Below are 62,509 nucleotides of genomic sequence, written 5' to 3'. Positions count from 1 at the left end.
GGCGTCTGGCGGAGAATACGTTGTATTGGTTATTATGGTTTCTAGGTCTTAATTACAACGTACATGTGCACATGTGTGTCGTTTAACAGAGTAAACGTCGTTATTAATTGTTTGTATGCGGATACATTAGTCTGAGTGCACTTTGACGTGCTAGCCTAGCCTGCTGGTTAGCTTAGCTTGTTAGCTGCTAACAAAGAGAGGCGGAAGTGATCGACACATCAAAGCAGAGATCCACTGTAAGTGTAAAGTGTTTTTATTGTGTGAAAATGTCTACATTACAAATGATGTGAGTGTTGGTGAATCAGCGAATAACTGCTGCTGTTGAAGAAACATTTGTGATGTTAGAAAAAAAAACGATAGCAGAGTACAAGGAGGAACTTTGTCCAACAAAAGAGGAGAAGGAGCGACAACATCAACTACTGGACGCTGTTTTCAAGAAACATCAAGTTGTGTTACACATCCTTCCATCCATCCAACCATCCGTCCATCTTCTTCTGCTTATCTGAGGTTGGATTGCGGGGGCAGCAGCCTAAGAAGAGAGGCCCAGCCTTTCTTTTCCCCAGCCGCTTCGTACAGCTCTTCCCGGGGGATCCCAAAGCGTTCCCAGGCCAGCCAGTTTCTAACATAATAGTGAGAGTCCAATCCATAGTGGGGCCAGCCGGAGACCATCCCGAGCAGGGACAGGTCAGCAACGCAGAGATGCCCCCAACCGATGCATATATATATATATATATATATATATATATATATATCTGCCCAGAGTCGGGACCCAGGGTGGTCTGCTCGTCTGTGTGTGTGTATATATATATATATAAATATATATATATATATATATATATATATATATATATATATATATATATATACACACACACAATAAAAACTAAATAAGATAAGGCTCAGAATTGGTTTCTTAACCAAACCTTTTGTTGTGTACCAGAGAAGGGAAGGAGGCAACAACCAGGGCAGGACTGCGGTTTACAAGGTTTATTTAAAACCTTTGATGAATACGTGGCGTGTGTATGCTACTCAAAGTGAATGAGTACCCACCTGCTCCCAGTGCCACCCACACTGGTTTAACTGTAACTTAAATATTGGGTTTCACTATGTAAAGCGCTTTGAGTCACTAGAGAAAAGCGCTATATAAATATAATTCACTTCACTTCACTATGTGTAATATTAAATATGTAAATGTTACCAAGGGTTGTTGTCTGTAAATGTTGGTTGTATCTTTCGTCGTAATCCAAGAGGGCAAGGCGAAGAGGCAGGTCGTGGACAGGCAAGAGGTCATGGGCAAGAGCAGGGCAGCGTGGTCTGGGTCCGAGCAGGGAGGTCGTGGATCGAGGAGAGCAGTCAGGAATCCGGATGCGAGTTGAGTGACAAGGCACAGATAAGGAAGGATAGCGTAGTCACTGAGGAAATACAAAAGGACATGAACCAGGGGAAAACAGAGAGATAGAGCAAAACAAGGGCAAGAAATTCACTGGGAAAACAGGGAATGTCAGACGTGATGCTTACTGGAAGGTTAGCGACGTTCTGGCAAAGGGTCCTCGGGTCTGCTGGTCTTTATGCTGCTCCCTCTCATCAAGTCCAGGTGTGTTGATTATTGATAGCGTGTAGGCTCGTTGCTGCGTGGGCGTGGTGCCCTCAGCACGAGCGAGGGCGCTTCTTGGTGCGCTGTCAGCAGAGGCGCCTCTTGGCTCACTGTCAGCAGAGGCACACGCAGCTCAAGCCGCTGAGGTAACGCGGGTTCGACTCCGCGTCATGACACCTTTCTACATATAAAGTGCAACATTCTCACATATAAAGTACAACATTAAACTGCTTCAAGTTGTTGCTCGGATTAAATAAAATGACAAAACTTTTCTTCTACATACAAAAAGTGCAGCATTAAACAATTTCAAGTCAACTCAGCCTCAGATTAACTTTTCTTTTTCCCACCCTCCAGCCTTTAACCCTGGTGACTTTCAATCAATTTTCATGTTTTCTGCCAGAAAAATCAGTTTATCCACATTGTCTGCAGAAAGAGCCGACCTGCTTGCAGTTACAATATCCCCAGCTGTGAAAAATACCCTTTCGCTGGACACGGAGGTAGCAGGTATGGCGAGGTAGTGCCTGGCTAACTTGGCAGTAAGAGGATATGTGGGCTCATTGTTCTTCCACCATAGAAGTGGGTCAAAATCGAGTTTTTAATGCACTATGGTCTTAAATCTGCTGCTGTAAAAACACCAACAGCATTTGTTATTGCTTTAGCCCTGCCTGAGTCGCCGAGTAGAAGCTGCTTGAATGCAGTGGGAGCTGTGTTTGTTCGTCTTTCTCTTCGTTGAAGCCATGTTACCCATTGTTGTATCGCACTGCAAAGCCGAAGTGTTCCCAAACGGGAGATCTTAACGATGCAGGAGGGTCTTCCAGCTCTGGCTTTTACACTTTGTAGTAGCCCGGTCGTTGTTAGCATGCTGTGTGTTGAGCCTCAGTGTACATTGTTGACACAACGTGTGGTGCACTACTTAATATGTCCGTGTGGAAACTTGTTCGATACACCTCCGAACCAGAACCCCCGTACCGAAACGGTTCAATACAAATACACGTACCGTTACACCCTTAATACACACACATCTGAAGATTATAAAAAAATAAATATATTTGGTGGGCCAAACAAAATGACTCGGCAAACCAATGTTTGGTATGAGTGCTATGACCTCAAATCTATATCTTAATAACAATATATGTCACGATACATCATTTGATATATGATTGATGATAGAAAAAATTCAAAGCGGGTTACAAAAGCTCCTAATTTGGCAGTTGACATATGCAGTAACATATCGTGTCTTTTCTAATTGTATTATTTTGTCGAAACGATTATTATTAATGTACTTGTTTATTTACTATTAATATCTGGTTTATTTATTTGACAAAATAATACTGGAAATTATGTAATATTTGACTGCATATTTCAGCAACTAAATTAGGAGCCTGTGTAGTGTCAGAATAATTGTTTCTAAGTTATCACAAAAACTTTGTGTTGCATTGAGTGACTGGTGAGAAGCAAAAGCTGTCTTTGAAACCTACCAAGAGTAAGGCTCGTAAAACTCCACTGTGTTGGGGAAAGCAAGATGATGGTGTTCCTGTTTTCTTTCATGTATTATAATCAAACATAAAGATATTGTCTGACCCAAGTACTACAAAAGCAAAGAGGAAGCAGAACCAGTGTCCCCTCCAGGGGACCTCTTTTTGAACCTCCTTTTTCAACTGTTTTACGAACCTCTTTTTGAACTGTTTTACGAACCTCTTTTTGAACTCATTTACGACCTTTTCTTTTGAACTGTTCCGTAACCAAAGGCAACGCTGTTTACGACACACTTCCCTCTCGAAGTAGCTGTGGTCATGTGGTCGAAGAAAGTAAAATAAAGAAGGGGGAGTACAATCTTTCGCCAGAGCGTGGGTGACACTGTAAAAAGTTAGAGGTCGACACGTTTCTCCTCAATTGAATCCAAATTGAATTATGTCTCTGTTTGATTCTTTGCATCTTGTCTTGTTTAATTGATGTCATCAGTGTTTGAACCTGACATGTAGCCTGTTTTAAAATGGTTTTATTACTAATTCTATATGAAATAATGTATCGTAAAATACATTTTAAACCATATCGTCTATCCATAGTAGAAAGTCCTGTCGTCCTGGTTTGTTTTTCTATTCCTGTAAATAATGTTGTAAAGAGCAGCGTGTTTGTGCGTCACTGAGGTTTCAAGAGAGTTCATACGATAACTTGTTTTTCCTAAGTGCATGTAAAAGTACTGAATGCATTGTGTGACTGAGCAGACATGGTGTGTGTTTGTCTTGCAGACATCTGTGAAGAACATCTTCACCCTGAGCAACAGAAGTGCAGCTTCAGGATGCGGACGGAGGAGCCACAGCCCTCCCACATTAAGAAGGAAGAGAAATACCTACTGATGCCCCATTTTAAAAAGGAAGAGGAGGACCCACTGACACCCCGATTTAAAGAGGAAGAGGTGGATCCACTGACCCCTCACATTCAAGAGGAAGAGGAAGAGCACAGCATCAGTCAGCAGAGAGAGCATCTTGAAGGACTGGAGGAGGTTGATGTCACCAAGATGCCAGTGACTGGTGTCCCTGTGAAGAGTGAAGATGATGAGGTGAAAGGTGAAAGTGAGGAGAGGGGAGGGGGGGAGCCTCCAAGCAGCAGCTCAACACAACACATGACAACAGAAGCTGATGGAGACCACTGTGGAGGATCACAAGCAGACAAGCTCTTAGCTCCACTATCAGATAGTGAGGACACAACGTCACACTCTCCTGACACTGATGATGAAGACTCTAAAGATGATAAGACATGTCACACTGACAACACTCACTTCACATCTTCTCTCTGTCACAAAACTTTTAAATACCAAAGTCGTCTGAAAAGACACATGAGAACACACACTGGAGAAAAACCTTTTCATGTTTTATCTGTAGTAAAGATTTTACTAAAAGACAAAATTTGAAAAGACACATGAGAACACACACTGGAGAAAAACCTTTTTCATGTTCAATCTGCAGTAAAGATTTTACGCATTGGCACAATTTGAAAACACACATGAGAATACATACTGGTGAAAAACCTTTTTCCTGCTCAGAATGTGGCAAAAGTTTTGTAATAAATCAAAGGTTAAAAGTACACATGAGAATACACACTAGAGAAAAAACTTTTTCCTGCTCAGAATGTGGTAAAAGTTTTGTAACAAATCAAACCTTAAAAGCACACATGAGAACACACACTGGTGAAAAACCTTTTCCGGGTTCAATCTGCGGTAAAGATTTTACTCTAAAGACCCTTTTAAAAACACACATGAGAACACACTCTGGTGAAAAACCCTACTCCTGTTCAAGATGCAACAAAAGCTTTCGTCACTGACAATCTTTCACAGTACACATGAGAAGACACCCAGGAGAGAAAGTGTTGAGTTGCAGTGTGTGTGGTGAAAGATTGTCTTCTATGTACCAGTGTAAGAAACACAAGTGTGCTGGTGAGAACAGCAGCAGCAAATGAAACTGCAGGATTTGAAATAAACTGTCCAGACTTTCATTTTGACTTTCTAACAACATCAGCACATATAACATGTGTGACATCATTGTTGTGTGTGTACAATAATGTTATTATGAATCTAACATTTATAGATTAGACATTTCAGATTAGTGCTTTTATTTCAGTCAAGTACATGAGTTATTATACACATTTGTGTACTTTAAAATGAACAGATTTTTGACTGAAAAGGTGAGAATAAACAGTATATGAAATATGTTAGTTACAGTAAACATTTTAAGTGTAGATATCCATAATTTACTTTTATACTTATTCATAATATTGTTTCATATGTTTTATGTAATAATGAAGAGTTGCATTTTTTTTTCAAATTGTAGATGATTGCATAGATGAACTCCTTTATATGATGTACATATTTGTTTTACATGTGTTCATACCTTTGCTTTTGAGTACACATAAATCCCTCTTAGTTCATATTTACTGGTTCACATCTGAAACATCTTCTGGACCACTTCTGGAAGCATATTATTATTTACTTTATACATCATTTGAACAATTGTTTTTATACAAGATCATTTACTTTTAAAATGTGTGACTTTATGAATTATTTCTTGGGTCTCTATAATCCATTTTATTAATTATCTTTTTTACTCTCTTGCGTAATATGATGATTGTTTTGTGATTGTTTTATATGTATGTCCCCAGACTTTTATGCAATGAACAATGTATGCTTCAACTAAAGTTGGGTACAATAATTATAGTTAATATTCATAAGTATTTATTTTATTCTCTTTAGTATTGCACACCATTGTTTTATTGTTTTCTTTATATGACTTACATGTAGTGTCCAGCTTACTTCATCATCTATATTAACTCCTAAAAATGTGATGACCTTTATTCCTTTCATTTCAATATTATCCATCATAATTTGTGTTTTACATTTTTACAATCTCCAAATATGATGTATTTAGTTTTATTGAAGTTTAGTGACGGTTTATTGATGTGCAGCCATTTTTTTATGGTCAAGTTCTCTATGGATAAAATAAGATGAGAGTTAAATCAAGCGGTAATGAAGGTGAAGAATGGAAGATTATTATATACATAATTATATATAGTTACACTCAGTAGTGACAATTAAAGACACTTTCATCCTGTTCATTTGAGCAAAAAAAGAGAGTTAAGTGTAATATTGTAAACAGTAGAAGAATATTAATATCAGCAGTCAATATTCCAGCATTGTGAAGCTGAGCTATGGTAAAAAATATATTCAGCTTTAAATGCTTTTTGAGAGTGATTTAATTATCAGAATCAGAAATACTTTAATAATCCCTGAGTGGAAATACACATTTTCATTAACATGTGAATATTAAATGTAATAATGTATGATATTAATAAAATAGTAAAATGTTACTTTTGGGGATGTGTAACATCCTGAATGTTTTCATGCTGGAATAGTTTTAATTAGTAGAGAGTGAAACAAATGAGGAAGTAATGATAATGATGGTTTGTTTTTAGTCTGTTTATGAATAATTAAAGATAATTAAAATAGCAAAATGTAGCTTACATCCTCAGTGAGCTGATCTCCAGCAGTAAAGATGAGAGAAATAATGTGGAAAGGTCAGAAGTCAAAATGTTTCTTCAGGTAATACATGGAGCCTCTGCTGCCAACTATTTAGTAAAAAAAAACTATATATATATATATATATATATATATATATATATATATATATATGTATGTGTGTATATATATATATATGTATATATATATATATATATAGAGAGAGAGAGAGAGCGAGAGAGAGAGAGAGAGAGAGAGAGAGAGGTAGATATATAGATATATAGATTGATGGATATAATATAAATAACGACAAAGGAAATTTTAAAAGAACATGAAAACCTCCCACATTCTAAAATACATTATAAAAACGATTACCATCAAAAACAAAAATAATATGAGTGTAATATTAATTTTGTTTCTTGTTTTTCTTTCCTTATGCTACTTTTGTTTCAAAACATTTTTAAATATTTGAATATTTTCACGGAAATAAGTATTATGTGTTCTGTTTTTTGGGGGGAAAATTTGAAATGGACGAGTTTACTTTTATTTTCACAAGAAGTAAATAGTATATAATAAAATAGTTTTACCGGGGGTGGAAAGCTGGTTGTACTTATTCCTCTCGCGAGATTTGGAAAAGAGCTGGTTACTTGTTTCTCTCGCGAGATCTGACAACACCGAGCGCGAACCAAACACGGCGAGGATAAAGCAAGATGGCGTCTGACGGTGAAGACGTTATTGCAGTCGTCACAGTTCAGTGTTCTTAATCTGTGCCTCCATGTACACATATATGTCCTTTATTAGACTCTAGTAAATAGAGTAAACATCGTTAATAACTGTTTGCATCCGGTTATATTAGTCTGAGCGCACTTTGATGCTTCTCGAGCTAGCTTAGCCTGCTAGTTAGCTTAGCTTGTTAGCTGCTAACAAAGAGAGGCGGAAGTGATCAAAACACATCACTAAGTAGAGATCAAGTGTGAGTGTAAAGTGTTGTGATTGTGTGAAAATGTGCCAAAGAACCACAGCAGAGTACGAGGAGGAACTTTGTCCAACAAAAGAGGAGAAGGAGCGACAACATGAAAAACATCAAGTTGTGTTACACAGAACAGGTTTGTTTACTTCTTACTCTCACATCTTTACTAACTTTATATTTATTAATAACACTGTTCTTCAATAAGTTGTCTGTAGGAAGATGAATTGTCATGTGAGGATGATGCACTGATTGTTTTACATTGTTGATAAGAAGGAGACTGTTTCAGACACACAATATTTATGAGAGGTTGATGTTTGTAACAATGTGTATCAACATGTTCACACAAAACTCACACAGTCACCGGGGGAATATTCCAGAGAGCAGGTTAAGTGCAAAGTCCTGAGTATGGAAAGCTCGAGAGTTTTACCTCCAAAAATAAGAGAGGTAAGACAAATTCAGAGTCAGTTACCATGGTTACTGATGCTGTAAACCTAGCCTGCTAGCTGGCAGGTTTGACAAGTTATATATGTGTGTCAAAGCTATACTGACCTGCTATTTCCTTCATGTCGGTGTTCGTTGATGCAGCCATTAATGTTGCATTGATTATTGAAAAAACAGCCTGATCTAAAGATGACATCTTGATCTCATACCATCTCAAACCAATTGACTGTTCATTATTAAGTGAAGTGTCTTATAGTCGCTTAAGTTCGTCTTTTACCAAGCAACACTATGTTTTATCCAGTTACTCAATTAATCGGAAACATTTCCCGTAGAACACTTGATTAATAACATTTTCAATAGCTAGAGCCCATTATTTCATGTACGATTTAATACTTAGCATGTATGAGCTAAAATGTGTTTTGTTTGTGTCCTGTAGACATCCATCAGCCGATTGAACACCAAGAAGAATGTCTCCCTCATCTGCAGGGGGACAGTTTCACTGTAAAGTATCCACAGCCCTCACATTTTAAAGGGGACAAGGGGGATTCACAGCCCTTTTATTTTAAAGAGGAAGAGGGGGGAGAGTGTCCTGTAGGGCAGGAGGAGGCTGATGTCAGCAAGTTTCCACTGACTGTTGTCTCTGTGAAGACTGAAGAGCATGAAGACAAACCACCTGAGTCCTCACAGCTTCATCACAGTCCAAGTAAGCACAACATCCACATATCATCTAATACAATGTTTGTGACACATGTTCATCCGGGGGCCACATTTAGGATTAAAGATGAAAATAAACTTGCTTTTTAACACCACCATTTAAAAATGAATGCCCATCAATCATCAACAATGTAATTGCTGGGGTGTAACCATGTGACCTAGAGGCCGTCCTCCTTACCTCACGTGGTCAAATGAAGGCAAACATTCAATATGGCTACTGTTTATTTACCTTAGCAGCACATATGTCAGCATATTTCAAAGGTTTAGTGATGAAGATTAGGGATGTATTTGTGTATACGTGTATTTGTATTTAACCGTTTCGGTACGGGGGTTTCGGTTTGGTTCGGAGGTGTACCGAATGAGTTTCCACACGAACATATTAACCTAAAGCCTTAACAAGCTGCTCCGCTTCGTTATGCCTGTCCCTGTCAGTACTCTACACAGCACCCAGCATTGTCCCACCCACAAAACCATCTGATTGGTTACAGAAAGAGCGGTAACAGCCAATCAGCAGTGCATATTCAGAGCAGTAACAGCCAATCAGCAGTGTGTATTCAGAGCGCAAGGAGTCAGTGGTCCACCGTCGTCATAAGCAGGTAGGTGTTTAGCAGGTAAGCATCAGGCAGCGGACTCTCCCCAAATTATAATAAACACCTCCCAGTCAACTACAAACCATGTTTCCATATGAGTTGGGAAATCCTGTTAGATGTAAATATAAACAGAATACAATGATTTGCAAATCCTTTTCAAGCCATATTCAGTTGAATATGCTACAAAGACAACATATTTGATGTTCAAACTGATAAACTTTTTTTTCCCGCAAATAATCATTAACTTTAGAATTTAATGCCAGCAACACGTGACAAAGAAGTTGAGAAAGGTGGCAATACCTACTGATAAAGTTGAGGAATGCTCATCAAACACTTATATGGAACATCCCACAGGTGTGCAGGCTCATTGGGAACAGGTGGGTGCCATGATTGGGTATAAAAGCAGATTCCATGAAATGCTAAGTAATTCACAAACAAGGATGAGGGTCACCACTTTGTAAGCAAATTGTCGAACAGTTTTAGAACAACATTTCTCAACAAGCTATTGCAAGTAATTTAGGGATTTTACCATCTACGGTCCGTAAAATCATCAAAAGTTCAGAGAATCTGGAGAAATCACTGCACGTAAGCAATGATATTACGGACCTTTGAGCCCTCAGGCAGTACCGCATCAAAAACCGACATCAGTGTGTAAAGGATATCACCACATGGGCTCAGGAACACTTCATAAAACCACTGTCAGTAACTATAGTTGGGCGCTACATGTGTAAGTGCAAGTTAAAACTCTACTATGCAAAGCCAAACCCATTTATCAACAATATCCTGAAACGCCGCCGGCTTGGCTGGGCCCGAGCTCATCTAAGATGGACTGATGCAAAGTGGAAAGGTGTTCTGTGGTCTGGAAACAGACGACGTGGTGTCCTCCAGAACAAAGAGGAAAATAACCATCCGGATTGTTGTAGGCGCAAAGTTCAAAAGGCAGCATCTGTGATGGTATGGGGGTGTATTAGTGCCCAAGACATGGGTAACTTACACATGTGTGATGGTATGGGGGTGTATTTGTGCCCAAGGCATGGGTAACTTACACATCTGTGAAGGCACCATTAATGCTGAATGGTCCATACAGGTTTTGGAGCAACATATGTTGTCATCCAAGCAACGTTATCAGGGACGCCCCCTGCTTATTTCAGCAAGACAAGTGTTACAACAGCGTGGCTTCGTTGTAAAAGAGTGCGGGTACTTTCCTGGCCCGCCTGCAGTCCATACCTGTCTCCCATTGAAAATGTGTGACACATTATGAAGCATAAAATACAACAGCGGAGACCCCGGACTGTTGAAGGACTGAAGCTCTACATAAAACAAGAATGGGAAAGAATTCCACTTTCAAAGCTTCAAAAATTAGTTTCCTCAGTTCCCAAATGTTTATTGAGTGTTGTTAAAAGAAAAGGTGATGTAACACAGTGGTGAACATGCCCTTTCCCAACTACTTTGGCATGTGTTGCAGCCACGAAATTTTAAGTTAATTATTATTTGCAAAAAAAATAAAGTTTATGACTTTGAACATCAAATATGTTGTCTTTGTAGTGCATTCAATTGAATATGGGTTGAAAAGGATTTGCAAATCATTTTATTCCGTTTATGTTTACATCTAACACAATTTCCCAACTCATATGGAAACGGGGTTTGTACTGTTTTGAAGCAGGAAAAAAGGACATTATGTTAAATGAAGAGTTTCTCTCTTTGATAGTTGATATAATAATGAGTTTTTTAGGTATTTCCAAGATGGCGCCAGTATGTGCTTCGGCCTGCCCTCTCTCGCTGTCAGCTCTGTTAGTTTTTGTGTTGTTTGCGTCTATTTTCGTCTCTGTCAGCTCACGGCTTGTGTATGACCGCCAAACACTGTTGGATCTTTGCCCGTGTCCCACTGATATTATCAACTTCGACGTTGTTTTTCCGACGTCCCAGTCAGCTTTTTCACTTAGCCGGATTCCTGCGTTCTTTTCACGTCTGCTGGCTCCTCTCACCCAGCGGAAGAGTCTCCGGCGCCGTGGTAAACGTGGCTTCCCGAAGGAGGATTGGTTTGGTATCCGGTCTCCTCCTGCGCCCACGCTCACTGGATCCCATCGGTTCCTGGCTTGTTCCTATTGTTGGTTTGGAGGATGAGGCTTGCCGCCGTTGCTCCTGCTGTCCCCGCCCTGTGTGTCGGGCCCCACCTGGATTAGTTGCGGCCTTGGACGTGCCGGCCCCCGCCAGGTTCAGTCTTGTGAACGCAAGATCTTTCACAAACCAAACGTTTATCCTGAAGGATTTCTTCACTTCCCGCGGACTTGACTTCCTCTGTGTGACGAAAACATGGCTGAGAGCCGGTGAGTCCGCCCCTCTTAATGAACTTCTGTCTCCGGAGTGTTCCTACTTCTACTCTCCGCGGTCGTCCGGTCAAAAAGGAGGAGGATTAGCAGTGGTTTTTAAAAATGAATTTAAATGCCGTCTGATACGCCTGCAATCCTCCTTTTCAAACTTGGAACTATGCATGTTTGAACTGGGTCTTTCTGATGTCGTCCTGTGTGCCGTCGTCCATCGACCACCCAAGTACCCCAAAGACTTTATAACTGACTTTTCTGAATTTCTGTCTGAAATCCTGCCTAAATATAATCTTGTCCTTATTGCTGGTGATTTTAATATTCACACCTAAGCCCAGACGAGTCGCTTTCCAGGAGCTTCCTGAATGTAATTGACTCATTTAACTTTGTACAGTCTGTGTGTGGTTCCACACATGAACGCAGGCATAAACTCCATTTAGTGCTCTCGTATGGTTTGCGACGCTGTGTTCTCTGATCATATGCCGATCCTGTTTGATATTCCCACTCAGTGTCCGGTTAAATTATGCGCTCCACCTCAACGCCCTCGCATGTTTAAATCTTCGTCTCCTGCTCTGTTCTCCTCCATTTTTTCGACTCTTTGTGATGATAATTCTGCAGCCTCTGTACGTCTGAATACTGTAGAGTTGGTTTCTGGGTTCAACTCTATTTGTTTACAAACACTGGACACGATCGCTCCTTTTAAGTACTGCCGCTCTAAAGCCACGCCTCAGCCCTGGTTGAATGACGTCACTCGTGCTGCCAGGCGAAGGTGTAGGATAGCAGAGAGAAAATGGAAAAAAGAAAGCCTGCTTTCCTTTCAGATGACTGTAAAAGCAGAGGTGAATATATATCTATCTCAGATTATATATTCTAACTGTAATAACCCCAGAGGCCTGTTTAATACCATTAACATTGCCATTGATGCTCTCAAATCTGTTGGTTTTAATGTTTCTTCTGAATTCTGTGAAAGTTGTCTCCACTTTTTCACTGACAAAATTGTGTCAACTAGAGCCAGTTTATCTCAGCCTTCCTATGACCTTTCTATTCTTCTGCACTTCTCTTCTATTTTCCATCAGTTTGAGCCAGTGTCCTTTTCCTTTCTAAAAGACACGGTTAGTCATATGAAGCCCTCTGGTTTTCCTACGGATGCCCTCCCACCTTACCTGTTTAAGGAGGTACTTGCTACTATTGGATCAAGTGTCCTTAACATTATCAATAGTAGCCTCTTTTCTGGAATAGTACCAGCAGAGTTTAAACATGCACACCTTTCTCCTCTCCAATCACAGACCTATCTCTAATCTTCCATACATTTCCAAAATATTAGAGAAGGTTGTCTACAGTCAGTTGTTTTCCTTCTTAGAAGATAATGGTATCACTGAGCTGTTCCAGTCCGGTTTCAAAGCCCTCCACAGCACAGAGTCAGCGCTTCGTAAAGTGTCTAACGATATCCTCCTGTCAACTGATTCTGGTAAATATGTTGTCCTGGTGCTTTTAGATCTGTCTGTTGCGTTCGACACCGTCGACCACGCCACCTTAATCACTCGTCTTGAGAACTGCGTGGGCATTAAGGACGCCACCCTCAACTGGTTCCGGTCGTACCTGACTGACAGGAGTTTTTGTGTAAAAATAGACAACTTTTTGTCTTTCACAGCTCCTCTACCACATGGGGTCCTCCAGGGCTCAATCCTCGGCCCTCTTTCATTTGCGCTTTACCTTCGCCCCCTCGGTTCTGTTTTCAGGAAGGTGTGAGGATTTTATTATTATTATTATTTTATTTTTATTATTTTTTATTTTATTTTATTTGAAAGAAAAAACAATAGTACAATATATTATTTATTTGTGTGAGGCGTCGCACGGGTCTCGCTTCCTGTTCAGTGGGGTCCGTGCCCGTGTGGCCCGTCCTTGCTCTATGGAGTCTGTGCAGGTGACTTGATGCGGTGGCAGCGCGGCCCCTTTGTCTGGCCTGGATAATGTGTCTTGGTTGTTTGGGCGGTGGTGTGTTTGTGCGGGTTTGGGTTGGGGTGGTGTGGTCTATTGGTGGGGGAGTTGTTGATGTCTCTTGTTTGCATGTTGGCGTTTGGGCTGACTGGCGGGCTGGCGTGGGCTAGTCTCCCTGATCCTGTTGGCGTGTGGTTGCCGATCACAGTTGTTTTTTCTCGATCACTTTGATTTGATGGGGTGGTGCTGGCTGTCTGGGGCTATTGCAGCTGCTGTTTCTGATGCCGTTTGTTTGTGGTGTGGGCACCTGTGGCTGCTGGGTCCGGTGCAGGGGGGTGGCTTATGTTGTGACTGGTGGTAGCGGGCACTCGTGGTTATTGTCGGACTTGCCGGCTTCATACTTGTTTATTGTCGTGTTGGTTGGCTTGTCGGGTGTGGGCCTGGGGTGCCCTTGCGCCCTGCCATGCCGCCCTTGCGCGCCCGGTTTCGCTTCGTTGTTTTGGGCGGGCTTGTCGGGGGTTGTCCCTGGGTGGCGTGGGTACGCGGCCAGACCTGTGGGGCTTGGGGGTTCGGCTAGTTCTCAGTGGGCTCGGCTAGTTCTCATTGCTGTCCCTCCGGGATTTGTTGTCATATAAATATTTGTGTGTGTGTGTGTGTGTGTGTGTGTGTGTGTGTGTGTGTGTGTGTGTATGGATGGATGTAAATGTAGTATGTACATATATGGGTGTGCATGTATGGTTACAGGTATGTGTGTGTTCATAAATATGTATGTGTGTATGTGCATGTGTGGATATGTATACATATATATGTATGTGTATGCGTGTATATATATGTATATATGTATGTATATATTTATGTATGTATGTATGTATGTATGTATGTGTGTGTATGTATGTATATGGGTATATGCGCGTATGTGTATGTATATGTGCAAATGTATATAGATGTATGTATGTATGTATGTATGTATGTGTGTGTATGTATGTATATGGGTATATGCGCGTATGTGTATGTATATATGCAAATGTATATAGATGTATGTGTGTGTATATATATATATATATATATATATATATATATATATATGTGTATATATATATATATATATATATATATATATGTGTGTATATATATATATATATATATATATGTGTGTGTGTATGTATATTTCTGGGGTCACGCTCTGGGCCTGCTGGTCAATCGGGGTTGACGCCTCAGGCTACTGCATCCGGGCTGCATGTCTAGAGCTCCTGGGTCCCTCCGTCCATCCCTTCCGGGTGCGCGTCTTGGTTGGGGCCGGCTGGGTCTAGTCCGCTCATCCATTGTGGTAGCTTGGTGCTGCAGGGTATTCTGAGTTGCTGTGAGTTGGCCAGCTGCTGGGGTAGTGATGTTGTGTGTCAGCATGTCTGTGATCTTATTTAAATGTTTTATTTTATTTTATTATTTTTGTGTATATATGTATGCGGAGGCATGCGGTTATATGTATGTATAAATGTATGTGTATGTATATATGTGTATGTGTGCATGTATGTATATATATGTGTGTATGTATGTATGTATGTATGTATATATATATATATTTATGTATGTATATGTGTATGTATGTGTATGTATATATTTATGTAACTATATATATATGTATGTATATATGTGTGTATATGTATGTATATATGTATGTGTGTGTGTATGTATGTGTATATGTATATGTGTATGTATCTTTATATACACATATATGTATTGCATTTATGTATATGTATGTGTGTGTGTATGTACATGTGTATACGTATATGTACTAATTTAATTTTTTTAAATTTTAATTTTTTGAAAACATTTTTATTTTATTCTTATTCATTTATTTATTTTTTGATGTATTAATTATGTTTTTTTTGTTGTTTTTTTTTTGTTTGTTTTGTTTTGTTTTTTCCTCCTCCCTCAGGGGGGTGACTTTGACAGGGCGGTTGCTGGTTGTTCCATCTCCCTCGTTTGGGTCCCTGCGGGTGAGGTGGGTGGTTCCCGCGGCCATGCGCTGGGTGGTCCTGTGGCGGCCGGCCGACTTGGGTGGGGTGGCCTGGTGTGGACTGCGCCATGCTCCCCGGGGTTTAGGGTTGGGGCGTGGGGGCCCGGGTGCTGGTAGGGCTGGGGCGGTCTTTCCGTCCGGCTGCGGGGAGTCTCTGGGTTCCCCCGGGCGGGGCGTCCCGTCTTTCTGCCCGTGTGGGTGGTTGTCTCTAGCTGGCTTGGGGTCTGGCCGTCTGCTGCTTCTCTCGTGCCCTGTCCTCTGCTGGGCGCGTCTGTCTGCGGCCTGCTGCTGGCTCTTCCGGGCGGCGCAGTGGGCTGGGCTCTGGGGTTCCCGTCGCTGGCCGGCCTGGCTGCTTTGGGCCGGTGGTCCCTGGTTCTCCGGGCGCCACACCTGCTGTTTGGGTTGGGCTCTCTGGGCGGCTGGGGCCGTACTCTGGCTCACACGCACACTGGGAGTCAAATACATCGTACATACACACACACATATACTCACACACACACACCGTTATTCATACATACAAACGTACATACTGTACATAGGTACCTACGCTCGCACATACATACACAAATACAGTACATACCTACATATTCCAAGTTCGTCCATCTACACGCACATTCACGGTACAAACATACACATACTGTACACATACATTCACAGTACAAACATACACATACTGTACACATACATTCACAGTACAAACATACACATATACATTCACTGCACAAACATTCATATACACATTCTGTTCATATACAAGTACATATACATACATACACTCATGCACATAATCACGTTTCATCAAACATATATCAACGTTGTTGCCCTAGGAGAAACTGGGTAACATATGGCATACTGACAAAGCTTAACCTATTGTTACTAGGGTTGGGTATCGTTTGAATTCGAACGATTCCGATTCTTTGTTTCGATTCCGATTCCTGACGATTCTCGATTCCGATTCTTTCTTTAAAGGGGAACATTATCACCAGACCTATGTAAGCGTCAATATATACCTTGATGGTGCAGGAAAAAGACCATATATTTTTTTAACCGATTTCCGAACTCCAAATGGGTGAATTTATGCGAATCAAACGCCTTTCTGTTTATCGCTCTTTTTGCGATGACGTCAGAACGTGAGGTCTCCGTGGTAATACAGCCACCATTTTCATTTTCAACACATTGCAAACACCGGGTCTCAGCTCTGTTATTTTCCGTTTTTTCGACTATTTTTTGGAACTTTGGAGACATCATGCCTCGTCGGTGTGTTGTCGGAGGGTGTAACAACACTAACAGGGAGGGATTCAAGTTGCACCACTGGCCCGAAGATGCAAAAATGTCTGCCGCCAGACCCCCATTGAATGTGCCAGTGTGTCTCCACATTTTACCGGTGATGACAGACATGGCACAGAGATGTATGGATAACCTGCAGATGCATTTGCAACGATAAAGTCAACAAAATCACAAAGGTGGGTTTTGTTGATGTTGACTTATGTGCTAATCAGACATATTTGGTTGCGGCGTGACTGCCAGCTAATCGATGCTAACATGCTATGCTAATCGACGCTAACATGCTATTTACCGGCGGTGCTAAAGCAGACATGGCACAGAGATGTATGGATAACCTGCAGATGCATTTGCAACGATAAAGTCAACGAAATCACAAAGGTGGGTTTTGTTGATGTTGACTTATGTGCTAATCAGACATATTTGGTTGCGGCGTGACTGCCAGCTAATCGATGCTAACATGCTACGCTAATCGACGCTAACATGCTATTTACCGGCGGTGCTAAAGCAGACATGGCACAGAGATGTATGGATAACCTGCAGATGCATTTGCAACGATAAAGTCAACAAATTCACAAAGGTGAGTTTTGTTGATGTTGACTGCCAGCCAATCGATGCTAACATGCTACGCTAATCGATGCTAACATGCTATTTACCGGCGGTGCTGAAGCAGACATGGCACAGAGATGTATGGATAACCTGCAGATGCATTTGCAGCTATATTACGTTTCCTTCCACCCACATTTAATGCGAAAAAAACACATACCAATCGAAGGATTTAAGTTGCTCCAGTGTCACGAGATGCAAAAGTCCTGATCGTTTGGTCCGCACATTTTACCGGCGATGCTAACGCAGCTATTCGGCCATGCTATGGCTATGAATAGTGTCAACAGCTATTCGCTCATAAGTGTCAGTTTCTTCTTCAATACTTTCATACTCCAACCATCCGTTTCAATACATGCGTAATGTGTTGTATCGCTTAAGCCGCTGAAATCCGAGTTTAAATCCGAGCTAATGTCGCTATATCTTGCTGTGCTATTCGCCATTGTTTGTTTACATTGGCAGCACTGTATGACGTTACAGGGAAATGGATAGTCGCATTGCAAACAGCGAAAATCAAGCACTTTAAAGCTTTTTTTAGGGATATTCCGGGACCGGTAAAATTTTGAAAAAAACTTCAAAAAATACAACAAGCCACTGGGAACTGATTTTTATTGTTTTTAACCATTTCGAAATTGTGATAATGTTCTCCTTTAAAAAAAAAATAAAAAAAAAATGCACGGTCAAAACAAAGTTTAGGATATTTTAAATGAGCTAGCTAACCTACAGTCTTTCTGAATGAAATAGTCTGACATTCTCCATCAATTTTAATTCTATTAACTTTTTATGAACTTTACTATAAATTCCTCACAGAGCGGTTTTCAACTAAAATATAAATATCAAATCTATGAACTATCCATCCATCCATTTTCTACCGCTTATTCCCTTTCGGGGTCGCGGGGGGCGCTGGCGCCTATCTCAGCTACAATCGAACTAGAATATAAATATTATAAATTATGAATACATTTTCACAGGGGTACACTTTCATCAAGAGAGCTTTATTTTTGAAAACCTCATGAAAACACATTTACACAAAAGTGTATGATGCTACAGAAAACCTCATGAAAACACATTTACACACACAAGTGTATGATCCTGCAGGAAACCTCATGAAAACACATTTACACACACAAGTGTATGATCCTGCAGGAAACCTCATGAAAACACATTTACACAAAAGTGTATGATGCTACAGAAAACCTCATGAAAACACATTTACACACACAAGTGTATGATCCTGCAGGAAACCTCATGAAAACACATTTACACACACAAGTGTATGATGCTGCAGGAAACCTCATGAAAACACATTTACACAAAAGTGTATGATGCTACAGAAAACCTCATGAAAACACATTTACACACACAAGTGTATGATCCTGCAGGAAACCTCATGAAAACACATTTACACACACAAGTGTATGATCCTGCAGGAAACCTCATGAAAACACATTTACACACACAAGTGTATGATGCTGCAGGAAACCTCATGAAAACACATTTACACATAAGTGTATGATGCTGCAGGAAACCTCATGAAAACACATTTACACACACAAGTGTATGATGCTGCAGGTATTTAACATGTTACCGTGCTCCCACTGATGGTTTAACCTGGTGCAGAAAAGCAAATAAACAATAAGAATCAACCTGCAAAACCCAGTCCAGATTAGCAGCAGGTACAGTATAAAATCAGAGACAGTTGTTGTTTAGGAAAATGAGCATATCCGCCTTCTCAGGCAGAATGTGTGAGCGTTCTGGACGGATAGTGTCTCCTGTCCAAGACGGGACACGCATTTATTTGTACTCCATGAACTCGGAGGTGCTTCATCATGTTCGACGTGCACCCTCCTAAGCACCAAACAGTCCTGTCGCACGTGTTACATTTCGCTGATATTTCATTTTTTTTTAGTAAAATAAAGCCACACTTTCGACCGTCGACGCCCGCTATCATAGGCTCGGCTATGCTAACACTTCCGGCGGTGGGCTCTTCTTCGTTGGTGTTCAGCGGCCTCTTCTTCCGGGTCGGCGGACTTATTATTTTTTTCCGGTCGGCGGACTGGGTATCGAAACTAGGAATCTAAATTTAAACTTTAGAACGATTCCAGGAGAACCGGAAAGTTGTCCCGGTTCCAATCGATACTCGATACCCAACCCTAATTGTTACTATAACAATCTACAAGATTAATATAGGTTGCCTCTCTCTCTTCCCCTCCATCTTTCGGTATTCCTTTATTTTATTTTTTTTTAATTTTTTATTATTTTGTTAATCTTTTTAGTTATTTTGTATACGTATTGTTGCATTTGAACAACTGTATTGTTGATAATAGAGGTAAACTATTAGTATTGTTCATGATCAATACTGCTTTTTCTATTGGTATTTGTATTGCTCCAGTTTTAGTGTAAAAATGCTCATTGTCCTTTCTATATTATTATTTATTTCACTAACTGTTTTTTTGCTATCACTTTTACGATCATATTTGTACATACCGTATGTGCTGGTGTTGTTTTATTGTTGTTGTTTTTGTTGTTATTGTTGTGTTGCTGCTGTTGTTTTTATCTCTCTGTCTAATCCCCCTCTTATCCCCACAATTTCCCCCTCTGTCTTCCTTTTTTTCTCTTTCTATCCCCTCAAGTCAAGTCAGCTTTATTTGTCAATTTCTTTACATGTAAAGACATACAAAGGAATCAAAATTTAGTTTTGCACTCTCCCATGCGTACATAAAAAGAAAAGAAAATACAACAGTAAAGTGCAATGTAAATATGTCTACCTACTGAAATTACAATATATTTAGTTCCTGTTGTTTTTAAATAGGATATGGCTGTAAACAATGAGTGTTTCATCAGTAATGCAAATACTTATGATATAGCGGCAGATGTGTGCAATTTCGCATAGTCATTTTTTCCGTGGGTCATGGGGTTTAGAGTTCAGGTTGTTCCGGGGAGGGGGATTTCAAAGTCCTGACAGCCTGTTGGATCGGGCTGAGAATTGAAGGGGGGGGGGGGGTTCAGCAGCCTAACAGCCTGGTGGTGAAAGCTGTTGGTGAGTCTGGTGGTGCGAGAGCGGAGGCTCTTGTAGCTTCGTCCAGAGGGGAGGAGGCTGAACAGGTTGTGTGCGGGGTGGCTTGCGTCACTCACAATTGTGAGTGCTTTGCGGGTGAGGCGGGTGGTGTATAAGTCCTGAAGAGATGGGAGTGGTGCATCAATGATTTTCCCAGCTGTTTTCACGATGCGCTGCAGGTCTCTTCTGTTGTATTGAGTGTAGCTCCCGCCCCACACAGTGATGCAACTAGAAAGGATGCTTTCAATGGTGCCTTTGTAAAAAGTGGTCAGGATGGGTGGTGGAGCACTTGCCCGCTTTAGTTTTCGCAGGAAGTAGAGGCGCTGTTGGGCCTTCTTCACCAGTGATGCGGTGTTGGTAGTCCATGACAGGTCCTCACTGATGTGCACCCCCAGGAATTTGGTGCTCCTTACTCTCTCCACTGCAGCACCACCGATGGTCAGTGGCAGGTGTTGAGTGTGGCCTCTCTGGAAATTGACAACAATCTATTTGTCTTGCTGACATTCAGCAAGAGATTGTTGTCCCTGCACCACGTGGTCAGGAGGTCCACTTCTTCCCTGTAGTGAGTCTCGTCGCCCTTGGTGACGAGACCCACCAGAGTTGTTTCGTCCGCAAACTTAACGAGGTGGTTGGAGCTGTAGGTTGGTGTGCAGTCATGTGTCAGTAGAGTGAAGAGCAGAGGACTGAGCACACAGCCTTGTGGGGCCCCTGTGCTCAGGGTGATGGAGCTTGAGGTGTTGTTACCAACACGTACTGCTTGTGGCCTCTGACTAAGGAAGTCGAGCAGCCAATTGCAGAGTGAGATGCTGAGGCCCAGTTTGCCAAGTTTGTAGGTGAGTTGTTGTGGTATTATGGTGTTGAATGCTAAACTGAAATCTATGAACAGCATTCTCACATGAGTGTTTCTGATCCAGGTGGGTGAGGGCTGGGTGGAGGGCAGACCATATTGCATCCTCTATTGATCGTCTGGCTCGGTATGCAAATTGGAAGGGGTCCAAGGTGGGGGGGAAGATGGATTTGATATGTGACATGACCAACCGTTCGAAGCTTTATATGATGATGGATGTCAGTGCCACAGGACGGTAGTCGTTAAAACTTCACGGGGATGATGTCTTTGGCACAGGTATGATAGTGGCGGATTTGAAGCATGTGGGGACAATGGCTTGCTTCAGAGAGGTGTTAAAGATGTCTGTAAAGACGTCCTTCAGCTCCTCTGCACAATCCTTCAGCACACTACCGGAGATGTTGTCTGGCCCTGCTGCCTTCCGGATCTTGATGGTAGAGAGTGTTCTCTTTACGCTGGCAGCAGACAGGCACAGGGACTGTTCGTGTAGAGGGGGTGTGGTTTTCTGTGAGCGAGTGTTGTTTTGTGCATCGAAACGTGCAAAGAAGCGGTTCAGGTTGTTGAGCAGAGAGGTGTCGCTGTCGCAACTCTGTGAGAGGGGTTTGTAGTCCGTGATGGCCTGAATGCCCTGCCATAGGCTCTGTGCATCTCTGCTGTCCTTGAAGTGGGAGGTTATCTTCTTTGTGTGGTCCTGTTTTGCTTTTCTGATGCCTCAGGACAGGTTGGCTCGCGCTGTTCTCAAGCCAGATCCATCTCCATCTCTGAAGGCCTTGTCTCTGGCTCTCAGCAGCCTGTGGACCTCCCCTGGCAACCATGGCATCTGGTTGGCCCGAATGATAATGTTTTTTGTGTGGGTCACATCATCCATGCACTTTTTAATGTAGGAGGTCAAAATGTCTGCGTACTCCTCAATGTCTGTGTTGTTATTGTGGGTGGCTGCTTGTTTAATAATTTCCCAGTCTGTTGTGTCGAAGCAATCTTGAAGAGCAGAGGAGGCCCCCTCTGGCCACACTCTTATCTGCTTCGGAACCGGTTTGGTGGCTTTCACTCTTTGTCTGTATGCTAGCGTTAGCGTAATTGATATGTGGTCAGAGAGGCCGATGTGGAGGAGGGGAGTGGCTTTGTAATCTCCTTTGTGTGAAGTGTAAACCATGTCCAAAGTGTTATCCCCTGGTTGGGAAGTGAACATGCTGATGACATTTCGGCAAAACAGTCTTGAGATGAGCATGATTAAAATCTCCGGCAAGAATGGTGAAACCATCTGGATGTGCTGTTTGTTGTTCACTGATGGCTTGGTACAGTTCATGAAGTGCAGCGTTTCTATCACTGTTGTTGCTAGTGGGAGGGATGTAAACAGCAACTAGTAGGATTTGCTGTCATCTCCCTGGGCAGATAGAAAGGACGGCACTTCACGATTATAAACTCCGCCAGTGGTGAGCAGTGTTTGTATACCACCGTGGCGTCCCGGCACCACACATCACGGATGTAAACACAGATCCCTCCGTTTACGAGCGCCCTGTCCGCTCGGTAGCATGCTAGCGGCTCCAGTTGTACAGCTGAGTCGGTAATGTTGCCATTAAGCCATTTTTCAGTGAAAACAAACACACATCAGTTACTCACTTTCCGATTTGTTGTCCTCAGCAGTCGTATGTGATCCATTTTATTGTCCAGTGATCGTACGTTTGCCAAAAGGATAGATGGTATAGATGGGCGAGTTGGACTAGCCACTAGCCTCGCTCGGATGCCTCCACGCTTGCCTCTCTTCCTCGTCCTTGCACACCGCTTCCGATGCCTCCTTCTTCGGGGAGGGTTAGCAGGCGGTGTGGTAGCACTCCCGCGGAGTAGTCCAAGCTCTCTTAGCATCTTTGTGTCGCGTTCTAAAACATGGCAGGTCTTGATTTTTCGGATATTTGACAAAGCCTGCGGACTGTACTTGTATTCCAATGTAGGCTGACGGGAAAATCATTTTGACAAAAACTCTAACGAACAAAATACCGCACGGTCGGGAGAGCGAGAGGTCGCTGCGTCTACACGCGCCGCCATCTTAGATAATTTGGCTGCACCAAATGATAATATAAATACATTTATTGAAGTCAAATTCAAATAAGGCAACAAGAGAAATATGCTACACTTCTCTTTTGTAAAGTAAATCTGAACAGCCGATATGGACACCTACATCAACTATATGATTTGCCTGAGAAGCTGGACAGGACAAAAAAAAAAAAAGGAAGGAAGCACAGTATTGCATTTAATTTTTATACGGATGACTGCCAGATCTACTTTCCCATGGCACAAAATAACACGGTCCAACGTCTCATTGACTGCCTGCACGGCATTAAAGTCTGGCTTTCAGTTAACTTCCTGAACCTAAATGAAAACAAAACAGAACTTTTGTTGTTTAGTCCAAGTCGCTCTCCTTCCCCTCGGCACTTAGGACTACTTTATGTAGGCATTTATCTCGACTCGTCTTGACTACTGCAACGCCCTGAACGTAGGCATTAGCCAGGCCTCCCTCGCCTGCCTGCAGCTCGTGCAGAACTCTGCTGCTCGCCTGCTAACACAGACCCACAGGCGTGAGCACATCACCCCCATACTAGCGTCCCTTCACTGGCTCCCTGGGCTCTACCGAATCAACTATACTACTATATCTACTATTTGTTTTCAAATGTCTAGGGGCGGTTTAGCTCGGTTGGTAGAGTGGCCGTGCCAGCAACTTGAGAGTTGCAGGTTCGATTCCCGCTTGTGCCATCCTAGTCACTGCCGTTGTGTCCTTGGGCAAGACACTTTACCCACCTGCTTCCAGTGCCACCCACACTGGTTTGAATGTAACTTAGATATTGGGTTTCACTATGTAAAGCGCTTTGAGTCACTAGAGAAAAAGCGCTATATAAATATAATTCACTTCACTAAACAACTTCGCTCCAACATATATCTCCGACCTCCTTCAGCCTTGCTGCCACTCCCCCCCCCCCAATCCCTAAGATCGGGGGGGCAGTAACGTCAGCTGCTGTTGACGGTCCCTGACACAAGGCTGAAGCTTAGAGGTGACAGAGCTTTTGCCGCTGCTACTCGCAAGCTCTGGAACAACTTAACTTTGAGTGTTAGACAGGCCTCCTCTTTTCCTGTTTTTAAATCACTCTTAAAAACACACTTTTATTCCATGGCCTTTAACATTCTGTGATCTCCATCCTGCTATGGCATCCCATTATGCACCGGCTGTGAACCTGTTTCTATGTTTTATTTATTATCTATCGGGCTTTGTTTGTGTTGTGGTGTGTTTGCTAGTTTCCCTTGTGTTATATTTTAACCTGTCTATTGTACAGCGCTTTGCGGTAAATATTAAATATGCTTTATAAGTAAAGTCGATTTGATTTGATTTGAGCAAAGCTGGAATTTTCTAAAGAATGTTTGTTTTTCTCCTGTCCCACAGACGTTGAAGAAGAACCTCTACCCCATGAGCAGGAGGAGGAACCACAGTCACCCCACATACACGAGGAAGAAGAGGTACCACATTACCAACACATTAAAGAGGGAAGAGAGGAGGCACATCCCCCCCACATTAAAGAGGAAGACGAGACGCCACAGACCCATAATGTTAAACTGACCCCTCACATTAAAGGGCAAGCGGAGGACCCACTGAACTTACACAGCAAAAATGCAGAAGAGGGCCCACTGACCTCTCACATTAAAAAGGAAGAGGAGGACCTATTGACCCCCTGCTTTAAAGAGGAAGAGGAGGTCCAAGAGCCGCCGCACATTAGAGAGGAAGAGGAGGAAGAGGGCATCAGTCAGCCTAACTGGTTGGAGGAGTTCCCAGTGACTGGTGTCCCTGTGAAGAGTGAAGATGATGAGGTGAAAGGTGAAAGTGAGGAGAGGGGAGGGGGGGAGCCTCCAAGCAGCAGCTCAACACAACACATGACAACAGAAGCTGATGGAGACCACTGTGGAGGATCACAAGCAGACAAGCTCTTAGCTCCACTATCAGATAGTGAGGACACAACGTCACACTCTCCTGACACTGATGATGAAGACTCTAAAGATGATAAGACATGTCACACTGACAACACTCACTTCACATGTTCTCTCTGTGAGAAAACATTTCGTTACCGTTCTTATCTGAAAAGACACATGAGAACACACACTGGAGAAAAACCTTTTTCTTGTTCAATCTGTGGTAAAGGTTTTACACAAAGTCAAAATGTGAAAGTACACATGAGAACACACACTGGAGAAAAACCTTTTTCTTGCTCAGAATGTGGTAAAGGTTTTGTTCTCAGTAAACATTTGAAAGTACACATGAGAACACACACTGGAGAAAAACCTTATGTCTGTTCAATCTGTGGTAAAGGTTTTGTAGAAAGTCGCAATTTGAAAGTACACATGAGAACACACACTGGTGAAAAACATTTTATCTGTTCAATCTGTGGTAAAGGTTTTGCACAAAATCAACATATGAAAAGACATATGAGAACACACACTGGTGAAAAACCTTTTTCCTGTTCAACCTGTGGTAAAAGTTTTACAAGAAGTGCAGATGTGAAAGGACACACTAGAACACACACTGTTGAAAAATCACATTCCTGTTCAATCTGCGACAGAAGTTTTGGTCAACGATCAGCACTTGTAGCACACATGAGAAGACACCCATGAGAGAAAGTGTTGAGTTGCAGTGTGTGTGGTGAAAGATTGTCTTCTAAGTACCAGTGTAAGAAACACAAGTGTGCTGGTGAGAACAGCAGCAGCAAATGAAACTGCAGGATTTGAAATAAACTGTCCAGACTTTCATTTTGACTTTCTAACAACATCAGCACATATAACATGTGTGACATTGTTGTTTGTCTAACAATCTGTTTAATATGCTTCTACATGTACAGATTAGATATATTTGTATTAATGCTTTTTTCAGTCAAGTACATGCATTAATTTGCAACTTTGTGTTCTTTTTTTAAACATTGGACAGAACAATTTGACTGAAAAGTTGAAAGTAAACAGTACAGGACATATTTGACATACATTAAAAAATGTAAGTGTATATATATATATATATATATATATATATATATATATATATATATATGTATATATATATATATATATATATATATATATGTATATATATATATATATATATATATATGTATATATATATATATATATATATATATATATATATATGTATATATATATATATATATATATATATATATATATATATATATATATATATATATATATATTCATCATACAGTATTAGACTTATGCATAATAGTGTTTTTAAAGGTGTTTGAATTATTGAAGTGTGACATATTTTTTATTTGTAATTGTTAATAATCCCATAGATTATCACCTTTATATGATATACATATGTACTGGTTCACATCTGAAACATCTTCTGGACCACTTCAGGAAGCATATTATTATTTACTTTATACATCATTTGAACAGTTGTTTTTTTAATACAATTTTAAAATGTGTAACTTTATGAATTATTTGTTGGGTCTCTATAGTCAATTTTATTAATTGTCTTTCTTACACTCTGTAACTGTTGCTACTAGTAATTATCCTAATTTGTTTTATTTCTCTAAAAACAGAATAAGTTAAGTTCATAAAAGGGGATTTAAATAAAAATGTATAAAAGTTCATAAGAAGGCTTTATTTAAGTTACTATGGTTAAAAATGTCATTGCATGCCTTTTTGTTGGGTTTGTGGGCATGTGTTTGTTTTGAAGTGTCTCGATTGGTCTGTGAAGGGATATAAGGAAGCTACTTCCGGGTATGAGGAACATCTGTTTGATGCAATGAGAAGGAAGAAAGAGAGCGACTGATGGTAACAAGGACTAAAAAGTGTCACGAGGACTTTCAGCGTTTGGGCCACAAGAGCCAGAAGATCACCATTTCCTCCTAAAAGAAGCATGCAGGCCAACGAGGTATTTGTCATTTGTGTTTGTATTTTACTTCGGTAAAATGTTTGAGCCACATGCTGTGCATGTTATTTTTACATTTGTAACGTGCTTTATTTTATTAACAGTTTTCACGGTGAATTGAAGGGAAAGGAAGCCTTCAATAAATCAGTCAAAGAAAGCCATTGTGTCAGTGCTATGTGGAGGGAGTTACAGTGAAAACTCGCACTGTTCAAGACGCAGTGGACAACGCTGAGACTGTCGGCAACATTAAAGAACCTGGGCAGCGCAGCTGTGACGTCATCAGCACGGAGCAGAGGAGACACACACACACACACACACACACACAAAAGGAAGACAGGCAATCACAGCGTTTTCAGTAGGCTGTTAAGAAGCCAATAAGGAACACTGGACACTAAAAGAGTGATTAAGAAGAGACTGAAATGTATGAAGATAATGTGGAGTGTGTGGTAAACGTCTGGACTTATCTGATCATTTCATTTAAGTTAAAAGAACCTTGTCATGCAAGAGACATTTAAAAGGGCGTTTTGCTAAATAAGTGAAAGTAGGCTGTTGGCCATTTAACATAATATTGAAGCTTTTCCATGTTCTTTAATATTTTCCAATTGCCTTTACATGCATATATTTAAGTTTTGAAGTGATATAAACTGCATATATTTTGAGTATTTTGCAAAGTGATATTCAAAGATTTAATTTAAACATTTCTATTTGTTTAAGCTCTAAGGAATTCACATTTAAGGTATCTACAATTATTGATATGTGAATAGGACGAATTCATCCAAGGGTGATTTAAAAAAAAATCTATTGCTAATATTTTCTGTTGATACATATTGGACAATTTAAAAACCTTTAAAAGTGTGTTTAATTTTTTTGATTAAAAAATGTCAAAGTCAGGTGAGCCTACAGAACAGGTAAGGGACAGTGACAGGGACAGGGAAGATGTCCTCCTGACACCTGTACAGGCTTATGAGAGTGGTGCTGAAGAGGAAAAGCAGCAAGAGGAAAATCAAGAGCTGAGGAGAGGTACAAGACTAAGAACTCTAACAGAAAAGGGTAAAGGAATGCTAATGATGAAAATCAACACACTTCAGTTCAAGTTCAACGCCAGTTATGGAAGATGGAGAGCTCAAGCTAAAGCTGTTAAGACGCCATTATCATCAAAATAACTTTTGGATGAGTCATTGGTTAATTCCAATATTGGTGAAATCCAACGTCTTTCTGCAGATGTCACTAGTGCTTATGAAGAGCTACGCCAAGTTTCAACTCAAGAACAGGAAACGCGACGAAAAGTTGACACATGTACACAGACATCTGCTTTCATTCTCTCTGTATAGCTACAAGCCGTCTGGATAGAAATATTCCAGAAGAGGAGCCAGAATGGCCAGAAGCTGGTTCTATATTTAACTCAACTTGTAAAAGCTCTGTCATGTCTATTTTGAAAGGCTACACAGTGCAAGAAAGCACCAAATCTTCTGTGGGTCGCCAAGAAGCTGCTGCAAGCCAAGCTGTTCTAAAAGTGCTACAAGAGCAAGAAAGAAAACAATTGGAATTAAATATTCTTGAAGAAGAAGCTAGAAAGAAGATAGCTGAACAAGAAGCAGCAGCCCGAAAGTGTCGCTTACAGCAAGAAGAAGATGAAGTGAGGCGAAGAATACAGAGAGAAGAAGAGGAAGCTGAAATAAAAGCTCAATTAGAAGAAGAACATATAGCTCTACAAAGAACTCTAGAGGAAAAACAGAGAAAGATAAAGAAATTGGAGACAGTGAAAAGTCTTAATGCAGCAAATGCGAGAATGCTGATATATGACCAAGGGAGTGTCAAAGAAGAGCGGAGTGACAAGTTAGGAGATGATTTTGAAGAAGATGACCAAGTATCTGCATCCTCAAGTCATCTGTCTACACATAGGTCTTCCATATCAAAAGTTAAGAAAACCTCCAATGACAGTACGGCAGAGCTCGTTAAGATGCTAGCAGGTGCTTTAAGTGTCAACAGAATCCCAAATCCCAAACCTCCAACATTCAGTGTGGATCCATTGAAGTATAGTGACTGGAAACTATCTTTTCAAGTTTTGATAGACCAGAAGAACATACAAGAGAATGAGAAGATATACTACCTACGAAGATACATAGGTGGTCAAGCCAAGAAAGCCCCTGATGGTTACTTCCTGCTCGGAACTGAATCTGCCTATACTGCTGCATGGGAGATTCTGGAGGAGCGATACGGAAACCCATTTACAATTGCAAAAGCATACAGAGACAAGCTCCAAGCGTGGCCTAAGATTGGTTCTAAGAATAGTCTTGAGCTCCGAGAGTTCACAGATTTTCTTCGCAGTTGTGAGGCTGCCATGGTTAACATCAAGGCATTGGAGATCCTGAATGACTGTAATGAAAACAGGAAGATCCTTTCTAAGATACCAGATTGGCTGATCGCACCTTGGAATTGAAAGGTTATGGAAATGGAACAAAGGAAAAAACAATTCCCCTCTTTCAGTCATTTTGTCAGATTTCTAACATGGGAAGCTAAAGTCGCCTGCAACCCTATCACTTCAGTGCAGTCACTAAAATCAAGTGATACGGACAAGTCAAGGTCCCAAAGACTACAAAGCTTTGGAGCAAAGACGTTGAACACAAGTTCTAATGAAAAGACACTGACAAGTTTCAATGAAAAGACTACAACCTCCAAGGAAAAGAATGTCATGACATGCATTTTCTGTGAAAGGAACAATCATACATTACATAAATGCAGGAAGTTCATAGAGAAAGCTGTGGCGGACAGAGTCAAGTTCATCCGAGCTGAATGTTTATGCTTTGGTTGTCTTCAGTTTGGACACCGCTCAAACAACTGCAGCAATAGGAGTGTTTGCGACACATGCGAAAAGAAACATCCAACTTGTCTGCATGAGGAGCGAACCAAAGATGAACAAAAGCCACCGCAAGCCAAGCCAAGTACAATTCAAGAACATCCTAATGAAATATTACCTCAAGCACCCCAAAACAAAGAAAGAACCAAAGACGCTACTTCATGTACAGTAATACTTCAAAAAGCTAACATACAAACGGCTGCAATAATCCCAGTCTGGCTTTCATCCACAACTCAAACAACCCAAGAGGTCCTTGTGTATGCTCTGTTGGATTCTCAAAGCGATACAACTTTCATTCTGAGTGAAGTAGCAGATGCGTTGGAAGTGGACAAAGAGCAAGTCAAGCTTAAGCTTTCTACAATGACTGCAAGAATTACAGTAGTGAGCTCCCAAAAAGTAACCAACCTGCAAGTAAGAGGCTTTTATTCAGGTGAGAAGATTGCCTTACCACCAGTCTACACACGTGAGTTCATTCCGGCGAACAGAACTCATATACCTACAGGTGAAACCGCAAAAGCATGGTCCCATCTAGAGCATCTCCAAGATGAGATACCACCTCTGCAAGACTGCGGAGTAGGTTTGCTCATCGGGTACAATTGCTCACAAGCCTTACTTCCCAGGGAAGTCGCATCTGGCAAAGAAAACCAGCCCTACGCCCAGCGTACAGACCTTGGATGGAGTATTATTGGTAACCAGAATCCCTACGTAGACTACAACGATGCCATCAGAGTCAGCCATCGCATTGTAGTGAGACAAGTGACACCAAGTCTGAAGCCTTATGTCAACCTCACGGGACCAAAGTTTCTCTGGCAAACACAACTACCCAAAAGAGAGTGCACGGTGGGAGAAATCAAGGAAGATGATCCTGAACTCCGCAAAGCTGTCGTGTGTAACACCAATGCAGAAGAAGATAGATCATTGCTGAATCGCCTGGAGAAATTCTCTGATACATATATATATATATATATATATATATATATATATATATAAAGTACCCTACTGTAAATGATAAATGATAAATGGGTTGTACTTGTATAGCGCTTTTCTACCTTCAAGGTACTCAAAGCGCTTTGACACTACTTCCACATTTACCCATTCACACACACATTCACACACTGATGGAGGGAGCTGCCATGCAAGGCGCCAACCAGCACCCATCAGGAGCAAGGGTGAAGTGTCTTGCACAACGGACATGACGAGGTTGGTACTAGGTGGGATTTGAACCAGGGACTCTCGGGTTGCGCACGGCCACTCCCCCACTGCGCCACGCCGTCCTGTACTGTTTACTTGTTTAAATACCCTTTTTAGAGCTAAAAACTACCCAGATTGCCACTTTGCTGCTGCCAAAAATTGATTCCAGATAATATTAACAATAATAACAAAATTGTCAGAATAATTGTACATTAGTTATAACACAACTTTGTGTTCCATTGAGTTCAGGTCCCCTGCTAGAAGACAAAAACTGTATTTCATCTTATCAAACACAAGGCTTGTAAAACTCCACTGTCTGCGATGGGAAGCGACATGGAGGTGTCGGTTTCTTTGATCTATTGACAGCCACAAGAAGACCTTGTCCTGACCCGAGATCTACGAAGCAGAGAGGGAGCAGACCCGATGCAACTCCAGGCACTTTTCTTTGAACTGTTTATGACCGAGTGACTGAGTACGACAGCGGTTTACGACCCCCCTCCCTTTAGAAACAGCTGCAGCTATGTAATCAGAAAAGGCCCAAATAAAAGAGGACGCGTGGAACTCCCTCGTCAGAGCGTGGTGGGAAACTGTACAAAGTTGCAGCCCAGACGTTTCTCCTCATGAGCTAAATTGAAACCTGTCTGTGTTTGATTTATTTGCTTCTTGTCTTTTCTAAGAGATGCCATCTGTGTTTGAACCTGACAAAAATGTCAAAGCATTACTCTAAAACACAATATTATACATTCTGAAAATGTAAACGATAGCAAGAATATACCTACATATTTCAGAAAATTTCACTAGCAAACACTTTGTTTTAAAGGTTTTTACTGCCTTTTTTTTAGCCCCTTAAGACACCTGTGAGTTAGGGCTATATAAATAAACATTAATTGATACTGTACAAAAATTGTAAATAACTGAAGAAAAATCACTGATAAACACTGGAAAACTGTCACTGAACGTCTTAGTGTGATGTCATTCTGTGACCGACAAATGGAACACAGTTTCCACATGGTGAGGACATTGATGGTCTGACTCACTGTCTTACGGATCACCTCAACTTCTGCCTAGACGTGACCTGCCCTGCCAAGACTGTTCGGTGCTACCCTAATGACAAACCCTGGGTAACACAGGAGGTTCAAGCTGTGCTCAACAAGAAGAAAAGCTGCCTTCAGGAGTGGAGACAGGGAGGCAATGAGAGCAGCACAGCAGGAGAAGAAAGGACGTGTGAGGAAGACTAAGGACAGATAGCCAGGGACTGCAGATGGAAATGAGCTATATAGCTATAATCTGGAACAGAACATATCTGTCTTTGAGCTTAATATTTCTGTGTAGGGCTGGGCGTAGTGATACCAAGTATCGATACCATCAATACTTGGTATCTGTATCGTATCGATACTGGCGTGATGGTATCGATACTTCACCAAATTAAGCGAATCACTCCGATTAAAAAAAAAATGTGAGCGCAGCGCTCCTCACCACTTCACCCTCCTCCCTAGTGATGGGTCGTTCCTGAACGATTTGTTCGTTCGAACGAATCATTTGAGTGAACGAACTGAATCACTTAATGAAATGATTCGTTCTTTTCTCAGTGCATTTGAGTTCAGCCGCGACTGTGTCATTTGGAGGGATTACAAGACTCACTGATGTCTTAGTGTTTGTGAACAAGAGCAAATAACATAAATATGAACACAATCAACAGATCATTACAAGTGAACGGACAGCCCAGTCCTCTGTGAACGGGGAGGGACCTGAGCCTGCATTATCTATTGAAAATAAAGTTGTATTGGTGTTTAATTCATGAATATGATGTTAGACACGTTATAATGACGTGTGTGTGTGTGTGTGTGTATGTGTGTTTGTTTTTTTCTTTTTATATATTTTTTGTATATTTATTTAAGTTATTTTCTTTTTTGACTTACACATTTAATTATATATTTCCATTTGACTGTTTTGATAACAGTGCACTTTTTTATTTTGGGTTTCGGGCTCTTAATTTCATTTATTTTTAAGGTATTTTGGTTAGTATATTTAAGTATTATTGGCATAGTGTATTTATTTTTGTTTTTGCATTTCTTTAGGATTTATTTAAGATTTATTTTTGCATTTATGTTAATATAACGACTATTTTTCTCATCTTATTTGTATGACAATTTTTGAATGTTCTGTTCATTCTCATCGTTATTTTAGTGCAATAAAATACTTTACAGTTTACAACCAAGACATTAAGTCGCACTGGAAGCGCACGCGTGTGTATGTGTGTATGTGTGTATGTGTGTGTGTGGGTTTGTGTGTTTGTCCGAGTGAACCTCTGAGCGAATAATACTGATGTGTGTGCGCGAACGCACCAAGCGTCATGTTAATTGTATTTTATTTTGGGTTGAAGATGAATTTTTAAAGTGTTTTTAAATTTCGTAGCTCCATTATGCAATAGAAAGGCTGCAAAAAGATACCTGGGGATAATTGCAACCTCAGTGCCTGCAGAAAGAATGTTCTCCCAGGCAGGACAGTTGGTTTCACATAGGAGACGCACATTAAAGGGCAAAAATGTGAACATGCTATTGTTTCTGAACAAAAACATGTAGTGTTTGTGGCGACAAGCCATGAGTGAGCGAGTGGGTGTACTTTATTTGCACTATTTACTTTATTGATATTATTTCATTACTTTTTTATTTTACAATTCTCATTTCTTTTGTTTTGTGTTCATTTTTACAACTGTTTAATAACTAGAGTTTTCTTTTTTACTTAAGTTCTTGTATGTTGTGACGCGACTAGCCAAGTTCAGTATTTGTTTTCACCTTATTTGCACTACTTACTTTATTGTAATTGATATTATTACTTTTTTATTTGATATTTGAATTTCTCAGTTCTTTTGTTTTGTGTTCATGTTTACAACTTTGTTCAATAACTAGAGTTTTATTATTTACCTTAAGTGTTTGTGTGTTTTGAGGCGACAAGCCAGGTTCAGTAGTTGTTTGCACCTTATTTGCATTACTTTATTGCTATTGATATTACTTTTGTAATAAATATGTTATTTTTTTACCTAAATCGTTGTCCTGTGTTGTATTATTATCATAATCAATTAATAAAAGCAAAAGTACAAATTTGTTTTTCAAAAGTATCGATACCCCGAAGTCCCACCCTCCCATCAGATGACGACACTTCCGGTATTGGTATCGGCGATACTGGCCGGTATCGGCTCGGTATCGATACCCAAATTTGCGTTATTGCCCACCCCAATTTCTGTGCATTGTCCCTTCAAATAAAGACTAAACTAAGCTACAGAAAGAAGCTGGAGCAGGTCAACATGAGGGAGGTCTAGGAAGGTGTGAAAACCCTCACAGGCCACAAGACAAAGACCAGAGCAGTAGGGGGGACAATAAAATTGATAGTGTTGCAAAAATTCAAAAAAACATTTTAAAAAAGTGGAATGAGGTGAAATATAATGAGAAAACGTGGCAATGTTGACACAAAGCTGACATGCAGGCAGTTTTTTTCCCTTGTGTTTTTATTTTGTTTTTTTTCAATTGCTCGAAAAAAAAGGACAAAAAAAATCTATGTTATAATGAATTGTTACTTATAAGTTATTTTAAAATGTTTTATGTAGAAAAAATATTGCATATGTTTTGTGGTTGCTATATAAAAACATCAAAATGTGGACAAAAGAGCATAAAATAAAAAAAATAATAGTTCAAACTTAAAATCAACAGATATATCGGAAGTTTATCCTGAAATTTATGTGTTAAAAGTTAAAAAAAAAATCTAATAAAAATGCATCACTTTATGAGTGGTGAACCTTATGGATCTCAAACATATTTAGTAGGATTTTATTTAACTTTTCACTGTGATTACTCAAAAATATTAAATAATTCAAATCAATGATATCCTGCATTATTGATCTTTGAGGGCTTGAATTGTTAAATAAAGGAACTCTCCTGAAGGAAATAATAAAGTACTATCTATCTATCTAAATACTGCATATTTCAGTTTTACTATAAAAAACAAAGTTGTCTTTGACTGAAGAGGCACAAAACCTTATTTGTTTTACTTTATATCAACCTCAAGTTGTTATAGAGATTTACTGTGAGCCTTAAATAAAAGAAATAATAATAATTTGACCTTTTTTTAACATTTTTGTGACCTAGACCCCCTATGCTCCCCAGGAGCCCTAAGGATAAAAAAATATATATATTTTGTTATGGTTTGAAAATGAAAAATATCAAAATGGTCCCCGCATGCTTACATTTTTCCGTGTTCGGCCCTCTGTGGAAAAAGTTTGGACACCCCTGATCTAATGGAAATGACTGCTGCAAACACGTCATGTTCATGATGAAATATAAAGTTAGTAAAAATGTGAGAGTAAGAAGTAAACAAACCTGTTCTGTGTAACACAACTTGAGGTTTCTTGAAAACAGCCTCCAATAGTTGACGTAGTCTCTCGTTCTCTTCTTTTGTCCGAGAAAGTTCCTCTTTGTACTCTGCTATCGTTCTTTCACACATTTTCACACAACAAAGTTCTTCCTCATACTTTGCTATCGTTCTTTCGCACATTTTCACACAATCACAACACTTTACACTCACACTTGAGCTTAACTAAGCGATTGTTGATCAAATCCGCGTCTCTTTGTTAGCGGCTAACAAGCTAAGCTAACTAGCATGCTAAGCTAATTGGCGCGCTCAAACAACTATTAAGCTAAGCAGGCCTAATAATCTCCAAATTTGGCTGAGACGAGTGGAGTTTACCCTGACACGGAAGATGAATAAAGTGTAGTTAGTAGCGATGTGAGGAGATGTGCCGAGGCTTAGAAGCGTGTGTGGAGAAAAGGAGGACTTTGAGGCAAAGCGCATGTCTTCCAAGCATGCGTCCGTAGGGGCGGGGCCAAAGAGTCATAGTTGTGATGTTTTGAGCTAGGGAGTTTAAGAACTACACTACCCAGCATGCAACAGTAGTGAGGAGCATGCGCGGTAGCCCCGTGAAGTGGTGTCGTATGTCGTCATGCGGACAGCTAGAATGTGGTTATGAGCACGCTGTGTGAGTCAACGTTGAACACGCCTCGTCTGCATTTATTACAATTAGACAGACAACACAATAAGTGCATTAAAAACCGTACTAGTTAATTATTCTCATACATACATGATTTAAAGTAAAATACGGTTTATATATTTGAAATATCATTTTTGATTGATTGATTGATTGATACTTGTATTAGTAGATTGCACAGTACAGTACATATTCCGTACAATTGACCACTAAATGGTAACACCCCAATAAGTTTTTCAACTTGTTTAAGTCGGGGTCCATGTTAATCAATTCATGGTACAAATATATACTATCAGCATAATACAGTCATCACACATGTTAATCATCATAGTATATACATTGAATTAATTACATTATTTACAATCTGGGGGTGGGATGAGGAGCTTTGGTTGATATCAGTACTTCAGTCATCAACAATTGCATCAACAGAGAAATGTGGACATTGAAACAGTGTAGGTCTTACAGTAGGATATGTACAGCCAGCAGAGAACATAGTGAGTTCACATAGCATAAGAACAAGTATATACATTAGAAGAACATTTGATTATTTACATTAGGTTATTTATAATCCGGGGAGATGGGATGTGAATGGAGGAGGGTATTAGGAAAGGGTTGAAGTTGCCTGGAGGTGTTGTTTTAGAGCGGTTTTGAAGGAGGATAGAGATGCACTTACTTTTATACCTGTTGGGAGTGCATTCCACATTGATGTGGCATAGAAAGAGAATGAGTTAAGACCTTTGTTAGATCGGAATCTGGGTTTAACGTGGTTTGTGGAGCTCCCCCTGGTGTTGTGGTTATGGCGGTCAGGAAGTAGTTGGACATGTACTTCGGTATCAGGGAGGTGTCGCGGATTTTATAGACTAGGCTCAGTGCAAGTTGTTTTACTCTGTCCTCCACCCTGAGCCAGCCCACTTTGGAGAAGTGGGTTGGAGTGAGGTGTGATCTGGGGTGGAGGTCTAAAAGTGACCGGACTAGCTTGTTCTGGGATGTCCGGAGTCTAGATTTGAGAGTTTTGGAGGTGCTGGAGTACCAGAAGGTGCAAGCGTAATCAAAAAAGGGTTGAATGAGAGTTCCCGCTAGAATCTTCAAGGTGCTTTTGTTGACCAGAGAGGACATTCTGTAGAGGAATCTCGTTCTTTGGTTGACCTTTTTGATTACCTTGGTTGCCATTTTATCACAGGAATGATTAGCCTCTAGAATGGAACCTAGGTAGGTGATCTCATCTTTCCTGGTGATAACGATGTCACCCACTTTTGTTGCCATGTGTTGTTGTTTGTGGTTACCCGTAGGAAGAACTATGTCGAGCTGCATGAATAAGTTGGCTTTAATTAAGTCTTCAGCAGGACAGCAATTGTACGTACGCTCTAGAGATGCGCGGTTTGCGGTCACAACCGCGGAGTCCGCGGATAAACCGCGGGTCGGGCGGGTGACATGACGAAAAAGTAGATTTTAAATAGATTCGGGCGGGTGGCGATTGAACCAATTCGGAAATATATATTGGAATAATCCCAGGAATGTAGGCTCAAAAAAACTTCTTCGTTTGTCTTGTCTTTATTGCACAAGATGTAATACAACCACACAACAGCTCTCATGTCTCTAACGCTTTTCCCTGGACAACGCGAACTCTCACTTCCTGTCGAAAACGTCACTTCTCTATCTCTCCCGGAAGTCCCGCCCCCCAGCCAAAGTCATTGTTTAACACCTCGTAGCCAGCCGCTACATTATACATAGTTAAATGTTATGTTGAAGAGGTTCATTTAGCCTACTGACGTGTATTTATAAATGGTTGGTTTATATAGGCTAGTAGGTAAAGTGTTGTACCTGACAACTCTTGATGGTACAATCCATACATCACGTCACAGACAACGTCACGCTAACATCACGTGACACCTCTGATGAAGGCTGCAGAAGCAACGTAGCCCAAACTTGTCAGCTACAACACTTTACCTTACTAGCCTATAGAAATCAACCATTTATAAATAGTTAAATGTTGTTACCCACATATGAAAAACGAGCAGCACTCTTTGAAACAGTATGTGGGCATACTTTTATTTTGAAGTGTCTCGTTTGGTCTGTCGACGGATGTAAGGAAGCTACTTCCGGGTGTGGCCAATGAGGTATTTGTCATTTGTTGGTTTTTTACTTAGTAAAATGTTTGATCCACATGCTGTGCATGTTATTATTTTTACGTTTGTAACCTGCTTTATTTATTACAGTTTTCACGGTGAATTTGAAGGGAAAGTAAGCCTTTTAATAAATCAGTTCAAGAAAGCCATTGTGTCTGTGCTATTTGGAGGGAGTTACACTTTCTAACCTCACTAATGCCTTGCATCGTCTATATTAGATATATAACAACGGGCGGGTGGGTGTGGCTTTGATGAAATGTTGGTTCGGGTGGATTGCGGGTGGATGACGACTTTAGTGATGTGGTTGCGGGTGATATAATTGCCTATCCGCGCATCTCTAGTACGCACTGCATGAGAGGGTGGTAGTATCTGACTCCTCGATGTGCACACCCTGGTGGTGTGTTCTAGAATTACAACAAAAAAACAGTCATTTTACCAAATCATCTACATCCTTCCCTTTTAGTTCAGCGTCCTTAAAAAAAACAAAAGAAGATAAGTGAAATGAATATCCACATGCCCCTAAAACTGACCAACACGCCGGATTGTAGTCAGCTGGAGGCGTGTCTTACTGAAATTAAACAATGGATGTCCGCTAACTTTTTGCAACTCAACGCCAAAAAAACGGAAATGCTGATTATCGGTCCTGCTAGACACCGACCTCTTTTTAATAATACAACTTTAACATTTGACAACCAAACAATTAAACAAGGCGACTCTGTAAAGAATCTGGGTATTATCTTCGACCCAACTCTCTCCTTTGAGCCACACATTAAAAGCGTTACTAAAACGGCCTTCTTTCATGTCCGTAATACCGCTAAAATTCACTCCATTCTGTCCACTGAAGACGCTGAGATCATTATCCATGAGTTTGTTACGTCTCGCCTCGACTACTGTAACGTATTATTTTCGGGTCTCCCCATGTCTAGCATTAAAAGATTACAGTTGGTAGAAAATGCGGCTGCTAGACTTTTGACAAGAACAAGAAAGTTTGATCATATTACGCCTGTACTGTATATACCTTTATATACATATATACATACATATATACCTGTACTGGCTCACCTGCACTGGCTTCCTGTGCACTTAAGATGTGACTTTAAGGTTTTACTACTTACGTATAAAATACTACACGGTCTAGCTCCATCCTATCTTGCCGATTGTATTGTACCATATGTCCCGGCAAGAAATCTGCGTTAGAAAGACTCCGGCTTATTAGTGATTCCCAAAGCCCAAAAAAAGTCTGCGGGCTATAGAGCGTTTTCCGTTCGGGCTCCAGTACTCTGGAATGCCCTCCCGGTAACAGTTTGAGATGCCACCTCAGTAGAAGCATTTAAGTCTCACCTTAAAACTCATTTGTATACTCTAGCCTTTAAATAGACTCCCTTTTTAGACCAGTTGATCAGCCGTTTATTTTCTTTTTCTCCTATGTCCCACTCTCCCTTGTGGAGGGGGTCCGGTCCGATCCGGTGGCCATGGATGACGTACTGGCTCTCCAGACCCAGGATGAACCGCTCATCCAGAGTCGGGACCCAGGATGGACCGCCCGCCTGTGTTTCGGCTTGGGACATCCCTGCGCTGCTGATCCGCCTCCGCTTGGGATGGTTTCCTGCTGTGAACAGGACTCTTGCTGCTGTGTTGGATCCGCTCTGGACAGGACTCTCGCGGCTGTGTTGGATCCATTATGGATTGAACTTTCACAGTATCATGTTAGACCCGCTCGACATCCATTGCTTTCCTCCTCTCCAAGGTTCTCATAGTCATCATTGTCCCCGACGTCCCACTGGGTGTGAGTTTTCCTTGCCCTTATGTGGGCCTACCGAGGATGTCGTAGTGGTTTGTGTTGTGGTTTGTGCAGCCCTTTGAGACACTAGTGATTTAGGGCTATATAAGTAAACATTGATTGATTGATTGATATGTAACTGAGATCAAATCTCTTAACTGTGTAGGGTGAATACAAACAATTCACCATCTCTATGGAATATCTAAACAAATCATAGAACAGCTAGAAAAATACTATCTCAAAATAAATCACACGTGCATTTTTCTTTTCTTACTGCACATACTTTGGATTGGGTCTGCAAACTCGACCTGCACGTGTTGTGTAAGCTGTGTCAGTCTGCGTCGTGAATCTGGGTCGAATTGGTGATGTACTTTCCGTTTGCCTAATCACTGTCTTTTCTCTCAGTGGTGTGGGAGGGACCAAGTCCACCATGGTATGTCTACCATCCTGAGAGTCTGCTTCGCCGTTCTGGAACGGTGTTGGTGGTTGTTCTTGAACCGGGACGATGTGGCGACGATTCCTCCTGTATCTTCTCCCATCGGACTGGATGATGTAGGAACGTGGCTCTTCGCACGACTTTTCCACTATTCCAAGTCGGTCATGTCCAGCAGGAGTCTGCATACGGATCACTTGCCCTTCTGCCAAGGGAGTCAGTGGGCCACTTGATTTGTCGTAGTGACATTTCACCGTAGTTCTCTTGTCGACTAGTCGAGCGTGTACTTGTGTTGAGTCTTTTTCTGTTGGATGTAGTAGTCTGGTACACACTGGGATAGCTGCACGCGTTTGTCTTGATATTAAACGTTCGGCAGGGGAACCAAGGTCTGCATCTCGGGGAATGTTTCTGAGGTTCAGGAGGTTTAGGAAGACATCAGTTTTGTCCCGGTGGGATTTTCTCCATCAGTTGCTTGTCACTCCTGACAGCTCTTTCCGCAAGTCCATTCGACTTGGGAAACTCTGGGCTACTGGTGGTGTGGATGAAGTCCCGCTCCTCAGCAAATTTCCTGAATTGCTCACACTTGTACTGTCTTACATTATCAGATAGCAGTGTGTGTGGTGTACCGTGCACTGAAAAATGTTATTTTCATTTTGGAAATTACAGCTGTCGCTGTGATGTTTTGTAGAAGGTCAATTTCAAACCATCCAGAATAGGAATCAACTATCACCTGGTAGTGTTGTCCACGCCATTCAAAAATGTCTGTAGCAACTGTGGACCACGGAAGGTCTGGAACTGGATCGAGATGAAGTGGTTCTTTCTGCTGATGTGGTTTTGTGCTGTTGCACACTGTGCAAAAAAGTAGTTCTTTAGTGATGTCTCGTGACATTGATGGCCAAAAGATGATACCTCTTGCTCTGCGTTTGGTTGCTTCAATGCCTGGGTGACCTTTGTGTACAATCTTAATGTACTCTTTTTGTAGTGACGTTGGAATGACTGCTTTCTGCCTTTTCATGACAATTCCATCTTCCACAGTGAGTTCGTCTCTGTAGGGGAAGAACACTTCAATGGCAGGCTGCAGCTGAGTCTTTCTGGCAAGCCATCCACGCTGGATAACTACACTGAGTCTGCATTACTTCAACCTCCTCCATGTGCTTCTTGAGCTCTTCCAGGCGGGCTGTAGAAATGTAGCTCACAGACATGACGTCGAAAGAACTACTGTCAGATGGGCTCTCACTGTCTGTTGCATTAGGGGCTCTTGAAAGAGTGTCAGCCAAGTACATGTGCTTTCCTTTTTTGTAGATTAGGCTTATGTCATAGCTTTGCAAGCGTAGCAGCATCTGCTGAAGACGGGCCGGGGCATTGTGAATTGGTTTCTTCAAGATAGTCCCCAACGGTTGGTGGTCAGTTTCTACTATGGTGGCTTTGCCATACACATAGTCTCTGAACTTGGTGCATGCAAACACAACAGCTAGTAGCTCCTTCTCAATTTGAGGGTATTGACTTTCTGTTTCTGTAAGGGTGCGGGATGCAAAGGCTACTGGCCTTCCATTTTACATGAGGCAGCTCCTAGTCCAAAGCATGAGGCGTCACAGGTCAGCCTGACTGGCTCTTTGACATCTTAGTAGGCCAATACTGGTGGAAAGGAGAGACATGCTTTCAGGCGGTCGAAAGCATCTTGGTGTTGCTGGAACCAGCACCATGCGGTCTCTTTGTGAGTCAGCTTCCTCAGTGGCGTTGGGATGTCACTGAGGTTTGGAATGTGCTTGCCAAGATAGTTAACCATTCCCAGGAAACGTAGAAGTGAAGTGACATCTGTGGGGACTGGCATGTCTGTGATAGCAGCAGTTTTGGAGGGGTCAGCTTTCAAACCTTTACTTGTGAAGATATGACCAACGTAGCATACTTGGTCAAGTCGAAATTTGCATTTCTGCGGGTTGAGTTTGAGGTTTATTTCCTTCACACGTTCTAGCACCTTTTTTAGGTTGGCGTCATGCTCCGCCACATCACGGCCTCCGATGATGATGTCATCGACAATGACTGAGCATGGATATCCAGCAAAAAACTGATCCATTGTGCGCTGGAATACTTCGCTTGCTGAGTTAATGCGAAGGAATCTGTAACGTCCAAAAGGAGTACTGAATGTTGTCTTCATTGAGGACTTCTTGTCCAGGCGGATCTGCCAGAATGAATTTTTTGCATCTAGCACTGAAAACATTTGTGCTGCTACCTCCTCCACACTTCTCATGGGGTGGTGGGGCCGTTTTAGTGCTTCATTTAAAGGCCTACTGAAAGCCACTACTACCCACCATGCAGTCTGATAGTTTATATATCAATGATGAAATATTAACATTGCAACACATGGCAATACGGCCTTTTTAGTTTACTAAATTGCAATTTTAAATTTCCCGGGAGTTTCGTCTTCGAAACGTTGTGTAATGATGACGTGTACGCAAGACGTCACAGGTTTTTAGGAAGTATGAGCGCTGCACACACACACAGCTAAAAGTCGTCTGCTTTAACAGCATAACTATACAGTTTTTTTGAAAATCTGTGTTGCTGAATTTTTTGCAATTTGTTCAATTAATATTGAAGAAGTCACAGTAGAAAGATGGAGTTGGGAAGCTTTAGCTTTTAGCCACACAAACACACAGTGATTCATTGTTTAAAATTCCTGGAGGTGAAACTTTCCTATGGATCAGAGCGCGGTCAAGAGAACATGGATCCCGACCACACGTCAACCAGCAGGTTTCGGTGAGAAAATTGTGGTTAAAAAGTCAGTTCTTACCGGAGAAAAGCTGAGCTTGTGCCATCCATAGCTGCCGTCAACTCCCCTGAGACACTGCGCGTCAAGACAGTCGTGGAGACACACTTCCGACTATCAGGTACTATTTAACTCACTAAAACACTAGCAACACAATAGAAAGATAAGGGATTTCCTAGAATTAACCTAGTAAATATGTCAAAAAACTTCGGAATCCGTCCCAATGCAATCACATTTTTTTTTTTTTACTTTTTTTAAATTATTTTTTTCTAGTCCATCGCTATCAATATCCTCAAACACGAATCTTTCATCCTCGCTCAAATTAATGGGAAAATTGTTGTTTTCTCTGTCCGAATAGCACTTTTTGTTGGAGGCTCCCATTAAAAACAATGTGAATATGTGAGGAGCCATCAAACATGTGACGTCATCGTCTGCGACTTCTGGCATTTCTCTTAGCACCGAAAGTTGCAAAATTTATCGTGGATGATCACTACTAAATCCTTTCAGCAAATATATGGCAATATCGCGAAATGATCAAGTATGACACATAGATTGGACCTGCTATCCCCGTTTAAATAAGAAAATCTCATTTCAGTAGGCCTTTAAATCTTTGGGGTTGATGCACAATCTGATTTCTGATTTGACTTTTGTGTGCCCAGCGACCATGGATGACACCCAAGCTGTTGGTTCGGTGACTGAAGTAATAACGTCTATGCTTTCCATGCGTTTAAGTTCAGCTTTCACACAGTCTTGCATCGCTACTGGGATGCGGTGGGCCGGCCTAACAACTGGCGGCACATTGGGGTCCACTGTCATTGTGTAAACAACTGGTAGTTCTCCGAGCTCTTCACTGAAAATATCTTGGTATTGTGTGAGGATCCGTGCGCTGAACTCTCCAGTGTTCTCTGTGGTGACATGGTGCACATCGGGACTCAACTCGACTAGCCCCGTACGCAGGCATGCACGGAAGCCCAACAGTGATGTCACATTCTATCCACTGTGAAAAATGGCAGTAAGTGGCGCTGTCCCTTTAAAAAGCATGTCAGCGTAGCTTCACCTTGTGTCTCCATTTTGGCTCCTCTGTAAGCCACCAAATTTGTGCTTCTGTGTTGTTTGGCGAGTTTCACGCCGCTGTTTACTCTATTGAAAGTCTTCAGTGACATTACATTGCATTTAGCACCTGTATCCACTTTCATTTCGGTCGGCATGTCGTTTATGCACACTGTGACAAATCCTTCATCTTGGTCTCTTTGTTGTGGATTTACAGAGTCAATGCAATTTTCTATTTCCAAGCCATCCACGTAGAATGTGTCATTTTCACTTTGGCTGTGTTGATCCACTGTCACATCATGCACAGACTGTCCATAGCACTTGTTTGTGGTAAACTTGGACTGACTCTGTGGCTTTGACTTGCAGCATTTTTTGTACAGATTTTGTTTCTTGCAGCTGTTTTCATGTTGTAATTCTCGAACACACCACCAGGGTGTGCACATCGAGGAGTCAGTTACTACCACCCTCTCATGCAGTGCGTATGTACAATTACTGTCCTGCTGAAGTCTTAATTAAAGCCAACTTATTCATGCAGCTCGGCACAGTTCTTCCTACGGGTAACCACAAACAACAACAAAACTGTCATTTCACCAAATGATCTACACTGTCCATTTTAAATTTTCAAAACAAAGACATACAACTTATTTCCGTAAAAATATTCAAATATTTAACAATGTATTGAAACAACAGTAGCATAAGGGAAGAAAAAAAGAAACAAGATAAATATTACACTCATGATATTATTTTTGTCTTTGATGATCATTTGTTTTATAATGTATTTTAGAATGTGGGAGGTTTTCATGTTCTTTTTAAATTTCAATTGGCATTACATATATTATATCTATACATCTATATCTGGCAGCACGGTGGAAAAGGGGTTAGTGCGTCTGTGTCACAATACGAAAGTCCTGAGTAGTCAGGGTTCAATCCCGGGCTCGGGATTTTTCTGTGTGGAGTTTGCATGTCCTCCCTATGTAGCAGATTTGAGCGTTATGGAGCTATTACCATTGCAGTACAACGTCTTCATTGTTTTGCAGAAAAAAATTGCCGAAGCCAAATGTGTCAAGTGTCTTGAAGATACTATCATGTGACAATAGTCTCTGTGTTTTCTCCTCCGCCACTCGGCTGTGACGTCATTCCCAGCTTCTGGCGTAAACGAAAGGCGGCAGAACAGAGCAGTACTGTCTTGTAACGTCAAGTGTGCTAACTGTCGTGAAAGCACATTGACAGAAAGCCGTTATCCTTTACGTTAATAAGTCAGTCTTATTATTTGATCTACAGTTTGAAATATTTTCGTCGTATAAAATACAAATTTGATTCTTTAGTTAAGGATAAAGTGGTCTCGATGCGCTAGAAGCACTGTGCCGCTTCTCGTGCTATCTTTGCTTGTTAGTTAGCTTAGCTCGCTAGTTAGCTTAGCTTGTTAGCTGCTAACAGAAGACACAGAAGTTATCAACACATCGCTAAATAGAGATCAAGTGGTTGTGATTGTGTGAAAATGTCTACATTACAAATGTTGAGAGCGTTGGTGGATCAGCGACTAACTGCTGCCGTTGAAGAAATATTTGTAGTGTTAGAAAGAACGATAGCAGAATACGAGGCGGAACTTTCTAGAACAAAAGAGGAAAACTATCAAATACTGGACGCTGTTTTCAAGAAACATCAAGTTGTGTTACACAGAACAGGTTTGTTTGCTTCCTACTCTCAAATGTTTACTAACTTTATATTTGATTGTTAACAAGAAATGGACATTTGGTATGATTGAAGTGAATGGAGTAGCCTTGTCAAGTGAAAGTAAACAATCTGGCATGCAGATGAAAGAAGATTCATGGAACAGAGTATTGTAACTAAAGAAGAACATGGATAATCAACAGAAAACATTCCTAAGTTTTGTTGCAGAGGTAGTCAGCAAATCAATACAACAGCTAAAATTAAAGTGTCCGTTTGCAAATTGCTTAAAGTTAGTTTTTTTCTTACAAAAAAATATAACTCGATCGTCACCAGCTTGCTTATGTTACTATTAGTGGTTTAACAGAACGTATACATATTTTTAAATGTCCATTTTTTTCCACAATTACTAACTGAGATAGGTTCCAGCGACCCCGAAGGGGACAAGTGGTACAAAATGGATGGATAATTAAATTGAATAAAACTGGTTAGGAATTAGTTTGGCGTTCATGCTTGTCACTTACTGCTGTCTCGTACACACACTGGGAGCGTGTGCACGTACACAGAAACAGTCCGAGAGAAGCAACTAACACTTTGCAGTCATGTTGTTGTTGTCCTGATAGAATATACATTCAATGATATGGGATGTACGCCTTGCTTTTTTGCTAGCAAATGTTTTCATTTAGTACTATAAACATTTGGTGGCACAGTAAAAAATTAAAAGTAATACGAAGTGTTCTATATAACAATTATAATATCAGCACTCAAACAACAATATACAGTAACACACATGTGCACTCATACTAATAAGACCTCATTCAGCTTTTTATAGCCAAGTAATACTATAAAAGTATAGTCCACTAGCATGTATCAGTAACATAACATGACTGACAGCACATGCATGTCCATTACTGATCATAATGCCACGCATACACATGCCAGAATGAGAAGTGACACTGATAGGTTTTCAATGGAGTCAGTCCCCAGGAACGGTGATTTGTTTAAATTAGGTAAAAAATCAGATAATGTTAACACAATGTCTAAAAGGCAAACATTTATTCATGAAAGCAGAATATGGCTTTTAGCACAAAATGATGTAACTCCACACATGCAAAACATGTGCACGCACATTAGCTTTGTGTGTTGATCTAACGCAGGGGTCGGCAACCTTCAGCATACAAAGAGCCATTTTAGCCTGTTTCCCCCAAATAAAACCCACCTAGAGCCACAAACTCTTGTTAGATTCCTAAAATGACGATAACACCACTTATAGTTTTGTTACACTTATGACATCAAACATGTATTTGATTTATTTCTGGGTATAACAAAGCAAATCATCAAATTATTTTGAACATTAGAAACAAAATACACTCTTCTTTCCCTTATTAATGAATACAAAAATAAAAATCAACTCATTCCAACATTCTGAAAGCATACAACTACAGCATATTTATTTGACTAAAAATTGAAAACAACTACCTAGTCATCAATAAAAACAGCAAATTTATAAAAATGTAAGTAAATAAAATATCTATCTTTGTTGATCCGTCCATTGCTAGGGGTTGACCGCTAAAAACAATTTAATTGCATGGCAGCAAGAGATGTCGCATAAGGGCTGTGACATACATTTACATCCACAATATATTCACATGGGTTTTATTTTCCTATGACAAGATCCCAGAACTCTCCAAAATAACAACTGTTGAATTAAAATAAACTAACTAAATAAAATGAAATATAATAGATCAAGTAACCATTATTTGTTGACATTCGGTTTCAAAGCCAAAGGGAGCCACGACGGAGGCATGAAAGAACCTCATGTGGCTCCAGAGCCGCAGGTTGCAGACCCCTGATCTAACGCCAGCTATCATTGAATATAGATACAATATAATCAGAATTTGTGGGGAATATAGACACTAAAATGTTCTGTTAAACCACTAATGGTAACAAAACATGTCCTTTGGTGGTCTTAATTTTTTTGTTGGAAAAATGTAAGAGCACAATTTGCAAACAGTTGAGTCTCTTTTAAAATTATGAACTTATTTCTAACCTGCCTGAATAAGTGACATTTCTTATTATTATAATCACATGACAGCATTAATTTCCATGAGATTGTTTTCTACTAATAGTGTTTTAGACCACTTACAATGACAGTAACAAAAAATATATGTTTTTCATGAGCTGTGTACTAGTATTGTATGTCTGGGTAGGGGTCCTGCTTTGGAAACAAATTGTACCCTTTCAGGTTTGGCATCTAGTTCCCGCTAAAACATTCACATGTTGCACAATGAGATGTAAGCATGGGATCATGTGTACTGTACATTCCTGTAACTTTGTGATTGTATAATATATATTTGTATAAGTATTTCTTTAAAATAACAGCATTTCTTGATTATCCATCCATCCATCCATTTTCTACCGCTTATTCCCTTTCGGAGTCGCGGGGGGCGCTGGCGCCTATCTCAGCTACAATCGGGCGGAAGGCGGGGTACACCCCGGACAAGTCGCCACCTCATCACAGGGCCAACACAGAAAGACAGACAACATTCACACACTAGGGACCATTTAGTGTTGCCAATCAACCTATCCCCAGGTGCATGTCTTTGGAAGTGGGAGGAAGCTGGAGTACCCGGAGGGAACCCACGCATTCACGGGGAGAACATGCAAACTCCACACAGAAAGATCCCAAGCCTGGATTTGAACCCAGGACTGCAGGACCTTCGTATTGTGAGGCAGACGCACTAACCCCTCTGCCACCGTGAAGCCCCATTTCTTGATTAATATTTATAAATTAGGATTCTTAATAAATGACACTAGAATAAGCACACATTTGATTGTTATAGCTTTTTGTGTGTCTGTAAAGGCATGACTGGCTAAGTGCCATTAGTGCATGTGTTGGTGCACGTGGGAAAGTGCGAGCGGCTGCTATTGAAATGACAAACTTGGTTTTGGTCTGGTTTGTGCGGCAGAAAATGTCCAATTTTGCTAGATAGGAACTTTTTTACCAATGTTTTGGTCACGTGTTTGTGGCCGACAAAAATTTAGCTCAATAAAGGCATCGCTGGAATTCATGTCCTCCTTCGAGCGTTTCGACAGACGTTCCAATAATTGAACGGTGATGATGAAAACGTTTTTCTCTGTTGTGGCCGTCAGTTACATTGAAAATTGTTATGCGCTTATTTTTTAGTTAGATTTTGGAGTGGCATAGATTTGCCGTGTGCAGAGGACACATTAGCAGTGCGCAATTGCACAGGATTAGAGAGAACGTTGATTGGAAGCACAAAATATGAACTGCAGATTTCTGCTGAGCAGCAATAACAGATTTGATCTTTTTCTTTTGTGGCATTTTTGTGTTCTCTTTCCATGCATTTTGACTCACCAGAAGCAGCATGTATGCGCAGGCGTCGTTTGAGCAACAAAGAAAGACATTCATAGTATTTTTTATTGCTCGCCAACGGACTATATTTCTTTACCGCACGCGGTCCCCTTAAAGTTAAAACCCCATCTGTAACGTCTCGCTGGCATCGTGGTGAAGTTGTTCTGTCGTGGGTGCAGCGGAGGATGGAACACAGCGTGAACCAAAGACACTGGCACAAAGGCACTAACAAAAACCAACAGAACTAGCGTGGGAGCTAGAATGAACAAAAAGCGCTGGTATGTAAACTAGGGACAAGCAGACAAACAAAATAGCATGGACGCTAATCTAATAACAAAAGTATTTTCTCAACATGCGGGAATGCGACTTCATCTGTTGCGTATAGCAAACTACAGTCCGAGAGCGAATGTCCAACAAAAGCGGTCTTAAATAAGGAGATAAATCCGGGGCAGGTGTGCGTGATCACACGGGAAGCAGGTGACACAAATGCGTTGCTAGGACAACAGAAACAAACCAGGAAGTGCCACCGGGACCTAAGAGAGCCAAATACAACACAGGATGATAACAAAACAGAAACAAAACCAGAGTATGACATGGTCCAAGACGTGGACCATGACACCATGGACATGAATGAGCACAACGATGAGCATTGGAAACATAACTTTATTGAAGTATTTTCAGTTGTGAAGTGAAGTGAATTATATTTATATAGCGCTTTTCTCTATTGACTCAAAGCACTTTACATTGTGAAACCCAATATCTAAGTTACATTTAAACCAGTGTGGGTGGCACTGGGAGCAGGTGGGTAAAGTGTCTTGCCCAAGGACACAACGGCAGTGACTAGGATGGGGGAAGCGGGAATCGAACCTGCAACCCCCAAGTTGCTGGCACGGTCGCTCTACCAACCGAGCTATGCCGCCCCAGTTGTTGAACTGAAATCCACAGTGACTGGCTAATTGTTTGAGTAGAAGCTAAGCGAGAAGGGTAATGCTGTGTACACATTAGGGTTGTCCCGATCCAATATTTGGATCGGATCAGCCGCCAGTATTTGCCAAAAAATGCATATCGGCAAGGCATGGGAAAATGCCGATCCAGATCCAGTTTTTTTAAAAACTCTGGTCCGCGTTTTCCAACGCACCGATTTAAATAATACATTCCACTCTTCTGCTGCTCCCTAAACTCTGTTCTGCATATTCCAGAACACTTTCAAAACTTCACAGGTCTGTGTTCTAACCGTTAAGACGGACGTGTGAATTAAAAGTTACGGTAAAAATGTCAGCTGTGTGGGATTATTTTACCCTACAAAACATGCCACAATAAATTGGCATAAACTTTATTGTGGCAACATAAACGCAACATAACAAATACCCAGAATCCCAATCTTCCATGACTCTTTCAGGCTATATTTTACACCCCGCTAGGACCAAACCCCGCCCCCCCCCCTCCATGCGTCTGTTGAGGTGGGCGGAGTTGGGGGCGCGGACGTGTATAATATAGCCTTAAAGAGTCATAGATGCAAAAGTTTCTGGGTAATTGTTATGTTGCGTTTATGTTGTGTTACTGTGAGGATGTTCTCCCGAAATGTGTTTGTCATTCTTGTTTGGTGTGGGTTCATAGTGTGGCGCATATTAGTAAGAGTGTTAAAGTTGTTTATATCACAACCTTCAGTGTAACCTATATGACTGTTGACTATATCCCTTGCAATCTCGTACGTGTGACGATGGGAGCAGCAAGATGCATGCTTCTGGCCGGCACGAAGATAACATGGTGTAAAGGCGGGTGATGACATATTGTAGAGGACGTTAAAAGTAAAGCTGTCACGGCACGCCCTCACTATTGTAGTCCGAGTGAAAGTCCGAGAATGATAGCCCCGGGAGAGGCACCAAAATCCGGAAACCCCCCAAAACAATGACGGGGGGGAGGGGGTCGGTGATTATGCAGCTGAGCCATGTGCAGCTGAGCCTCATCAGAGTGGCCAAAGAGCTGCATGCGGCTCCGGAGCCGCGGGTTGCCGACCCCTGGTCTAGTATATAGAAAAGTGCAAAATAAATCTAACCCATTATTATTATTATTAATGATACTGCTATCTGTTGTTCCAGCTGACCAATTTAATTATGACACGGTGTGACATTCAGTTCAGCTGCTGCCACTACACGTTAAAATCAGCGCTAAATGATGACAAATAAGGAAGCAACACCACACAAAAGTTTGTTGCATAACAATATTTTATTTTCAAATTCACTCACAAGGTGTCATTTTGAAGTGAACACACTTTTCTCACGACGAGTCACGGCCATATTTTATCAACCGTCCTCCTGGCGATCCATTAAAAAAAGTTTAAGTTTAAGTTAAAGTAGCAATGATTGTCACACACACACTAGGTGTGTTGAAATGTGTTCTCTGCATTTGACCCATCCCCTTGACCCCCTGGGAAGTGAGGTGGAGGTGGGCAGCAGCGGTGCCGCGCCCGGGAATCATTTATGGTGATACAACCCCCAATTACAACCTTTGATGCTGAGTGCCAAGAAGGGAGGTAATGGGTCACATTTTTTTATAGTCTTTGGTATGACCTCCTCTCTGAGCTGCCACCTTATCATGGTAGAGGAGTTTGAGTGTCCAAAAGATCCTAGGAGCTATGTTGTCCGGGGGCTTTATGCCCCCTGGTAGGGTCTCTCAAGGCAAGCAGGTCCTAGTTGAGGGATCAGACAAAGAGCAGCTCGAAGACCTCTGTGAAGAAGAAAAATCATGGACCCAGATTTCCCTCGCCCAGACTCAGGTCACCGGGGCCCCGCTCTGGAGCCAGGCCCGGAGGTGTGGCACGATGGCGAGCGCCTGGTGGCCGGGCCTGTTCCCATGGGCCCCGACCGGGCACAGCCCGAAGAGGCAATGTGGGTCACCCCTCCAATGGGCTCACCACCCATAGCAGGGGCTATAGAGGTCGAGTGCGATGTGAGCTGGGCGGCAGCCGAAGGCAGAGAACTTGGCGGTCCGATCCTCGGCTAAAGAAGCTCGCTCTCGGGACGTGGAACGTCACCTCACTGGGGGGAAGGAGCCTGAGCTAGTGCGTGAAGTGGAGAAGTTCCGGCTGGATATAGTCGGACTCACTTCGACGCACAGCAAGGGCTCTGGAACCACTTTTCTCGAGAGGGGATAGACTCTCTTCCACTCTGGCGTTGCCGGCATTGAGAGGCGACGGGCTGGGGTGGCAATTCTTGTTGCCCCCCGGCTCAAAGCCTGCACGTTGGAGTTCAACCCAGTGGGCGAAAGGGTAGACTTCCTCCGCTTTCGGGTGGGGGGGACAGGTCCTGACTGTTGTTTGTGCTTATGCACCAAACAGCAGTTCAGAGTACCCACCCTTTTTGGGTACACTCGAGGGTAAACTGGAAAGTGCACCCCCCGGGTGATTCCCTTGTCCTACTGGGAGACTTCACTGTCATGTTGGCAACGACAATGAAACCTGGAGAGGCGTGATTGGGAAGAATGGCCGCCCGGATCTCAACCCGAGTGGTGTTTTGTTATTGGACTTTGTGCTCGTCACAGTTTGTCCATAAAAAACACCATGTTCAAACATAAGGGGTGTCCATATGTGCACTTGGCACCAGGACACCCTAGGCCGCAGTTCCATGGTCGACTTTGTAGTTGTGTCATCGGATTTGCGGCCTTATGTTTTGGACACTCAGGTGAAGAGAGAGGCGGAGCTTTCTACCGATCACCACCTGGTGGGGAGTTGGCTGCGATGGTGGGGGAGGATGCCGGACAGACCTGGCAGACCCAAGCGCATTGTGAGGGTCTGCTGGGAACGTCTGGCAGTCTCCTGTCAGAGAAAGTTTCAATTCCCACCTCCGGAAGAAATTTGAACATGTCACGAGGGAGGTGCTGGACATTGAGTCCGAGTGGACCATGTTCCGCACCTCTATTGCGGAGGCGGCTGATTGGAGCTGTGGCCACAAGGTAGTTGGTGCTTGTCGCGGCGGTAATCCCAGAACCTGTTGGTGGACACCAGCAGTGAGGGATGCCGTCAAGCTGAAGAAGGAGACCTATCGAGTTATTTTGGCTCATAGGACTCCGGAGGCAGTGGACAGGTACCGACAGGCCAAGCGGTGTGCAGCTTCAGCGGTCGCGGAGGCAAAGACTCAAACATAGGAGAAGAAGCCATGGAAAACGACTTCCAGGCGGCTTTGAAGCGATTCTAGACCACCTTCAGCCGCCTCAGGAAGGGGAAGCAGTGCAATGTCAACACCGTGTATGGTACGGATCAGATCAGGGGCGGTACCTCTGGATTGGCAGACCGGGGTGGTGGTCCCTCTCTTTAAGAAGCGGGAGGACCGGAGGGTGTGTTCCAACTAACGTGGGATCACACTACTCAGCCTTCCCGGTAAGGTTTATTCAGGTGTACTGGAGAGGAGGCTACGCCGGATAGTCGAACCTCGGATTCAGGAGGAACACTGTGGTTTTCATCCTGGTCGTGGAACTGTGGACCAGCTTTATATGCTCGGCAGGGTCCTTGAGGGTGCATGGGAGTTTGCTCAACCAGTCTACATGTGCTTTGTGGACTTGGAGAAGGCATTCGACCGTGTCCCTTTGGGAAGTCCTGTGGGGAGTGCTCAAAGAGTATGGGGTATCGGACTGTCTTATTGTGGCGGTCCACTCTCTGTACGATCAGTGTCACAACATGGTCTGCATTGCCGGCAGTAAGTCAAACACATTTCCAGTGAGGGTTGGACTCCGTCAAGGCTGTCCTTTGTCAGCCATTCTGTTCATAACTTTTATGGAAATAATTTCTAGGCGCAGTCAAGGCGTTGAGGGGTTTCGGTTTGGTGGCCACAGGATTAGGTCTCTCCTTTTTGCAGATGATGTGGTCCTGATGGTTTCATCTGGCCAGGATCTTCAGCTTTCACTGGATCGGTTCGCAGCCGAGTGTGAAGCGACCGGAATGAGAATCAGCACTTCCAAGTCTGAGTCCATGGTTCTTGCCCGGAAAAGGGTGAAATGCCATCTCCGGGTTGGGGAGCAGTCCCTGCCCCAAGTGGAGGAGTTCAAGTACCTAGGAGTCTTGTTCACGAGTGAGGGAAGAGGGGATCGTGAAATCGACAGGCGGATCGGTGCGGCGTCTTCAGTAATGCGGACGTTGTACCGATCCGTTGTGGTGAGGAAGGAGCTGAGCCGGAAGGCAAAGCTCTCAATTTACCGGTCGATCTACGTTCGCATCCTCACCTATGGTCATGAGCTTTGGGTCATGACCAAAAGGACAAGATCACGGGTACAAGCGGCTGAAATGAGTTTCCTCCGCCGTGTGGCGGGTCTCTCCCTTAGAGATAGGGTGAGAAGCTCTGTCATCCGGGAGGAGTTCAAAGTAAAGCCGCTACTCCTCCCCATGGAGAGGAGCCAGATGAGGTGGTTCGGGCATCTGGTCAGGATTTAGGGCACGTCCAACCGGTAGGAGGCCACGGGGAAGACCCAGGACACGTTGGGAATACTATGTCTCCCGGCTGGCCTGGGAACGGCTCGGGATTCCCTTTGAAGAGCTGGACGAAGTGGCTGGGGAGAGGGAAGTCTGGGCTTCCCTGCTTAGGCTGCTGCCCCCGTGACTAGGGTTGGGTATCGAGTATCGATTGGAACCGGGACTAACTTTCAGATTCTCCCGGAATTGTTCAAAAGTTTAAATTTCGATTCCTAGTTTCGATACCCAGTCCGCCGACCGGAAACAAATGATATGTCCGCCGACCCGGAAGAAGAAGCCGCTGAACACCAACGAAGAAGCGCCCACCGCTGGAAGTGTTAGCATAGCCGAGCCTATGTAGCCGAGCGAGTCAGTCAAGCATGGATAGCGGGCGTCGGCGGTCGAAAGTGTGGCTTTATTTTACTAAAAAACATTTAAATATCGGACAAATGTAACACATGCGACAGGACTGTTTCTCCAAGTTCTCTGAACCTTTTGATGATTTTACGGACCGTAGATGGTAAAATCCCTAAATTCTTTGCAATAGCTCGTTGAGAAATGTTGTTCTAAAGCTTTTCGACAAATTGCTTACAAATTGGTGACCCTCACCCCATCCTTGTTTGTGAATTACTTAGCATTTCATGGAAGCTGCTTTTATACCCAATCATGGCACCCACCTGTTCCCAATTAGCCTGCACACCTGTGGGATGTTCCAAATAAGTGTTTGATGAGCATTCCTCAACTTTATCAGTATTTATTGCCACCTTTCCCAACTTCTTTGTCACGTGTTGCTGGCATCAAATTCTAAAGTTAATGATTATTTGCAAACAAAAAAATGTTTATCAGTTTGAACATCAAATATGTTGTCTTTGTAGCATATTCAACTGAATATGGCTTGAAAATGATTTGCAAATCATTGTATTCTGTTTATATTTACATCTAACACAATTCCCCAACTCAAATGGAAACGGGGTTTGTATATATATAATATATTTATACATGCGTGTGTGTGTGTGTGTGTGTGTGTGTGTGGTTCCACCAGGCTCGTTATTTAAATGATATTTGTTCAGTATCTAATAGATTAAAATGTATTATGTTTGCAGATGATACACATGTATATTGTTCAGGAGAATACTTGAAGGAAGTGTTGAGGTTAATAGAAGTTGAGTTGATTCAGCTAAAAAAATGTTTTGATATCTATAAGTTATCATTTAAATGATAAGAAAACTTAATTTGTGGTGTTAAGTGGTGCAAGGACAAATTGTGAAGCAAAATTAAATCAATTGGAAATTGATAGAGTATATGAAACTAAATTATTGGGAAGAATAATTGATAGTAAATTATGTTGAATATATACCGTATTTTTCGGATTAAAAATCACATTTCTTTTTCCTAGTTTGGCCAGGGGTGCGATTTATACTCTGGAGGGACTTATGTGTGAAACTTATTCACACATTACTGTAAAATATCAATAAATATTATTTATCTCATTTACATAAGAGACCAGACGTACCGATAGAAGAGGAAGCCGCACATTGTCTACTTTCGAGTTGGCAGAGTTGTTTAGAAGCGACACCGAGGAAGAAGATTTCATGAGATTTAGCGATTAGGAGTGAGAGATAGTTTGGTAAAGGTATAGCATGTTCTATAAGTTATAGTTATTTGAATGACTCTTAGCATAATATGTTAGGTTAACACAGCAGGCACCTTCTCAGTTGGTTATTTATGCCTCATATAACCTACACTTATTCAGCCTGTTGTTCACTATTCTTTATTTATTTTAAATTGCCTATCAAATGTCTATTCTTGGTGTTGGATTTTATTTAAATACATTTCCCCCCAAAAATACAACTTATACTTTAGTGCGACTTATATGTGTTTTTTTGCCATGAATTGATGAACGTGGACCCCGACTTAAACAAGTTGAAAAACTTATTGGGGTGTTACCATTTAGTGGTCAATTGTACACAATATGTACTGTACTGTGCAATCTACTAATAAAAGTATCAATCAATCAATCAATCAATGCCTTCTCTAATTATGCATTTTCGTCCGGTGCGACTTATTCTCCGGAGCGATTTATAATCCGAAAAATACAGTAAAGGGAAAAATATCCAAATCTATTCATTCTCTTTATAAAGTAAAACATGCCGAATAAGACATGTCTGCGAATGTTATTGTGGAAGGTCTCTGTCCCAGATCCCCCTTTGCTTGGCTGGAATCACCACACTCGGTCTCAGTGATGTACACTTTTATTGATGGCAGTACATGCAACTGCATCAGTCCAGTGCTCTCCAGTTTGTTCACTGTATCTCGCCGTCTGTGTCTTTCTCTCTCCGTCACTCTCATCATCTTTCCCCTTAAGATCTCCAACGCTGCTGATAAAGGAACAGGTGATTAGATAACTCGCCCCATCTGAGGTATAGGCTCACCTGTCTGCTGCTTCGTGGCCAATCCCTGCACATGCCCCGCCCGCAGGGAAGGCGTAGGCCACGCCCCTCTCCACATGCCTCCACCGCCCGATTCAGGCCGGGCGGTGGAATACAAGCACGTTCTCTCCCGGTGTGAATTTATGCAGTTGGGTTCCCCGGTTATACTTGCGCCGCTGACGCTCTTGGGCACGGAGTAAATTCTCGCGTGACAAGTGCCCCACCTGGTGGAGTTTTGCTCGCATGTCAAGGACGTACTGTAACTAATTTTTGCTGGAGCTTGGACCCTCCTCCCAGCTTTCTTTAATGACGTCCAAGACTTCGCCAGGCCTCCGGCCGTACAATAACTCACACGGTGCAAAACCAAGTGAGGCCTGGGGTACCTCCTGCATCGCAAACATGAGGGGATCCAACCATTTACCCAATTATGTTTGTTCTTGTGCATAAATTTACGGCTCATTGTTTTCAGCGTTTTATTCAATCTCTCCACCAGTCCATCCGTTTGTGGCAGGTACACGCTGGTGCGGATCGCTTTTATCCCCAATAATCCGTACAGTTCTTTTATAATGCGTGACATAAAGGACGTCAGTCAGAATCTCTTTTGGGATTCCATCTTGGGAGATGACCTGAAACAGTGCTTGCGCGACACTTTTGGCGGAGATAGAGTGCAAAGGCTTTGCTTCGGGATACCGCGTTGCGTAATCCACCAGGACTAAAACAAAGCGATGTCCCCGTGTACTCGGGTGAAATGGTCCGATGAGGTCCATGCCAATTCTCTTGAATGGAACCTCTATGAGCGATAATGGGCGTAACGGTGCCCGTGGAGTGGCCGCTGGATTCACCAGCTGGCAGTCTGGCCAGGCTGCGCACCACCGGCGCACATCCGCCCGGAGGCCTGGCCAATAGAATTGGACCATGACTCGATTAAGTGTCTCGTCATACCCCAAATGTTAAGCCATCGGGTCGAACCAGGTTTTGGTGGATCAGGGACTGCTTACAGCCCGAGTCCACAATCGCCTGATATGTACCCCCTTGTACTCTTACCGGGACGTAGCACGTCTCTCCTGGATCGGGAGCGGGTGCTGGCGGCTCGACAACCCGCATTGCCTGCCCCACCTCCATCATGGAGCAATCCCTGCGCACGTGACCGGGTTGTCTGCACCCCCAGCACACCAGCCCTGGAAGTTGAGGTGCCCTCTGCGAGGGAAGCCCTCTCGCCGCAGCACTGGGAACCTGCAACATGCACACATCAGATTTATTGTTAACCCGTGTCCCAACGTTAGTGGTGTGTGTGTGCGTGTGTGCGTGCCTGCGTGTGTGTGTGTAAGTGTTTGTGTGGCCACCAGGAAAACCTGGTCTTTATGCCCGGGTGATCTTGCCCGCTCCATACCCCCCCATCGCGGGGCGAGTTGACGCCGGAGTGCTGGGGTGGATCCTGCGGCCGTCCTCGGGGTTGCCTCCCTCTGCACTGCTAGGTGTTCCTCCGCCAACCTCACCGCTGCTTTTACGCTCGGGGGGCTGTGGTATCTCACCCACGCTCATGTCCTAGCCGGGATGGCGTCCAGGAACCGCTCCAAAACGATGCTTTCCAGCACACCTGGATCCTGTCCATTGGGCCGGAGCCACCGGGTCGCTGCGTCCCTCAGCCGGTAGGCGAACACGAACGCTCGGTCTTCTGGCTCCAGCGTCATCGCTCTAAATCTGCGTCTGTGATCCCCGGGGCTGCTGCCGATCCGGTCCAGGATGGCTTAACGGAGGTTAGTGTATTGCAGGCGGGCAGATGCCGATAGACTCAACACCGCCCGCTGCGCCTCCCCCACCAGGAGCGGCAGCAGTTTTGCTCCCCACTCTTCTTCCGGCCACCTGTTTGCCGCCTCGAACACGTCCAGGAATGTTTGAGGATCCTCCCCCTCTACCATGCGTTTCATGGCTGACATCCCTCCCGCTTCCGCCTTGTCCATTAGCGTTTTAACAGTCGCGATTGTTGCTGACTTGCTGCTGATACTTGCGCCAGCACTTGTCCAAGCGCTTCCAGGGGGTTTGGTGCCGACATCTTTCCTGGATTCTTCCTTAGTTGGGCGCCACTGTGGAAGGTCTCTGTCCCAGATCCCCCGTTGTTTGGCTGGAATCACCACACTCGGTCTCAGTGATTTACACTTTTATTGATGGCAGTACATGCAACTGCATCAGTCCAGTGCTCTCCAGTTTGTTCACTGTATCTCGCCGTGTGTGTCTTTCTCTCTCCGTCACTCTCATCATCTTTCCCCTCAAGATCTCCAAGGCTGCTGATAAAGGGAACAGGTGATTGGATCACTCGCTCCAGCTGAGGTATCTGCTCACCTGTATGCTGCTTCCTGGCCGGCCCCTGCACACGCCCCGCCCGCAGGGAACGCGTAGGCCACGCCCCTCTCCACAGTTATATTATTCTTTTATTTTTCCATATTTAACATATTGTGTTGAAGTTTGTGTAAATGTTTACAGCAACAGTCTTCCAGCTTGTATTCTTAGGTTATTTCAATTAAGAGGAGAAAACTATCATTTACGGGGGATATTGATTTTTGAAATAGGTAAAGTAAGAAGGAATATAAAATGCAAATGTATCACAGTTTTAGGAGTTAAATGGTGGAACAAGCTCAGTGATGAGTTGAAGACATGTAGTTCTCTCACTGGGTCCATGTGTACACTCTCAGTTACATTAACACTGATATTATACATGTGGGCCAATAGATAGAAATGCTGTTAAATGTAGCTTTGATGTGGCAAGCTACTTTTGCAGTGTAGCGTGTAGTGTAGCTTGCTACAATTCTCTGAGGATAGCTTAGCTACATTTAATTGGGAGTAACTTGTAGCTTAGCTTACTACATTTTCCAGGTTGCTTGCCCATCACTGTCTGTTTGGCCTAGCTCACATGTGAATAGTTTGAATACTGCAAACTTCAATACAGTAACACCTCATTCGTGTTCTATGTTCTGCAGTCGTCCAGCAGGTGTCAGCAGAGAGTCATGAAGAGATTCCATCCAAGCAGCAAGAGTGGAGCTCCAGTGTGGGACAGAAGGAGCTACAGGCCCCCTCCCACATTAAAGAGGAGCAGCTTCATGATGAAGATGAAGCTCAGTCCTTACAGCTTCATCACAGTCAAAGTGAGGAGAACAGAGGGGCGGAGCTTGTAAGTCAACACATCACAGAAGCTGATGGAGAGCATTGTGAAGATATAAAGTCAGAACCAGACAGCATCTTTGCTCCACTGTCAGACATGGACCACATGATGTCACACTCTTCTGATCACAGTGACCACATCCAAAAACCTTTGGAGAGTAAAAATGACTCTAAAGGTGATACGAGACATCACACTAACAACAAACACTTTGACTGCTCTCAATGTGGGAAATCATTTAGATGGAAGAGTCTTTTTACAGTACACATGAGAACACATACTGGAGAGAAACCTTTTACTTGCTCTGTTTGTAAGAAGAGTTTCTCCTTAAAGCAACGCTTGACCAGACACATGAGAACACACATTGGAGAGAATCCTTTTACTTGTTCTTTTTGTAAGAAGAGTTTCGCCACTAAGCAAAACATGATCACACACATGAGAACACACACTGGAGAGAAACCTTTTCCTTGCTCGGTTTGTAAGAAAACTTTCTCCAGAAAGCAACACATGACCACACACATGAGAACACACACTGGAGAGAAACCTTTTCCATGCTCAGTGTGTCCCAAAAGATTCTCCATAAATGAGCAAATGAAAAGACACATGAGAACACACACTGGAGAGAAACCTTTTACTTGCTCTCTTTGTAACAAGGGGTTTTCCAGAAAGCTTAACATGTCCACGCACATGAGAACACATACTGGAGAGAAACCTTTTACTTGCTCTGTTTGTAAGAATAGCTTCTCCACAAAGCTTGTCATGACCAGACACATGAGAACACACACTGGAGAGAAACCGTTTAGTTGCACTGTGTGCGATAAAACATTCATGATTAAGAATCAGGTCAGTAAACACAAGTGTGTAACAGTCATGGAAGCTGCAGGGATTTAAAAACACTTAAGCAGTGATTGTGCTAAATGTACTTTAAAACACAGCATGTTTAATATGAATGTATATTTGATGTTGTATGTAGTAGTGCTTCTCATCTTCTACTGTTATTCTATGTTGTTCTGGAATTACTTTTAAGTTGTGTGCATTTATTGAATATCATGTATGTAGCTACTATTTTATTTTATTTTCTCATTGTTAAAGAGAGAACTTCTTATTATTTACAGTTGTTTTTTGTTCACACATTTTCTTCCATTGCATTTTTATTGATGTTATTATCCAATTAAAAGAATGAATGAATAAAATTGTTAACAAAACGTGGACTGAGCAGTATTATTACATCATGGATGTTAACTCCTGCAAAACATCAACAAAGAAGAAAAAGGCTGAAGTTAGCAACACATCACTGAACTTTAGAGCCATCGTGAGTGGAGTTGCTTGTTTTTATTGCTGCATTTGTACTTATTTCACCTCACATCTTCACTTTCAACCCTAAAGTCTTCTTCAAATATATTGTTCTGGGCTTCTAAGATTGATGTTTACTATGTGTGTGTAGTCTGTGGAAAGGGTTGTTGTCCCTTGTGGATCCATTTGTTCACTTGCACAGATACATCTTCATCATCATCATCATCATCATCAGCCATAACCGGTCCACTACTGGATGAAACCTTAGCATTAATGTTCTAATATCAGTGTGACCTCATTATTCCTTGATTATAAGACCTAAAGGCCTACAGAAATGAGATGTTCTTATTTAAACGGGGTTAGCAGGTCCATTCTATGTGTCATACTTCATCATTTTGCGATGTTGCCATATTTTTGCTGAAAGGATTTAGTAGAGAACATCCACGATAAAGTTCGCAACTTTTGGTCGCTAACAGAAAAGCCCTGCCTTTACCGGAAGTCGCAGACGATGACGTCACCCGTGTGAGGGCTCCTCACATCCTCACATTGTTTTTAATCGGAGCCTCCAATAAAAAGAGCTATTTGGACCGAGAAAACGACAATTTCCC

The 62,509-nt window shown here is 42.1% G+C and overlaps 1 protein-coding gene across 3 annotated transcripts; it reads left to right on the top strand.

The window, feature by feature from the left end:
• Nucleotides 1–7,295: 7,295 nt before the first annotated feature.
• Nucleotides 7,296–61,809, top strand: LOC133546686 (gastrula zinc finger protein XlCGF57.1-like). Of its 3 annotated transcripts, none has more exons than XM_061892484.1 (3): nucleotides 7,296–7,708; nucleotides 8,450–8,716; nucleotides 60,430–61,809. In XM_061892484.1, the coding sequence occupies exons 1-3, from the start codon at nucleotides 7,606–7,608 to the stop codon at nucleotides 61,497–61,499; spliced, it is 1,440 nt and encodes a 479-aa protein (XP_061748468.1). In that variant the 5' UTR covers nucleotides 7,296–7,605; the 3' UTR covers nucleotides 61,500–61,809. The 3 variants fall into 3 exon arrangements, with proteins under 3 accessions (XP_061748468.1, XP_061748467.1, XP_061748469.1); XM_061892483.1 differs by lacking the exon at nucleotides 60,430–61,809 and adding an exon at nucleotides 24,810–26,391; XM_061892485.1 differs by lacking the exons at nucleotides 7,296–7,708; nucleotides 8,450–8,716 and adding an exon at nucleotides 45,803–46,226.
• Nucleotides 61,810–62,509: the final 700 nt, after the last annotated feature.

The sequence above is a fragment of the Nerophis ophidion genome, unplaced genomic scaffold (assembly GCF_033978795.1).
Source record: "Nerophis ophidion isolate RoL-2023_Sa unplaced genomic scaffold, RoL_Noph_v1.0 HiC_scaffold_36, whole genome shotgun sequence".
In the NCBI taxonomy this organism is placed as follows: Eukaryota; Metazoa; Chordata; class Actinopteri; order Syngnathiformes; family Syngnathidae; genus Nerophis; species Nerophis ophidion.
This window is presented reverse-complemented; position numbering and strand designations above follow the sequence as displayed.

Bases quoted from the DNA above. Each gene is read 5' to 3' on its own strand.
- LOC133546686 (XM_061892483.1), top strand. From the start codon at position 7,606: ATGTGCCAAAGAACCACAGCAGAGTACGAGGAGGAACTTTGTCCAACA. The intron at 7,709-8,449 runs GTTTGTTTACTT...TGTGTCCTGTAG, and splicing joins AGTTGTGTTACACAGAACAG to ACATCCATCAGCCGATTGAA. The intron at 8,717-24,809 runs GTAAGCACAACA...CCTGTCCCACAG, and splicing joins ACAGCTTCATCACAGTCCAA to ACGTTGAAGAAGAACCTCTA.